The sequence below is a fragment of the Pleurodeles waltl genome, chromosome 2_2 (genome assembly GCF_031143425.1).
Source record: "Pleurodeles waltl isolate 20211129_DDA chromosome 2_2, aPleWal1.hap1.20221129, whole genome shotgun sequence".
Classification (NCBI taxonomy): Eukaryota; Metazoa; Chordata; class Amphibia; order Caudata; family Salamandridae; genus Pleurodeles; species Pleurodeles waltl.
Window position 1 is genome coordinate 638,789,779 of NC_090439.1, and position 72,089 is coordinate 638,861,867.

Consider the following 72,089-nt stretch of genomic DNA (forward strand, 5'->3'; position numbering starts at 1 on the left):
AATTGAATGTACATGAAGGAAGAATTTCTTTTGGTTTATTCCTTGTGTGGGTATTTTGTACTAATGCTGTTTTTATCCAGACTTCATACATGTTATAAATAGTTTTTTGGAGATATCAAGAGTCTGTTTTGCATAATAGAAGTATTGTTTTTGATCACTGTGAATATCAAATAAAGTTGCTTCATAATTTCATGGCTCCTTACAAATATATAGAGCTATTTGTAAATTGTCGGTCAATAGGGTTACTGACCTAGTGGCTTTTAGTTAGCCCAGGTAACCCACAAAAAACGTTTGTATCACCTCCGTGGTCACATAAAGGACGTTTCTCTTGCCTGTCCTCGTGTCATGGTCACCAGAGGTTTTTTAAATAAGCTAGTGTAAAAATGTGACAGTGAGGGTCCACACCCAGCACTTTCCCAAGTAACATCCTCTTCTAGCTGTCTCCTTTGTCTGGTCCTGCACACTGTTATGATTTTGCAGTGCTGGTGCATGTACCCACCACCGACACTTACAGCTAATGGTTTTCCCAGTTTGTGTGTTCATTAAATGGTTTTTCTTTGGGTATGATGTACCCTTTCAGTGCATCATTACTGTGCTGGTGGCAGGGGTTGTGACCTCAGGTGTTCACATCTCCAGTAATCCCTCTTCTCTAGCCCAGACCACTAGTGTATCTTTAAATTGACTCTTTGGGTCTTTGCTCAGTGGTCATACTCACCGTCCACCCTACTTCAAACTGCATGTTGTGTCTTTGCCAGCATCAAGCTCTTCCCTAGGTGCTATAAACATAGTCATTTCCTGTCTAAGCCCCCCAATGGTCCTCTTTCTGCCATACCATCTACCTCACAAATCTATTTTTAATCTATTTTTAATCCCCCACATTCAAAATACAACCTCATTCAGCAGACACAGTGTTTTCCCTGGCCCAAAGGCATCAGCGAGCTTTACAACACAGAGAATACTGGGTTACAGCAGGTTATATTAATAGTAGTTGAACTTGGACGTTTACATCAGTATATGTATACAGGAGTTACCAAAAGAGGCAGTTATAACAGAGGACATGAACAGTTAAATAAAGGCAGATCAGGGTACATTGGAGAAAGTAAGTCTGGTTGAGGGGGAATTAACCAAGATGTCTTTCAAATAGGAGGAGCTTGAGGTCCTTTTTGAATATTTCAAGGCAAGTGGTTAGATGGAGTGAGGGAGACAGAGAGTTCCAGATTCTAGTGGTGCTGCCCGAGAAGGACTGATTCATTTAGCGTTCTCACCTGAAGGTGATACCCTGAAACCGGTTCCAGGTGTGTTTCCGGTCCAGGGAGGACCTGGCTTGGCAGTTCGGGCAGGATTGTTCTCTTGGGGAGTAGGGTCAAGACTGATTTGCATATGGCTGGATCTAAACTGGGGAGGCATGTTGGGCAAAAATACGATGGATTAAACCCAGATCTTTGTGACTGGGGGGTGAATGTTGGCACTGTTCAGCATTTTGCCCATCATTTGCTCTTTTTGCTTTTAGATATGTTAGAGGCATTAGATATCTCTAAAAGACACTATCCCCTTCAGGTGTGTTCTTCAATACTTCTAGAAAAAGTATACTTTATATATGTCCATTAAATATCATTTTATTCACATTGAAAACTAGTTATTGTTGTTTACAGGAATATGAATCAAGAACTTTAACCTTAAGAATGTTTCCTTCAGGAAACTATGTGGTCCAGTTTCAGTCCAACTCCGGCCAGATGGGTAAAATTGAACATGCATTTGATTTGGCTGATAATAACACTACTATCTGGGTATTACTGACATAGAATCTATAGCATCAAAGGCTTTATACTGAGGGGCCAGATTTGTGATCAATGATAAGGCAAACAATTGTTCAGATTGCAAACATGTTCCTGATGCTTCTTTGACTGTTGGCAATATGCTTGGCACAAACATACTGAAAGCCTTGCCGTAAAATGTTTATAATCCTACCCTATAAAAGAAATGGAGGCCAATTTTATCCCGTTATCTCCCTCTTTAAAATTGTATTCATCTGAACGATATTCTCCCTTCTATATTATGATTGTATTAATTTTCTTCACAATTCGATCTGCCTAGGGATTTGGATAAGGATACTTACTGGACGGTGATTCTGACATATGTGTTCCTGACGTTTAGGGTCATTAGTTCCTGTGCTCCTTCAATTTTCTGGTTTTCCAGTAAAACTTGATTTATTGTCCTTTCTGCAGCACATTCCAATTTAAAGGTGTTTAATCTAAATACAATACTTTTCAAATGAGTAAAGCTGTACACAGATAGGTGCTGTGCTTGCGGGAGCCATAACAGTCACAGCCTTCCTCGCCACGTTTATGTTACTAGTTTTTGTGAGATGCCCAACCTACCGTCTTTCCCTTTTAAGAAGGAAGCATAAAAAGTGTTACCTGAGAAACTCTTTGTTCAGTAACTACTTTTTTTGCTTTTGATACACAAGATCTTGAAGGTTGGTGAAAATCGGGGACTGTGTGCATTGTCTACTGTACAAAGCTGTCTCTTGTGCTTGATGTGCAAAAGTAGAAATTATTTTGAAACTGACTGGTGACAGTGGTCTTGACACAGACTAGCTCTTTTGAAAGCTTTACTTGAGAATAACAGTAGTGTTTAATACTAATCTTCATTCAGGGATGTCAAAGTTAACAAATATTTTTATAAGTTGTAATGAAATCATCAAAGGAGCATCAGCTATAGGAAGGTGCATAATTTCTACTATCATTATCAGCAGCTCCTGTTGACTCTGCGTGAATAAGGCACATTTGCTAGAACTGTGAGCTGTTTTAATTCTTAAAAGCTTAGCATGCATATTATGACTTTGAACGATTTCTGTCCTTCTTGTCAATCAATTTTCTGTTTAATAATGTTAATATATTTGGGTCTATTCTTACCCGCTCCTCATTCTGAGTACCCCTATTGGTTTGTTTCTGCCAAATGTCCTTAACCCCTTCGCTGCCAGGCCTTTTCACCCTCCTGTTCCAAGTCTTTTTTTTTTTTGCGGGCTATTTTAGGTAGTCCTCGCATAGGTCCTCATAACCTTTAGTCTACATAAGCTATCCACACCAAATTTACGTCCTTTTTCTCCCAACATCCTAGAGATCCTAGAGATACCCAAAGTTTGTGGGTTTCCCTGGAGGAGACCAAGAAATTAGACAAAATAGCTAATTCTTTTTTCTTTTATTGGGAAAAAGGGCTGCAGAAGAAAGAATGTGTTTTATTCCCTGAAAATGGCATCAACAAATGGTTTGCGGTGCTAAAATCACCATCTTCCCAGCTTCCAGAAACAGGCAGACTTGAATCAGAAAATCCCATTTTTAAAACATTTGCCATTTTAATGGGACATAGCTTTCAGCCTCCTTCCAGTTAGTGACAGAAATAGGTGTGAAACCAATAGTGGATCCCAGAAAGCTAAACATTTCTGAAAAGTAGACAAAATTCTGAATACAGCAGGGGGTCATTTGTGTAGATCCTTCAAGGTTTTTTGACAGAAAGTAACAGCTAAAATAAAAAAAAGAAATTGAGGTGAAAAAAGAGCCATTTTTGTCCACGTTTTCTTGTATAACTTTTTCCAGCTATGGCAGATTTGTTAAAGCAATATACCATTACATCTGCTGGCTGTTGGGATATATAGGGCTTGTTGGTTCATCAAGAACCCTAGGTACCCAAAGCCAATAAAGGAGCTGCACCTTGCAATGGGTTTTCATTTTATAGCGGTATACAGCAATTCATTTGCTGAAATATAAATAGTGAAAAATACGTGTCAAGGAAACCTTTGTATTTCCAAAACGGGCACAAGATAAGGTGTTGAGAAGTAGTGGTTATTTGCACATCTCTGAATTCCGGGGTCCCATACTAGCATGTGAATTACAGGGCATTTCTCAAATAGATGTCTTTTTTTACACACTGTTTTACAATTGGAAGGAAAAAATGTAGAGAAAGACAAGGGGCAACAACACTTGTTCTTCTATTCTGTGCTCCCCCAAGTCTCCCAATAAAAATGGTACCTCATTTGTGTGGATAGCCTAGTGGCCGCAACAGGAAATGCACCAAAACATAACATGGCTAGCACTTCCCCAGAGGGCCGGTAGCAGGACGTAATGGTTACATCCGTGGCGTCTGAGCGCTGCGCCACCGGACATAGCCATTACGTTTGAGGCAGAGAAGGGTTTAAGTTACCAGCAGTGTTGTTATTTGCCCTAAGGACAAAATGTACTGAGTCTGCTTCCACCAGAAAGTTAGCTGTTGGACAATGGATTAAGTAAAGTACTCATCAATTTATCTAGCTCCTATTTCAGGGAACACCTGTCTGTGGATACATACCGTTGTAGAGAACCACTAAAATAACTGGCTGAAATTCGGTGGCAATTAATCTAGAGAATTTTTTAGCATGAGCCCTACTTTGGACCTATGAAGTTTCCATATTTGTGGAGGTACTTTGTATTTTTTATATTTCGGCTTTCACTCTTTTGCTTGAATGTCTGTTCAGTTTTAATCTTTAAACAATGTAGAACTTTGTAACTTCTGGTATTATATTAATGTGTGCACTACCTCAGGCTGTTGTTCTCTGATTTATGTTCTCGATGGATATGCAAATCAGTCTTGTCTCTGTTTTCCATGGGAACAGTCCAGACAGAACTGCCAGGCAAGGTCCTCCGTTGACCAGAAGCAGGAATCCTTGGACCAGTTTCAGGGTATCATCCTTCATCAGACAGACTAGCTTGAATCCAGTAGCATAGTGAGCCCAGGACCCAGGTCTCGGCATACCCGGCACAGGGCAACAAAAGGAAACAAAGACAAATGATCAACAGAATGCAGAACAAATCAAACATTCACTTCCAGTCGCAGATCTGGGTTTATTTCATCAATTATTTTGTTCACTATACTACCCCAGTTTGGACCCAGACATATGCAAATCAATCTTGACCCTGTTCCAATGGTAAAAGTCCAGCCTAAACTGCCAGGCCAGGTCCTCTCTGGACCAATTTGTGTTTGTTTGCCAAAACACATGACCAGTGTACCTCAACCACTACCTAAACTTTTATCAACCCATCAGACACATTCGATCTGTGTCCCAGGCAAGAGCGCACCTCCCTTGCATAAAGAAGGCCAGAAGCGGAGGACGCTCCTTCTCATACCTTGCAGGTAACACCTGGAACGACCTCCTAAAACACCTCAGAACCTCCCCCTCCCTCACTGACTTCCAAAGGAGCCTCAAAAGATGGCTCTTCCACACAAAAGAGGCATGATCTCCTCCTTCCCCCTCAGTCCCGCATTACTTGGAGCCTGAATAACCTCACAAGTGATTATCTATACTCTACAAATACAGATAACAAACCATACCATAACAGAACATAACATCAGTTGACACATTTTGCTCTGTCCTGGATGCCTGTGAGCTTTTCCAAAGCAACGGTATCAATCAAAGATGTTGAGTCATTTATTACATTGAAGGTAGTTCACTTTTTATGTCACGGCTAATTCATTCTCTATATCTTTGTAAACAGTATCAGTCCCAGGTGTATATTTTGTTGATGACTGAAACAAGGGTCTATCAATGCACTATTGCACTAAACAACTGACAACGTGGCATCTTTAATTGACACTACTGCCTTGAAAACGCTTGCAGTTGGTTTCTACAGGTGTATCAGAGGAACATTAGCAGCTGTTAAGCTACTTGGTGATGCAATTATGTATGTCTGTGCTGCTCTGTTGTGAAGCCTTTTGTTATTATTTCCAAAGTCAGAAATCAAAGCATCCACTTGAAGAAGCAATCTACTTAATTCAGACTGAAATGACATTAACAAGCTTATGATCTACCTCTGCTCAAAGAAGATGCAGAAGGACGGAGAGGACAGAGGTCTTATAAGGAGCTGATTTATAGGACATAAGCAAGCCCCTGTTCACCAGACACAATAGACATTTGGAGCCAAACAGCATTATTAGAGAGGCATGCCCCCTTCGTGTCAAAGTAGAGCATTGCTTCATTGTTTTGCCTCTGTCCTTCCAAGGAAAGTGTCTCGCTGTCAGCATCCTGGCAATGCTTAAGAAAGCGATGTAAGCGCTGTTGCAGCTTATATCACTCTTCACCTCCTGCAGAGTATCAGCGGAACCTACAACTGATAATGGTGAATGTTGAGCCCTCACACTTTTCTCTGCTGTCGTTTCACATCTAAATGTGTGTGTCTGAGTTGGTACTAGGACGTCCATGTGAACAAATGTTCCAGAAATGGAAAACATTTGTTCCATCAATGTACTTGAGATCTGCAGTGCATGCGTTAAGACCATACTACTAACCTGTGGTGAGTTCAGTAGACATTTGTCTATGATTCCAGAAGTAATACTCAGTCTGGGGCATGACCAAAACTGACTGCTTGGTGAGTGGTATTATTTTTACTGTTTTTAATTAAATCTACAATCTTCATAGAATGCTGAGGTTGATTCAGCCAATCTGAGGTCTTCAGTACTGAATGCGAATATTGATGACTCCATTCCAAGTCCTATACAAGTCAAAAGCAGTGATATGAAGCAAAAAGGTGATATAGCACAATATTGTAATTCTAACACTGGCTGACAAAATATCCTATCCGTGATACTGACTGCCAGCATATCTCCAAGAGAAGTAGATGTGGAATTATGAAGAGTAAATCCATACTCCACTTTATATACTTACCTGGAGAATATAGTAATCAATATCATGCATACAATATTTTGTCAGGTCTATATTAAACCATCATATTGTGACTTACAGGCTGAAACTAGTCTGGTGTTGCTTGTGTTTACTTTCCAAGGGGACCTGGCCTGACAATTGCAGCATGACCCTACCAGTACAGATAACCATTTCTGACCATGGAGATAGCCAAGAACGCAAACTTTGCACTGCACGCTACTCAAGGTATGAGCCTTTACTACATTAAAAGGGCTGACTATAGTCACAATAGGTTCCAGAACCTAATCAGAGACCTTCAAACAAGGAGGTATTCCCAATCCCTTATTTTTGGTGATTGTTGATAAAGTTTAATTAGCGGATGACAGGCTTTTTTTGTTTTCACTGAAAGGCCCATTGAAAGTGCATAAGGAGGTGAATAGATAATATGTAGTCTTAACAGCTGGTTCTTAGTCCAATTATGAACTGTGCTCAGTGGCATGTGACTGGCTGCCCCACTCTCAACATTTTAATGAAAGCAAACATCTTCATCATAGTAAATGTCTGAAACATTGCTTTACTGGTTTCTCCAGAAATGCAAATACTGAAACAAGCCTATTGACATTGGGACTTTTAGAGAGTCAGGTTAAGTCATGTACTGGCAAGGTCAATGTGTGTTGCCACTTTAACCTGTTAGCTTTGTAAACCCTTTTTGGAGATGTTGTCTAGCACAGGCTAAAGGAAACAAGCATTTGCAATGCAATGGGTCTTGCGTTTGCTCAAGTTAGAGCTAATAGTGCTGTAAATTCCTATCTGGACTTTTCTTGCCACATAAATTGAAAATTAAAAGTAAACAGTTGACATAAGCGAGCCGATTCAAAGCGCCACGGCTGCCATGAGAATGAGCCTGAAGGAGAGACACAAAAGAAAAAAGATGTTTGTTTTCATTCAAACGTATCTGCAGAAGTGCAATTATCCACGTAACAGGGGTAACAAACTGCCCCAAGGAGGGACAAACGTAAAGCACTTACCAATTAAAACAAAGCCGTCCTAAAAATGGCATCTAATATCGGCACAACTGAGTGCAAAGGAATCTTGTGAGAATCAATTTGTTGGTCTTTGCAGATCTCTACAGTTAAATGAAGTTACATTTCATTGGGAAATGTTCCTATTCTTGAGTGGACTGATCTTTTCCTGTCCATTTGCAATAGCATCCCAATGAACAGATATGTGGCTTTGTGTAAGAGGGGAGCATTCCCTGCCTCTGTTAGCATATTCATTGATGTGTTATGGTTACAGGAGCAGGGAGCCAAGGATGAGGTCTTATGGAACATGCCAAAGCTGAAGCGTGCTGCATGAGCTTAGAAACATTCCTTGACATGTATGTACAACAATGGGACGTGGCTTGACTTAACATCTGCTCTGGTTGATTTTAGGTCACCATTCTGCGTCCCTGCATACCAAAAAAAAACCTTAATGATATATGTTTTGCAAATTTAATAACCAAGGATGGAAGCGCTCAATTTCATCGTCATGGTTACAGTGTGCGCCATCTCTGTATTCCAAAACACTTTATGTTAATGCACAAGTCCGCATGAACACTTCTGAGAGTTAACTTAATCGCTTCAATATGAGGTGAAAAAAAATACAAGCAATTTTTGAAAATAAAACCCCAGTTATTTGATAAAAAATAGAAGACTATTGCAACGAAATGCTGCATAAGTCGTCTAAGCTATCATTCTTAGCTGTGAACTAACCTAGAATGCTTTTTTTTAATCAAGTTTACAGAAAGTCTGATCAAGGAAAGCATCGGGTTTTACGGGTGGATTCAGCATTATCTCAATTTTAAAAGTCTTTACTTAGCCACACGGGCTGCTCTAATAACTGTATTCATGTTGATTTTAAAAGCTCTACATTAAATAAAAACAACAAGTTCGTATCAGCATTTTGTTATGTTTAGAAGTGCAAAGATTTTACTAGAAATATATTTTTCTGTGCCATGTAAGTCACTAGCAGTTTTCTTTAAACGCGACAACTTCCTGCTTCCGTAAATGTAAACATTTTTCAAAGTCACAAGTATGTTTTTAAAACTCGTTTACCCATTATTTTCCGTAAGGTAGCCTAGTTGACGCTGACGGAGAGAGTATAAGATTTTAAATCTGCACCACCGTTATAAGTGAAACAAGGGGAGGGGTGGGTGGAGGTGGGGCTAGGGATGGGAAAAAAAAAAAAAAAAATGTAAATAAATAATTTTAAAAAAACGAGCGCAATCGCGCTGTGTAAAACCGTGAATTCGCCCAGGAGCGCTAGGATAAACAATAGAATTAAACTGTTGGTCATGAAAAGTGCTCGATTATTGGCCAGTGAGATCACACTGTGTACGAAATAAAAAGAAAAAGTAGTCCAGAAACCATACGGAAAACATGGTGCCTCGTATGTTTTCAGTAGTTTACCGGTGCACTCGAAAAAGGCTAAACACAGGAAAAGGCATGACGTATACATGCCTTTCACTAATTAAATCAAGCGAATTTTAAAAGGCAAGCCCACGAACCAATGAATGTGACAAGTGTGGCATGGGCGTGGTTAAAAGCCCACAGAGAGATTATAACAGGAGCCAGAGTGCTTGTATACTCAACCCTAAAAGAGCATACATGCATGAGTGAATTTGGGGCTTGCTTGTTACTTCACCCTGACAAGGATTGTGGTTGCTGTCTGAGTATGGTTTCACCCCCTCAACCAGTAACCCAATTTCTTACAAGAACCCTCAAAGTCACGAAGATAACCTGAGCTCAACCCCCTTGTGGTAACGGCACAGAAGAGATCGGCTTAACTTAGGTTAATGTTAAAGTATTTATGTACTACCAAAACAGTAATAAAGTCAAAATGCTAAAGCCTAAAACTACTAAATTACAAATATAATAAACAAAATTACTCCAAAAGATCAATAAATCTATTAAGGGGAAACAAGAATGTAACTTTTTGAAGTTTTATGCAGGGCAAGAAGCACCAATTGCTACTGAGTCAATGGTTGCGTTACACAAGGACCTAGATGCAATTTCAGTCTGACCACGATGGAGTACAGGTTGGCTACACCAACCAAGTTTGTCCCAGTCAAAGACTTTATCATCTGACTCAGTCCTTTAAGTCCCAATGCACCACAGTATTTTACTTTTAAGCTGCAAAGGACCTCTGGGGAGGGAGATGGAGACTCACAGAGTGTCAAGCAGAGCCCAACAGCATGGTCCAGTCCAGGTCAGATACACCAGTCAATTGGGCAGTTGCAGGAAAGGCCTCTTTTCAATGGTTGTATCGTTGTAGCTTCAAAAGGAGGTCATCCTTATGACCCTTGCAATCCACTTCTTTGACTGGGTACAAGAGGGAGCAAGTCCATTTTTTCAGAGGTCGTCTCAGGTCTCAGACAGCAGGTCCAGTCCTCTTCTGCTCTTTTCAGGTCCAAAAAGTGTTTTGGAGTGTGTTCCTAGAAATACCACATTTATGCTGTTCACTAGCTAGTGGGTGGGAATGACTCCTGGGCATGCCCTAACCAAATGGGGTAAAAGTTCCCAGGGTTACCTTTACCCATTTTGGGAAATTCAGGATGGCAAAAGCCTTCAACCACACTAAACTTGAGCTCTGAGGGCATGAGTCTGTAAGGGAAATGTACAATGTTAACCCTAGCATCCTCCCACATCTAACACTAAAATCCAATTTGAAGCACCACTGTACTCATAATAAACACAGAGCTTGAAGTTAGGTAGTACAAAGGTAGGATTCTTCAGCAACTAAACAGTGAATACACAAGAATTGTCATAGCATCCTGTTCCCTTTTTTTTCAAGTGCACCCAAGCATTATGTGTGAACGCAGCAGACCTGTGAAGAAGGATTTGGCATCCAAGCAGGTTTTAGCATTGTAATGTCATAAAGGATGCTCCCAGCTCAAATGAGTCATCCCTTCCGATTCAGATCAACCTGTCAATCACAGTGGCCCAGCGTGTAGCTCCTAGGAGAAATATCACTAATGGTTAGCAGCAGGGGTAAATTGCATAGAGTTCTAAAACCAGGAAAAATACAGAGTCCAGCAAGAGATGAAAAATCTGGATGAACATGAAGAAGTGGATTTCCTACATACATATAGAAATAATATCTAGAGGACATGCATAATTATGTAGAAGTCAAATAAAGACATAGAATTTGGATCAGGAGTCAAATAACAAGAGCAGATCTTGGAGAGTATGGCAGTCATTTGATATTCATAGATCAGAGTACTTTGTGTTTGTGCAGGAATTATGCAATATAGTAGGAGGACGTTTTTTGTATTTACAATGTTGGATAAATGATTGAAGAAAAGGACAACAGTATTCGCCTGTTTGATAATACTTCTATTTCACATTTAGTTGTACAGACACTGGGCTAGCTGAAAGATCTGCTGGAGAGTAGTATTGAGTGAGTTCATGCATAAAGGTCATGGCTGGCACGTTGACTAAAGCTTTTGTTTGTGGACACAGCAGGCCTTCTTCTTGTAGTGTGTCCAGTGTTTTGGATGATGGTGCACCAGGGTATCCGTGATATCAGGTTGAGAATAACTAGCTCCTACTTGTTCTTCCAGATGGTTATCACTAGCTGTTATTTTTTCTGGAACAGAATTCCACAATTTGGCATCCTGCACAGAGAAGGTAGAGCTGTCAACTGTTTTATTTTTGTAAGGTGTAATGGTTAATCATGCCGTTAGTCTGGAACATAAATCCCAAGGTTAGGAATATTTGTATTACCATTTCAATGGTAGAAAGTAGTTTTAATGAAGATCTTCTTGCGTTCGGTAGCCATTGGAGAACCTTCAAGGCAGGGTTGATTATGACATGACTGAATGTCTTTACATGTAAATGTAATTATTTTGCTGAGTTCTGGATTCTCTGGTCTCATGTTTTGGTTGATGAGGAATGCGATGATATGGACCAATGGCATAATTTACATTTGAGAGATGAGCAATGTTGTTGTTTGAACTTTTTGTGTAAATCCAAAATGACATTCACTGAGAGTGACAATTCGAAGTTTTCATTCATTGCATGATCTATTTGGTGGTGGCCTAGATCTTCTAACCCGATGTTAATAGATCATCATTTTCCTAGTCTCCCCAAGCAAGTATGGTCCAGATGCACAAAGCTCTTTTGCATTTCTTAACGGTCCGAATCGGTATTTCAGGCTGTTAAGAAATGCAAAACGGTCTTTTCTTCTGTACAAAGGCCTTCAAGAAATCGCAATTTGCAATTTCTACCCTGTAGAAATCGTAATTTGCAATTCCCAGCCTAGGAAATCGCAAATAGGGATTTCCTATTTGTAATTCCTATTCTTATGTACAAAACATTTCCTAAATGCAACTTGGGCATCTGGTAGATGCAACTACCACTGACTTGAAGTCGGCGGTAACCAGGTGCAATTTAAAACAAGCACCCTAGGTGCCCTTTTGCCCATTTTCTTCCTTGGTTTTGCATTTCCTAAATAGTGAATTCTTAACAAGATTTCGCTATTTAGGAAATGCAAAACCTGTCCATTGGCTAAAATGTAATGGGATTTCTTAATACCAATTTCATAATAGTGATTCCTACTTTGTATGAATTTCTATTAGGAAATCGGTATCTCCGTACATAGAAATTCGCATTTTTTAAAAAGCAATTTCTATGAAATCGCTCTTTAAGAAATGCAAGATTGCATTTTTGTACATTTGGCCCTATTTCATTTTTTGATTAATTTAGTTCCATGTCATTCCTTAGTTTATAGCTTTGAGACAGCTTTTGATTTCCGAGTTTTGAATGTCTTTGGAGTTTTGCAGTTTGAACATTGTAGCATCCTCCCCAGCCTTGGTACCCACCAATGACTATGCCACACACAGAGCTGTAAATCACACGTCTTTATTCCACTGCATGGACCTGTGTCCTACATTCTAAACCAAGCTTTCATTCCATTCCATTCTAGCGATTACATCACACTGCTACAGAGCCCTTTTGGAGCCAAACGGGTTAGGTTATAAAACTTGCAAGACACTAGGTGTAGATGTACGAAGCCTGTTTGTATTTTTTAATGTTCCGAATCGCTATTTTGGGCCGTTAAGGAATGCAAACTGGGCTTTTCTTATGTAAAAAGCCCTGGGAATCCCAAATAGGAATTTCCTATTTGTAATTCCTATTCTGATGTACCATGCATTTTCTAAATGCGACTTGGGCATTTAGGAGATGTAGTTACCATCGACTTGAAGTCAATGGTAACCAGGTGCAATTTCAAAAAAGCACTCCAGAGTGCTTTTTTTAATTGCAATAGAGCACACACATGCCTCTTAGACATATGTGTGCTTTATAGGCGCGCCCCTATTTTTGGGTTGCACCCCTATTTTTGGGGTGCACCAAGAGGGGCCTTTTGCCCACTGCATCCTTGGTTTTAGATTTCTTAAATAGCTATTTCCTAATAGGAAACCTCTGTTTAGGAAATGTAAAACCGTCCCATTGATTCAAATGCAATGGGATTTCTTAATAACGACTCCGTAATAGCGATTCCTACTTTTCAGGAATCCTATTAGGAAATCAGTATCTTAGTACATTCCATTTTCCATTTCTTAAAAAGTGATTTCTATAAAGTTGCTATTTAAGAAATGCAAAATTGCAATTTCGTACATCTGGCCCTACATCTTACCCTTTGTTAAATGAAAAATTAAAATTTTACTAAAATCAGTACATATACACATTTATATAAAAATATGTACAACTATATATCGTCAATCAATTTTCTTGGCACTTTGATCATTTTACCCTATCTGGTTAGTGGAAGATGTAAGCTGTCATCTTCATTGTCAGAAATTGCTCAAGATCATTAAGAGGCAGCAGCCACTGAGTTTTCATGGTCAGTCTTTCTTTCACCATTTCAAGTTGAAGACCGATGAATCACAGAAGACTGTCTGGTAACAGGCTTCCCAGGACGCTGGACAGTCACCATGTGTCACTTGGTAGACACCAATTGGAAAGGTATAGCATCATAGAGAGCATCAGATTTTCTTTTGCACATCTGTCAGGGGATCACCAAATCTTCTTTTCTAAAAGAGATTTCTTTAGCATGTTGCCTCTTGTCTGCATAAGCTTTCATTTTCTGCTTGTTAACCAAGTTCCATGTATGAATCATGTTCTCACTTTGGTCTCTCTTGTTGATACATTGAAGAAACTTGGTTGTCATTTCTCTCCCGAACATTAAAGTAGCAGGACTTTTGCCTGTGGTCAAGAGGGGTGTTGAAGGATGAGCTTGTAGAATAGAATTTAGTACTGTTTTCAAACTGAGCTTCTCAAGAGTTGCACGCTGCATTGTTTTCTTTTAAGTATTCATAAACGCTCAACAAGTCCATTGGCCTGCCGTCAGAAAGGTGCACTCTTATGATGTTTTATGTTCAGATGCTCCAGGAATTCTTTAAATTCTTTACTGTTGAGGGGTGGGCCATTGTAAGACTTCACAATGGCTGGAATGGCCCATGTCGCGAAGATGTCATCAAGGTTTTCAATTACTTGTTCGTGAGTCGTAGATGAGATATCTTCAACTAAAAGGAAACGTGAGGATTCATCTACAGTTATCACTGGATGATGTCAATTATCAAGTGTGCCAAAGAAGTTGATGGCCATTCTCTCCCATGCATGTTTAGGGAGTTCTGACATGTTCACGGTATGTTGAGTAACACTGGAAGAAAGGCAATTGCATATATGACAGGCCTTGAGGTCCTTTTCAACCTTTTCATTTAAGTATGGAAACCAAACTCAGTTTCAGAGCTCTCTTTGTGGGGATAATACCACAATGTCCTTCCTGAGCCGCTTCAATCGCTTTCTGTAGCAGTCTCTCTGGAATCAGGATCATTGACCCTCGCAGTATTACTCCTTCCTGAGTTATGCACAACTTATTCTTGACATTTTTGTATTTTTTTATATTCACCATCATTGGTGAGAGGTTGATTGTGTTGGTTCCATGACTGATGCACAAATATGACTTTTAACTTAAGGAGATCATTATCATGGCTATAATTTGCACTAACGAGATAACTCGTTAGTGCTGGTGTACTTGACTTGACAATTAAATGAATGTAGGCTTCAGCCGTCTTGGATGGAGTACCTCGATCTCGTATAGGCACTCTCAAAAAGTATTCAGCAAGATTCTGATCCTTTCCTGGACGATGCAGAAGTGTATAATCATATTCTTGCAATCGGAGTCCCAATCTTTCAATGCGAAGAGGTATCATGGCTTTTGGTTTGTCAAAGATGGTCAGCAAAGCTTGATGATCAGTTACCAGCATAAAAGGCTTTCTGTACAAGAATACATGGAAATGTTCACAAGCCCATACCACAGCCAAGCTTTCTTTCTAAGGTTGCGAAAAAGCATGTTCTGTTTGGAACAACCGTCTACTAGCATAGGCCACAATATGCCGTCGAGCATTTGAGCATCCACTATGCTGTACAAGGATAGTGCCATAACCTCATCAGAAAAGGTATGGCCAAAGAATTTTAGTTTTGTCTTGTTGAACTCACACTTATCTAGATTCAAAGTAAATCCTACATCACTGAGTAAATGACATACTTGTGTGAGAGCTCTATTGTGCTCCTTCTGTGTAGGTCTGAAAACAAATGTCATTGCTAAAACTGAATGCATTCACAACAGGCTGTATGATACGTCGAATGACCTCTTGAAAAAGTTCTGCAGTTGAAGACGCACCAAAACTAAGTCTCTTGTATCTAAACAAACCAACATGTGTAGAAAAGGTTGTAATGTACCTGCAATTTTCTTCAAGCACCAGCAAGTTAAATAACCTTTATTTAAATCAATGTGAGAAAAGACCTTTTCACCATTCAATTCCATTATCATGTCAGTAATGTGTGGATTTGGTTGTCGCTCTCAGTTAATTGCATTATTTACCTGACGCATGACAATGCAGATGTGTACAGCCCTTCACTGTCTCTCTTGGGCACTACTACTATGGGAGAAACCCATCGTGCTGGGCCAGTGGAACGCTCAATAATATCATGCTTAAGTAATGAATCAAGTTCTTTTCAACAGCTTCCTAAAAATGAAAAACAATTCATCTATGTCTCTGAGCAATAGGTTGGACATCCTCATTAATATATAGTTTTACATTCATAGTCTTAAGATTTCCTAACCAATGAAACAATGAAGGGAATCGATTTACTATTTCGTGATGAGCATTCATGTAGTAATTCACAGAAATCAGACCCATATCAGTAGCTATGTTGAAACTGGGTAAACAGGCACTTGACGCTGTACCTTGAAGCGCATGGATCAGTGCTTGTACCTTCGTTTTCTTATGTTTAACTGTCGCTACAATTGAACCTTGACTCTTTATGGGCGTGATGCAGCTCAAGTATACACTTTGGTCTTTAGTGGCATAAGCCGCGGTAATGGAGATAGTCCATTGTATTTCTCTTCAGGCATTATGTTTATCGCTGCACCGCTGTTGATAATGAAAGGTATTAAACAACCATTTATTTTCAATGTAGTCTTTGACAGTATTTGTATGATTTTTATGCTTTGGCATGTCAACTTTTCTTTGACTGAAATTTTTATTCACATGCGACCAGTCCAACATGCACAGGTTTCTCTGAGGTAATTACAGTCATGGCACAATCACTTTCTTCCCTTTCTTTTGGTATTGAGATGAGTGGACTGTTTGTGGATGATTTAGATGACAATTGACTTCATTTAGTATCAAGTTGCCTCAACTGATGTCGCTACTTGAATTTGAAGGTGTGCATCAAACGTGCTTCAGCAACATTCTGGCTTACATTTTGTCTTCGTGCAGTGACGCACTTACTTTTTACTTCGCTTTACACATCGTCACAATCATAGTCATCGTTTCTCTTTCCTACAGCGTTTACATATCTGTCCAATGGTGGGACACTTTCCTTCATGTGGAAATGAAAATCCATATCTAAAACACAACTTTTATGTGTGGACATCACTTCAGTTTTTTGCTTCAGATTACTTTTCACACTCTTGGCTGACTCGCTCAGGGTCTCCTTGTTAGCAGCTTGTCTCTCAGCACATTCCTCAGATCCCGCAGCCATCAACACTCACTCCAGACTAAGAGTTTCTTTCAGCATCCGTCATCTGAATTAATCTGACAAGCATCCATCAATAACCCTAAAACACATAGATTCTTCATAATTTAATTCATTGAACTTACTGTGTTTGATGAGTGCAGTCTTTCCACAAATTCATCAATAGTTTCACTAACTATTTGATGTTTTTGACTGAAAACATTGTTCACCACAAATTCATCAATAGTTTCACCAAGTATTTGATGTTTTTGACAGAAAACACATTGTTCATAATTGAGATTTTCCTAGCCGTGATGTCAGAAAGCTAGATTTTATTAAAGACATGGAGGCAAGTATTTTGCCTGACTTTTCATACTTTATTAAATAGCAGCCAAGAAACTACAAATCCCAGAAACCCTGGGAGAAAAACTACAAAAAAACATCACAATGGGGCTGACCAATCCCACGTCGAGCCTCCACATAACAATCTTGACTGAGAGCAACTAGCCCTCTTTTCTTGCGATAATTAGTCCAAAGTGGAATCCGAGAGGAACCACAGAACAACATATAAAGTCAGAATAGCAGAGAAGAAATCCATTAGGAACTGAGAGGAACAACTGGAGAGAAAGAACTTCCGCATGAAGCTTCCAGGCCAGGAGAAACTGGAAGAAGATCAACCGGAAGGGGCGGAGTTGGTTGAAGACGTGGCCCCTGCAGAAAAGAAACAGGGAGGGTTAAAAAAATGTGGTGGGATAATACTCGCCTCTGTGTCTTCAATAAAATCTGGCCTTTCTGACACCAAGTCCAGGAAAATCTAAATTTTATTACAAGACCGGAGGCTCATATTATGCTTGTTTAAAACAATGAAATAAAAAGTTCTAAACGTACTAACGTTTGACCAATCTGCAGATCTGATGATATCCTGTAAACTAGCCCCTGCCCAGAAGACTCGAGAAGCCGTAGCTCCTCTCATCGAATGAGCGCCATAAGAGAGGGTAGAAACACCAGCCAAGGACATGAGCCACTTCATCCAACGAGCCATGGTGGGATCTGAGACAGGTTTGTGTGGTGTCTGAAAGGAAACAAGCAATTGAGACGAGATGGGAACCCTGAGATCTGCAGTTCAAGAAACTTTAAGATTTCAAACAATTACCCACACACAATTTAGGTTGCGAAGGAAAAAAGGGATAAAGGACAGTAGACAAATTAGTCTTGGTACGTCTAAATACTTGAAAATAAACACCTAAAGCAGAAAAATGAAAGGAGGAAACATCCAGAGCATTAACATCTGAAACACGTTTGATAGAGACTGAACACAGGAGCATAGTCAATTTTGCAGACAAATGTTTCAACGATGAATCAGCATTATCCGGCCATGAGAGTAGTAATCGAAGAACTAAGTCAACATCCCACATCACATTATATTTTGGAACCGGAGGTTTAGCAAAACGTACTCCCTTTAAAAGTCGGCAAACCAATGGGTGTTCCCCAACAGGTCTTCCATTCACCCTGATATGTTCTAAAGAGATTGCAGATCTGTAAGTATTCACCGTACGATATGCTTTACCTTGTGAAGCTAAGGAAGCCAAAAAATATACCACTAAGGTAACATCTGCTGAAAAGGGATCTGAATCCCTGTCCACACACCAGCTACACCAAACCGACCAAGAGGATTGGTAGACTCTTCAAGTACCCGGAGCCCAGAATTGCTGAATGAACTGGACAGCCTTCTCAGAAATTCCTGGGGTTCTCCAGGAACCCCTGAAATTCTCCACGCTATGAGATGAAGGGAGCCCTTTAGAATTAGATTGTGGGAAGACCCTGAGGGTTTATGAGAAGATCAGGAAAAGGAGGTATCAATACTGGAAGGTCCGAGGAAAGTTCCAACAGGGTTGGATACCAAGGTTGGGACTGCCAGAATGTTGTGATAAGAGCCAGGGAGAAATGCTGTCTGTGGGCTTGTGCTAGCACCCGGGCAATAAAAAGGAAGGGAGGAAAGGCATACAGAAGAGAGGGAAGCCATACTTGTAGGAAAGCATCCGTGGCCATTGCTAACAGATCCGGCCTCCAGCTGAAGAAGGCAGGAAGCTGAGAGTTGATCCTGGAAGCAAAGAGGTCTATCAACATAGCTCTGAAGAGTGAAGAAAGATGATTGAATATGGAAGGGTGAAGTTTCCAATCGCTTGAGTCGTAAGTATGCCTGGAAAACCAATCTGCCACTATGTTCAGCTTGCCTGGAAGGTATTCTGCCTTGACCGAGATATTTCTTGGGAGACAAAACTCCCACAAACTCCTGGCCAAGAGAGCCAAAGGTTTGGATCTTGTTCCACCTAAACGGTTTTTATACCTGACTGCAGACAGGTTGTACATTCTCAGAAGAATTGAACAATTTACCCCGTCTTTTTATAAAGGACTGGATGGCAAAGGAACCTGCACGCATCTCTAAACAGTTGATGTGCAGTGAGGACTCCTGAACGGACCATGGACCCCCAGTCGAGAGTTGACCACATCTTGCACCCCAACCTGTCAGACTTGCATCTGACTCTAAGACAAGATCTGGGGCGGCATAGAAAATAGTTTTCCCATTCCAAGCGTCTAAGTGACTTATCCACCACAAAAGCTCTTCCCTGGATTCGCGATACAGAACAACCGGATCTTAGTAGGCCAGACCCTTGCAAAGGTGACGGATGTTTAACCTCTGAAGAGTCCTGTAATGAAGGGGACCTGGAAAGATGGCCTGAATGGAGGAAGAAAGATGGCCTACCAAACGAGCTAGAGATCTGAGGGAACAGTGAGGGAGAGATAAAGCGTGATGAATCTCTTTCTTTACCAGAGACACCTTCTGTTTAGGAAGTTGAAGTACCGACTCTACAGTGTTCACTATGAAACCGAGAAATTCAAGATGTTGGGAAGGGATTAAAATGGACTTTTGAAGATTTATGAGAAACCCCAGCTCTGACCAGAGATCCCGATAAAGGTTTAATTGTTCTATGAGGCAAGAATTGTCCTGTACCATGATAAGGAAATCATCGAGCTAGATGGTGAGTCTTATCCCTTTACCTCTGAGGAAGGCTACTACTGGTTTGAGGACCTTGGTGAAACACCAAGGGGTCAATGAAAGGTCGAAAGGAAGAGTTTTGAACTGAAAGAAGGAGGTCCCCCACTGGAACAGAAGAAACTTCCTGAAGAAGGGATGAACGGGCACCGAAAGATAGGCGTCTTGAAGATCCAAGCGGACCAACCAATCGTTGTGAAGTAGAAGATCCCTGAGATGGAGAATAGTCTCCATCTTGAAATGATGGTATACTACGAAATTGTTGAAATCTTTCAGATTTATAACCGGACAATCTTTTTTATTCTTCTTCTGAACAAGAAAAATGGTACTGAGAAACCCGGAAGGGTCGTAAACAACTTTTTCTATTGCCTGTTTTGTTAGTAAGGATTGTACATCGTCCTGAACCAGGAGGAATCGATCTCGGGAAAAAACGAGAGGTCGAGGAAGATGAGTCTGCCAAGGCACCTGATACAACTCTATGCAATAACCTTGAACTGTCTGGATAACCCAAGGATCTGCGGGTATAGATAGCCAAGCGTTTAAATAAGAACCCAGTCTGCCTCCTACAGGAGGAAGGCAAGAACTGGAAATCCTTACCTGCAAGCTGGTCTCCTTTGGATCTGTATCCCCTGTTATGGCCGCCACGGAAACAATGGGGATAGAATTGGGATTTGTACCCCTGACAGAACTCCTGTTGGTTGACTTGAGTGAAGGAGCCTCTGCAGAGGGATTGCTCCCTTGAAGAATAACGGCCAGCAAATCAACCGCTTCCTTTGCCGCCCTTTCCAAAAACACGGCAAAACATTATTTTCATTGAAGAATGTGCCTTGTCCAAAGAAGTAAATGCAGAGACATATCTGCTCATTTCCCTTATAAAAGAATCAGCAAAGAATAGGACATCCGCATTAGGGCCTTCCTATTTGGTTGCCAATGAACTGAGTTTGGGGTCAATTGTGAGCAGAAGACTTATGCACTGCTCCTGGGAGATGTAGGCGTTGGCATTGCCTAACATGCATATTGCTCTCTGAGCCCCACTTGAGAGTATCTCAGGATCCACTTGATTGCCCTCCATCTTTGCCTCTTCTGCCAAATCAAAAATCCTAGTTAAAGGCCCAACTAGGTCCAAAAGTCTATCCTGTCAATTTGACCAGGATCGATCAACCCCTTTCTTGGGTTGCTTCCCAAATTTAGTGAAAAATAATAACATATTTGGTCAATAGAGGGGGTATCAGCCACCTTAAATGGAAGGGAAGGTCTAGGGCATTCAGACTTTAACTTCTTTACAACCTCATTGTCATGATAGCCCTTTCTGTATTCTCCAAAAAGAGACACTGGCCCTCATTACAACCCTGGCGGTAAATCCCGCTTACCGCTGTGCAGAAAACCGCCAACATACCGTTGCGGCCGTGGAATTCCGCTACAGGTATTACGACCCACAGCTCGGAATCCACTACAATACAGACACCCACACAAGTCCGCCATACCAAAGGTCAGTGATAAACTGGCTATATCAAAACCCACACCTTCACGCCAACAGGAATACGCCCACAGTATCACGACCCACGAATCGACGCGCTAAAAATATACACACACACTAACAAAACACAACCACATTGGACAATTCAAAATACACACACCTGATACACATACACACACCAAACCCACACACCCAATCCAACATAAAGCACACACCCACATCACCCACAAACCCTTACAACCAAAATTTTGAAAGAAGGCCAGAGAGAGAAACTACCTAACACAACACCAGCATCCACAGATACACAACACCATCACTTATGCAACATCCACGCACCTCAAACAACACACACCAACACATCCCCTCACACATCACAACAGACAGCACCTCACACATCACCCACACCACATCATGGCACCTCAAAGACACCCCAGGTTCTCTGAGGAGGAGCTCAGGATCATGGTGGAGGAAATCGTCCGGGTAGAGCCACAGCTATTCATATCACAGGTGCAGCAGACATCCATTGCAAGGAAGATGGAGCTATGGCGCAGAATTGTTGACAGGGTCCAAGAACACGGGATGACATCAGGAAGAGGTGGAACGACCTACGGGGGAAGGTACGTTCCGTGGTATCTAGACACCAGATTGCTGTACAGAGGACTGGCGGTGGAACCCACCTCCTCCTCACAACTAACAACATGGGAGGAGCAAGTCTTGGCAATAATGGATCCTGAGAGCCTCGCAGGAGTAGCAGGAGGACTGGACTCTGGTAAGGAAAATCTTTACTACTTTATGCCCCCCACCCCACCTGCATTCCATCACATACTCCCACCCTCACCCTCAAACACATCACCCCAACAACCCACAGATACCCCACTAACACAACCCACACATCCCAAAATCAAGCCCTGCATGTAACACCAATGCATGGACAGCCATCACCAAAGCATGTCCAGTAGAGAGACTCACTCATGGCCCAAAATCACCAATGACACAAGGGCCAAGCCAATAATGCAAGCACAGGAGTAGAGGGTAACTCACCCATTGCACAAGATGGCACACACAGATACAATAACTATGCATTTACACCCCAACAGGACCCCTACCCAACAACACCGGACAGGAGGTGTCAGACATATCCAGTCCCCCCACAGATGAAGCCCACAGTGACGACAGCAGCTCTGCACACCTGGATCAAGATGACCAGCCTGGCCAATCAGGGACCTCAGGACAGTCGGTTCCCCTGACACAGTCACAAACCACCACTGAACCTCCCTCCTCAGGAAATACCGCCACAGCACCCACCCAACGGGCCCATCCCTCTGTCCCCAGGACACGTCAATCAGCAGTGTGTCCACCACTATAGGGAACCCAGGCAACCCCTCTAACCCAGGACGATCAGGGACCTAGGAGCAGTGGCAGGGGGCACACGGTTCAGGGGACAGAGGCACAGGATAACAGGGAAGCTGGGAGGACTGCTGTGCGAGGGGGGGGACAGGCCCAGGGAACCGATACTCCACAAGGCACTCTCCAACGTATTGGGAGCTTACCACCATTCCCAGGAGACCATGGGCACGGTACTGGCCAAGTTTCAGGAGACCCAGCGGCTGCAGGAGGAACACTACCTGGTGATCAGGGAGGACTTCGAAGTCCGCTAAACACCACCCTGGTCACCATTGCAGGGCTGCTGGCAGACCTTCTCAACACCAGGAGGGACACAGTGGCACACCAACGGGCCCCTGACACTAGTATGGACAATGAACAGCCCTCCACCTCCGCCGGCGCTAGTGGACAGGAGGCACCGCCACAGGAACACCAGGCCACCAGCACCCCACCCCCTGCAGATGGAGAACCACCCCGCAAACGGTCCCTGAGATCCAGGAACAAGACAGAGAACATTGCCAAGACCCCCACCAGAAAATAAGAACCCCCTGAATGTCACCTTTCTGTCCCACTTTGACACCCTGTCCACCTTAAACTGCCATTGCTCCACTTCCTATGCCCCATTGGACAATGCACCTGTGAAACAAATAGACTGGACTCTGCAACTGACATTCCTCCACCATCACCCCAGCCCGTTTTACAACCCCCTCCACTTATTTGCACGGAAATAAACACAGTAGAATCACAAAACAGTCAGTCTGTGCTTTCACAAATGTGTAATTGCAATATCTCTGGAATACAGCAATGTCAATGTACTTGTTCACATACCAATGTAACACAGCTGTAGGCCAGCAGTAAACATAGCAGAGGGCACAAAGTGGGACCCAGATCTGTGAAATGGAAAGCCAAAGTAACAAGTCAGGGTCCATACACTGAGTGAAAATGACAGACTTATTCTAGCTCCAACAATAGTATGACATGTGGGAAGCAGTTACATCTTCTTACCTTTGTCTCACTGGAAGTATTGCATGATGATGTTGTTTTGGTTGTCGACATCTTCTTCTTCTGCCTTCTCTTCTTCACTATCCACAGGCTCCACAGCTGCCACAAAACCACCATCTGGCCCATCCTCCTGCAGAAAAGGCACCTGGCGTCGCAAAGCCAGGTTGTGCAGCATACAGCAGGCCACAATTATCTGACACACCTTCTGTGAGTAGTATAGGGAGCCACCTGTCAGATGGAGGCACCAGAATCTGGCCTTCAGGAGGTCGAAGGAGCGTTCTATAATCCTCCTAGTTTGCCCATGTGCCTCATTGTAGCGTTCCTCTGCCCTTGTCCTGGGATTCCTCACTGGGGTTAGTAGCCATGACAGGTTGGGGTAACCAGAGTCACATGCAAATATCGAGGGACAACTGTTAGACACACTAACCCTTAGGGACAACCCCATACCCAGACACCTATGTCAACTGTGTTGGGACTTTGGCCTCACCTATTAGCCACACACGGTGCCTCAGGAGTTGCCCCATCACATAAGGGATGCTGCTATTCCTCAAAATGTAAGCGTCATGCACTGAGCCAGGATACTTGACATTCTGCACATTCATCGAATGGTAGCTTTTCCGGTTTCTGTACACCTGTTCATTCCTGCGGGTGGGGGGCAAATGCACATGTGTCCCATCAATGGCACCAATGATGTTGGGGATATGTCCCAGGGCAAAAAAGTCACCTTTCACTGTGGGAAAATCCTCCACCTGAGGGAAAACGATGTAGCTATGCATGTGTTTCAGCAGGGCAGATAACATTCTGGACAACACATTAGAGAACATTGGCTGGGACATCCCTGATGCCATGGCCACTGTTGTTTGAGAAGACCCACTGGCCAGGAAATGGAGTACAGACAGAACCTGCACTAGAGGGGGGATTCCTGTGGGATGGCAGATAGCTGAAATCAGGGCTGGCTCCAACTGGGCACACAGTTTCAGGATTGTTGCACGATCAAGTCTGTATGTGATTATGATGTGTCTCTCTTCCATTGTCGACAGGTCCACCAGGGGCCTGTACACCGGAGGATGCTTCTATCTCATCACCTGCCCCAGCAGACGTGCCCTATGGAGGAGAACAGCGAGTAGAGAGTCATCCAACACTGAGGTATCACAATGTGTTATTTGCAGAAACGTTGGTAGTTCGCAATGCGCCAGTATCTGTCTGTATTCCCGACCTAGATAGGTGTGACGCAGTTTTTTTCCATACCATGTGGCCTCCTGAAATGCCGGCTGCCTGAGCTGTAAGGTGAGACAAGGGGAAATAAGGTAACTGCGCTGGCGTTGTACACCGTCGTGGTGGGTGGTCGAAGACCGCGGTGCAATTCTGCATTGGTTAACATTGGGCCCTATGGGTCCCAGGAGCCAATGACGATGTACGCCGGCAGTGACGGTACGCACCGCCGCAGACGTGACCGCCATTTTCTGTCTGTTCACTCACTTGATACCTGACCTTCAACAGGAGAGGACCTACATAGCAAGTGCTGCTGTGACCTGTGTCTGGAAGCGACGATGGCTACAGTGTCTGGGGAAAGTGCCCCTGCCTTCACTTCGGTGGAGTTGGAGAAACTAGTGGAGGGGACCTCCCCCAGTACATGCAACTGTACAGTCCTCCAGACAAACAGGTGAGTACACTGTGAGCATGCTGCATGGGCAATGCCTGTTTTGAGTGATGTGGATGGAAGATACATGGGGGGGCCTGAGGCCTGCATGTGCAGATAGTGAGTGTATGTGCATCAGGGCATGGGTGGGAACTGGTGGGCAATATGAATGACGGTCCGGATGGGTGAGTAATTTCCTTTCCTCTAGGTCAGCGCCCACCAGAAGAAGGGTATTTGGCGTGCCATCGCCAAGGACGTCCGCACCCTGGGGTTCTACCACAGACGGAGCACCCACTGCCAAAAAAGAAGGGAGGACCTGCGCCGCTGGAGCAAGAAGACGGCAGAGGCCCAGCTGGGGATGGCCTCCCAACGTGGAAGGGGAGCCCGTAGAACCATGACCCCCCTGATGTACCCGATCCTGGCGGTGGCCTATCTGGAGTTGGATGGGTGCTTGAGGGCATCACAGCAGCCACAAGGGGGTGAGTACACTCTCATTCAGCTGACTCAGCGCGCATTATGAGGTGTCTGGGTGGGGGAGGTGGGCAGTGGGTTCCCCTAGGCCAGGGCGAACTTGGTAGGCAAGGTCCCTTGTGAGGCAGGCTCTGTGGCACCCCAACCCCACTAGTGGTATTAGCCATCTACACCTAGTCAGGCTCCTGTGACTTCCAGGAATGCAGCAATTGGGCTTAGGCCTCGTACCCCATGGGCATGTGAATTTGCTAGGAACTATTAGTGCATGGGGTAGTGCAGAGGGCTGCTCCCTGTGTGTTGTGTCCGCCAACGGTAGTGGTGTTGCATGCACTGAACATTTTTTTCTTCTGTCTTTCTCCCCCTTTTTGTTTTGTCTCCCTGTTCTTGTGTGCAATAGCATCATCTGGCGGAGGAGCAGTGGCACCGGAGCAGGAGGGAGCTGCAACCCACTTGGCCCTGGAGGGTGAAGCAACGGAGTTTGAAGCCACCAGTGGGACGGAGGGCGAGGGGAGCTCCACGACGGGGACAGGAGCATACACCAGTGACAGTGACTCCTCCTCTGATGGGAGCTCCCTTGCGGTGGTGGGCACCTCTGTGCCCACTGCATCAACAGGTACAGCCGCCACCCCCTCTACCAGCACCGCCCTCCCAGCAGCCCCTCAGCGTGTTTCCCGTGCCCGCTCACCCAGGAGGGTGGGCATCTCCTTCGCCCCAGGCACCTCAGGCATTGCCCCAGTCAGCCCTGCTGCCCTCAGTGAGGAGGCTATTGACCTCCTGAGATCCCTCACTGTTGGGCAATCTACCATTTTGAATGCCATCCAGGGTGTTGAGAGGCATTTGCAACAAACAAATGCATACCTGGAGGGCATTCATTCTGGGCAGGTGGCCCAACAGAGTGCATTTCAGGCTCTGGCCTCAGCACTGATGGCAGCCATTGTCCCTGTGTCCAGCCTCCCCCTCCAACTTCCTCCACCGACCCAATCCCCTGTACCTCAGCCTATCCCAAGCACACCATCAGACCAGCATGCACACTCATAAACACACAAGAGTGCACATGGCAAACATAAGCACCACAAATCCCACAAGCACCAATCCCATGCAGACACAGCAACATCCACTGCCTCCACTGTGTCCCCTCCTCCACGTCCCCCTCCTCCCTCCCTATCTCGTCTCCACTCACACCTGCATGCACTACATCCTCAGCCACTACCTCCATCACCAGCACGCCCATCACCACACACCGCTCATGTGCAATCACCACCCCCACTACCATGCACACATCCCCAGTGTCCTCTCCCAGTGTGTCTGTGAGCCCTCCTCCCAAAGTACACAACCGCAGGCACACACCCACCCAATAGCCATCCACCTCACAACAGCCTCGGGCCCATGCACCTTCACCCAAATTCAGCAAACGTACACCTCCTACAACCACTACCTCTTCCTCCACTCCCAAACCCACTCCATCTTCCCGTCCCAGTGTGTCTAAAAAACTTTTCCTGGCAAACCTTGCCCTCTTCCCTTCACCTGTATCATGCTACCTGTTCCTAGGCAATCTCATGGCACACACACCCAGGCGAGGGAATGGGACCGGCCACATCACATGTGGAGCACTCTGGGCACAATGCCCCCTCCAGAACCAGTGGAGAATCACATCCACTACCTCTGTCCTTGGCAGGATGAAGCACTCTGGGCACAAGGCCCCCCCCAGAACCAGTGGAGAATCACATCCAGTTCCTCAGTCCTTGGCAGGATGAAGCACTCTGGGCACCAGGCCCCCTCCAGAACCAGTGGAGACTGTTAGCCACTTGAGAGACTGTGGCTTTGCACTCCCCAGGATAAAGCAGTGGGTAAACCACCCACTGGAGAGACTTGAGAGACTGTGGATTGGCACTCCCCGGGATAAAGCAGTGGGCAAACCACCCACTGGAGAGACTTGAGAGACTGTGGCTTTGCACTCCCTAGGATAAAGCAGTGGGCAAACCACCCACTGTAAAGACTTGAGAGACTGTGGCTTTGCACTCCCCAGGATTAAGCAGTGGGCATGGAGCCCCCTCGTGCAGCAGTGGCGTCGTGCGTTCATCCGGCTGAGGTGCCCCCCTTCCATTCCCCCTGAGGTGCCTGTTTATTTTTCGATCTGATGTCCCTGCAGTGTTCTCTCCGTTTCAAGTTAGATATCTTGTGTGGGCTTCGCCCATGCACTTTGGGACCACTGGTCCACGGACAATGATTGGTACACTATCCGGACTTCTGTATTTGGTATACATATTTGTATATACTGATTATTGAACTTTCACAATCTGATTTTTCATGATTACAATTGTTACAATCATGTAATTTTGTCCTTGCGTTCTTCCAGGGGGTGGGGGTATATTTATGTAATGTTGCTGCATGTATTTGTGTGTATGTTGTTGTGGGTGGGGGTGTTGCATGTGGGTGTCACTCTCTTTTCCCTCCCCCCCTCCCCTGTGTTGTAGGTGCAGTACTCACCGTGGTCATCGACGGCGTCTGTCCTGCTCCTGATAGAGCAGGAGGAAGACCAGCATAGGCAGGACGTGTAGTTCGGGCTCCATGGCGTCCTGGTTCCTCGTTGGGTGTCGAGAGGTGAGTGGTTTCCCTTCTGTGTACTGTTTCCGCCGTGCTTTTGATAGCGTTGGTTCCGCCCCTGAAGAGGTGGCGGATAGGCCTGTTGTGATACAGTAGGCGGTAATTTCTCCTCCGCCTGTTGGTGGTTACCGCCGCAGTGTTTGTTTCTACCACTGTGGCGGACGGAGTGTTAAAGTGGCTGTCTATGTTGGTGGTTTCCACCATGGTCGTGATTCAATTTTGTTCCCGCCGGCCTGTTGGCGGTATTACCGCCACTTTAACACCGACCGCCAGGATTGTAATGAGGGCCATAGTCTGCAACATGATCAGATGGAAACCATTCCGAAGAGTTTGGGTGGTGAATCGACATAGGGTCAAACATAGGTTCACCATCATGATCAACCAAATCATCAGACACTAAGGGGGTCATTCTGACCCTGGCGGTAATTACCGCCATGGCGGAGGTCGACGGTAGCACCGCCAACAGGCTGGCGGTGCACTGCTGGGCATTCTGACCGCGGCGGTTCAGCCGCGGCCAGAAACAGAAAGTCGGCGGTGTACCGCCGACTTCCCGCTGCCCTTGAGAATCCTCCATGGCGGCGGAGCGCGCTCCGCCGCCATGGGGATTCTGACACCCCCTACCGCCATCCGGTTCCTGGCGGTTCTCCCGCCAGGAACAGGATGGCGGTAGGGGGTGCCGTGGGGCCCCTGGGGGCCCCTGCAGTGCCCATGCCAATGGCATGGGCACTGCAGGGGCCCCCGTAAGAGGGCCCCACGAAGAATTTCAGTGTCTGCTTTGCAGACACTGAAATTCGTGACGGGTGCAACTGCACCCGTCGCACCTTCCCACTCCGCCGGCTCCATTCTGAGCCGGCGTCCTCGTGGGAAGGGTGTTTCCCGCTGGGCTGGCGGGCGGACTTTCGGCGGTCGCCCGCCGGCCCAGTGGGAAAGCCAGAATGACCGCCGCGGTCTTTTGACCGCGGAGCGGTCTTTCGGCGGGAACCGCTTGGCAGGCGGCGACCGCCGTCCGCCGCGGTCAGAATCACCCCCTAAGTGAGGGGAACTCACAGAGGGAGAAACTTCACGCCTTTTCTTCAAAGGCCCATTATCATAAAAGTCATCATTTATGGTGTTGTGTAAGACATCATCCCCATCACTGTCTGTGTCTCTAAGGTTTATGATATTAAGGGGGGAGGAAGGGAGCCCCGAAGAATTCACGTCTCGGAGGGAGTCCCAAACTTAACAGAAACGCCTTTGGGAGGCACATATGGGGGTGCTGCACGTTTTGTTCCTCTTTTAGGAGGATAATCTTTGGGGTCCTGTAACATTCTTGTTATAGAGGCTTCTACATTTTTTAAAATATCTAGCATAGAAGCTGAGACTGCATGCTGGAACGAGTCCTTACTGAAGGATTTTAAATTGTCCTTCACAGACTGGGTCTGTTCGTCACCAGACATATTTACAATAAACTGTGGAGAAACTAAAATTGTTCAAATGTGACAAAAGGAGGTTAAAATACAGAATAAGCAGAAAAAACCTGCAAATTTGGAAAAAACCCAACCTAAAGGGTGAGAAGGAAGCTGAACATCTAAAAGGAAGGGCCAAATGGAAGGGGGTTGGCTAGGGGCATGTTCAGGGTGGAACCCAGACAGAACGAAGGGCAACAGGAAAAGCCCTCACCGAGCGATAATTTCGGCTGACACTAGTTGGAGCAGAAGGGGGGCAGCAAGGTCACTCAGAGCCGTGATGAGCAGGAGTTCTCATGGAGGAGCAACGGAGTCAATACGAGGTAGGATAAAGTTGCATGCGCACGTATGCATAAGCGTGTTATAAAAAAGAAGCACGCGAGGCCCGTGCTGAGAACCTGAAAGCATAACCTTGAAATACATGAAGCAATAACACTATGGGGGTCATTCTGACCCTGGCGGTAAATACCGCCATGGCGGAGGCTGGCGGTAGCACCGCCAACAGGCTGGCGGTGCTCCGCCGGGCATTCTGACCGCGGCGGTACAGCCGCGGCCAGAAGCGGAAAGCCGGCGGTGTACCGCCGACTTTCCGCTGCCCATGGGAATCCGCCATTGCGACGCAGCTTGCTGCGCCGCCATGGGGATTCTGACACCCCATACCGCCATCCTGTTGCTGGCGGTTCGCCCGCCAGGAACAGGATGGCGGTATGGGGTGTCGTGGGGCCCCTGGGGCATGGGCATGGGCACTGCAGGGGCCCCCGTAAGAGGGCCCCACAAAGAATTTCAGTGTCTGCTTTGCAGACACTGAAATTCGCGACGGGTGCAACTGCACCCGTCGCACCTTCCCACTCCGCCGGCTCCATTCTGAGCCGGCTTCCTCGTGGGAAGGGTGTTTCCCGCTGGGCTGGCGGGCAGACTTTCGGCGGTCGCCCGCCAGCCCAGTGGGAAACCCAGAATGACCGCTGCAGTCTTTTGACCGCGGTACGGTCTTCTGGCGGTCAGGGCCTATATAATTAAATACATATAAGAAATAACACCATATAACTAAATAACCATTAAATAAATAATATTAGATAAAGGTAACAGCAAGCAGCGTACTTATCTTGACTGCGAGCAGCAAAAAAAGAGGGCATGTTGCTCTCAGTCAAGATTGTTATGTGGAGGCTCGACGGGGAATTGGTCAGCTCCATTGTGATGTTGTTTTGTAGTTTTTATACCAGGGTTTCTGGGATTTGTAGTTTCTTGGCTGCTATTTAATAAAGTAAGAAAAGTTAGTCATAATATGAGCCTCGGGTCTTGTAGTAAAATCAATGTTTGGTACTGGATTGTACTTGAGCTTTAAAGCATTTTTTATCTGATGGTACATGACTGCTGTGTCAGTTCTCTGCATTTTCTTTATGACTTCTTTCACACCATCAACTGCAAAATGTTTTGAGATACTTGATAATTTGTCTGTCTTCAAGTGCATCAATGAAAACTTCAAATGACTGTCCAAGCAGTCCATCTATCGCCAATATTTTGCTTTTTGGCAGCATCGAAAGGTGGTGGTGGTCTCAGGAAGGCGGCAGCATTGTAAACTAGTGTGGAACTTACTGACATTCAAAGTAGCAGTATCTGACACAGTTTGATGATCATGGTTCTGGAAACTTTCTCTAGAATCCTTTGACGTGTGGGCCTGAGGATTGTCTTTAACATTAATTGGAATGGTGTCTTCTCTTTTAGCTGCCATCCTCAAATTTCACAAATCAAACAGTTGCCTTCAACTCTTTGCTCTTTGAAGACCTATGAAGTTGGTCTCATTCCCACCCTGCAGTTTGGTGAGCAACTGCTTCAGGTATGGACATCCCTTTCAGCATATACCTGAACACTTCTCCTTGAGCCACTTTGTCTACTGCTATGGCACAATGACTCTCTCTAGCAGGCTCAGTAAGTCATTTATTTCATCCTTTCTTCACTTCAGTTTGAATTTTCTGACATCTGGTTGATCTCTGCCTAAAGGTGTTTCTGTTCACAACTTTATGTGGTAATTATAATTGTCTTTTTCTGCCCTTTGTAAACCTGGTTGTATCCACCTTCAGTGTTAAGATTCCATACAATGTATAACTTTAATTTGTGTGGCAGCGCAATACCTTTTAGTTTGATCTTGGTTGTAGTTTCTTGACCAAGGAGGCGCAGACTTCTCAGGAAAGCTTTCTTTACGTTCAAATGCTTGACACTGGCTGGAGTTGTGCTTTGATTCCACATATGCCAACTGACTAGGCACTTTGACGAAAGCACACGTGGCACACACGAGCAGTTTGCTTGGACCATGGCAAACTCTTTGGAAGAGCACTGTTTTTCTTTGGGTTACTTATCCCCTATCTCGCCGCCAGTTGTAGCATCCTCACCAGCGTGGGTACCACCAATAACAACCCCACAGACTGAGCTGTAAATCATGTCTTTAATCCTCTACGTGTACCTGTGAACTCCTGCATTCTAAACTGAACTTCCATTACATTCTGTTCTAGAGATTAGGTCGGACTGCTCCAGAGTCCGTTCAGAGCCAAAATGGCTCCATTAAAAAACCTGTAGGACACTGCGAGCATTATTTGTGTGCTGTCTGTGTAACTGTAGCAGATAAAGTCAACACTGTAGATTAGCTCTGGTAGGGGTTTCATGTACCTGTTGAAGACTACAGATAACAGATTCCTGGGGAGTTCCTGATTCAATTTTGTAACAAGTCGAGAAGAAAAAGGCATAGATTTTATGTAAACCCAGTCATCAAAGGAGAAGGCAATCTAAGCAAATGTTGTAGCGTTAGCGCCGATTTCTTTCAGTCTGAGATCTAAGGTATGATGGTAAACTGGGTTGAAAGCCACAGATTGGTCCAGAAGAAGTAGTGCTGCGCCACCATTTTTGACAAACGTGTTTTTAAGTTATCCTCTACAGCAACTTGAGCAGATTCTGATGGAATCCTCTTTGGTAAAGTATGAGTATGTCATCTAGGAACTGAAATATCTGTAGAAATGCTGGTTTTCCAATGAATTTGCCAAGGAAGGGTCCATTAGAAATTGGTCTTTAGCTATTAGGTTTTTCTGGGTCCAGGTTTCTGTCCTTGATTGATGGGAGCTTGTGTGGTCGGAGCTCGCACTGCATATGAGCCACCCACGATGATGGTGTAAAGCAAAGGCTGTAGTGCTCTCTGATACTTTATGGCGTTAAAGGCCAACATAGGCATAAACATTACATCCTTTGAAAATATCAAAAACATGTTAGAATAATGATTTCATCAAAAGCATTTGTTGGCCATGGGTGATGACCGGAAGCTTGTAAGAATCTCAAATTATAGCCTGAGTTGTAGCTTGGGGTGTACAAGAGACAATTGTGTTTAAGTAGTTGCATGATATTGTATTGTTCGGCTCTACCTAGACATATTACAAATCGCTCTAAGCTATAATAATCGGAAAATCCTTAGTTAAAATACAACATGCATGTATCAAAACAACACTTCTCGTTTTCATTTGAGCTTCCCTTTTAATATATCATATTTATTATGGGGAGCTTTCACTTTTTAAAATCTATGGAGAATGCTTAACTGCAGAGTTCCTCAAAGCATTGTTTTCCTCCCTGTAGATGAGCCGCAGACTTCAAGACATGAGTGTGAACGCAGTTTCCTGTTTCAAGGCAGGATCGGCTCCTTCAGGAGCCCAAAGGTCCTTTGGGAACGGCCTGAGCTGTGTGTGACCTGGACTTCAGGAACTAACAGAGTCCGAAGAGAGGAAAACACATTTCGCAACCCCTTTGTGCTCGCCTCAGGTCCCAAAAGCCCTTCTGGGAAAGTAAATCCAGCAGTGAGCACACCCTTTGACAGAAGAATAGTAGGGAATCCATTTGAGCTATCTGCAGCTAAAATAAAGTATGACATTTTCAGTACTGGCTGTGTCTTGCATAGTTACGTCCATTATTTTGTTTTCAAGGAGGATCCCCTCCCTCTACGGTTAACTGTTCAGTGACTTTGTGGAAAGCAAAGCATAAAGGCAGGAGCTGCATTGATGGCCTTGCCAATAATCAAATCTGTCACCAACAGCATGGAAGCAGAACAAGCAGATCACTGCAGTGGGTTCAATAACCCAGAGCCACCTTACTGAAGTTAATGCCTGTGGACTTCTATTACACCCACATCTCCGAAGCTGACGCCCAACACAGTGAGGTGCATATTCACAAACTGCATGTAGTGCTGAAGTAGTACCAGTAGCGTACTGCAAAAATGCTATTCACATAGTAGCTATGTGCAGAGTCTACTCCTCTGCCTCTCTCATCTTTTCTCCATTCTGCCTGCAGAGTTCTCCACACATGTAAGTTATCATTTTAGTAGTAAATGTATCAGGGACAGAGAGAAGAGTCTGAAAATGGGTAAAACTTATGACTAAATGGGTTAAGGAGGAATACAGGGGTTGTGAGGGGTTAGGGAGGATGTTTAGAAAGGGGCATGCACCCAGCCACAAAGGAGTAAGCCCATTCCTTTTCACAAGCTGCCCTTCTATAGTTACTACAGCCAAAGAGAACCAAAAACAGTTGTAAATGTACTACAGCTCAGAGCTGGAGTTAGTCCTCCACTACACAAGGCCAACTACTCATAATGCAACACCCTCCCATAGGAAATAGAGGTGTGGACTTAAAATAAAGCCCATAGGAACTAATGTTAAAATAAATCAAATTATTTAAAGTGTTTTAGACTATAATCACATTTGATTTAATGTTATATATATATATACAAACACACACACACACACATATATATATATATACATATCACTTTTAATCATTATTTATACATAATAAAACATGTTATATTTTAAATTGTAGGTGGGATTTTTTAAAGTGTATTCTACAGTTGGGGCACAATTCATAAAATGAACGTAAGTCTACGAATCTGAGATTTCCATCTATGAGTTAGGCAGATTTACACATTAATGGTCATTTACAAAATGTACTTGAAATATGCCCAGGGAACCTGCGGAAATCTTAAAATTCCAGATCTACTCCCTTGTCCACCATGCATACTTCAGTGGTTACATGTGTTGGTCGGATCACTTGCTCGTTGTCTTAAATAGCTCAATAGCAGCTGTGACATTGTGAACACCGAAGATTCAAGGAAATCCCCATAAATGCCTTGATAACCCTAGTAGGCCAATATAATCAAAAGCTGTGCAAAAGGCCGGTTAATGGATCAGTGACTTTTGTGGTTCAGTATCACCAGTAGCACAGTGTCCTCGATGATGCATTATTATCACTGGCTTAGTTTCACCTGAGGTCCACTACCACAAATGGCCCTAGTTCATCAGCAGCATCCTGGCTATTTCACAGCTCACTATCAACAACAGTCCACATTTATTAGTGGCTCAGCATCATCAGTGGCTTAGAATTGCCTCTGGTTCAATGACATCAGTAGCTGAGTATTACAGTGCCGTAGTACAATTCTCATAAGTGACTCTGTACCATGAGATTGCATTTAACTGTACACTGAGGGGAAAGTCAGTTCTAAAGCAGTAACTGCTGAAGAGAGCGAGACAGTAGCAAACGGAATATAACGAAATACAGGAACTTTGAGAATAGCAGAGATATTCCTAGGGAGAGCAGGGAAAGGCAGGGAGACAGACAAGAGCCAGTCAAGTGAGAAGATAAAGAGAGTAGGACAGCACAGGTTGGACAGGTTGTATTTTTTACTGGCACTCTCATTCTGATGGCATGTTCACTAGCACAGGTAGATTACATCTCCTGTCACAATATTTTTAACTGATGATATTTTGGATGTGCGGCTTTATGATGGAATTTCTTCCACTGAGACATAAAATATCACACTATCACCTCTGTATCCACCGTTTTCTCGTGGGAATGCAATTTCTGGTTATAACCTAAGTGTCTTTACTGCTGAAAACAATTAGTGCTCCTGAGCAGTACTCACAACTTTGAAATGCTGTATTATTTCATGAATATAACTTTTAAACAGTTTCTTAAACCAGTTTATTTTGTATATCACGTCCCATATTTTGGAGAGGCTTCCTCTCTAATTCCAAACTTCTTTGGGAAGCGCTGGATCCCTTGTTAATCTCAATCATTCAGTGAATCCAGACATGAACACTCTCCAACAATTTAGGTGAAATCTCACCAGTGTGATGTGATCTGTTTGTGGTGAAATGTCCCTGACTCGTTTGATTAGTAAGGTAAGGCTGATGCTAAACATATCTGGGACAAGGATTGATTACGCCTTATGTAACATTACCTTTGCCACCATTTTCACAGAAGCAGAACATAATGCTGGTCTAGAGGCAGTATGTCACTCAATTCGGTCTCATCACTAGCCCACATTTCATACATCTTGCAAATGCCTCCATGCTACTCGACTTCTTCAACATCATAATCTCCCCACGTTCCACTTGCAAACTTTTCTGTTCCCTGTTCTACATCTCACTTCAACCATAGACCTGAAACAATCGTAAAGTAGAAAAAATGACCCCTTACTCAAAAAACAAAACTTTACCCCAGGTGACTGAGTTAACCACACATTCATAGTCAAAATACCCCATTCATCAAAACTCCTCAAGTGGTTTTTCCACATACAAATCACCACATTGTTTATGAGCCTCTGCTTAATGGCAAGGCCTGATCCAGCACTAGAGTCGATATAGGATGCCACAAGTGACAGCAGTACACTGCCATACCCATCTGCCCCTTTAGCTTACTCTGCCTCAAAATGTCACAGTGCCTCACTCTACTTTCTAGATTCAAGTATCCTCGAATTCATGGCCTCACACCCACGTTTCATACAATTCCTCTTTGACTAAACACAACCATCAGAATCCAGCTGAGTAAAATTCTAGGTTTCACCAGACCCAACCCATTTCTCACTACCAGTCTATTCTTAAAAACATCCTTTCATTCTCTGGTGAGCTCTTTCTGTTTGACCTGGCACAACTATGCGAATGATACTCAGACCAGCTTCAGCATGAACAGGTCCGCCTTATAGACAGTCTCTATTTCGCTGAGAGTCTATATGAAGTTAATCTATTGAAGATAAATACCCACCTAACTGACATTCTTAGTTGTGGGAAGCTAACTGGAGGACTTTACTTGCCCTGACTGGACAGCATTGGCATTTGCCCCACCCCCACAGTCCACAATCCTAGACATCGTCTTGAACTAAACTCTCTCATTAGAATCTTACACCCACTATGTTACCAAATGTGCTTTAAACGAAATGATTGGTGGAGTAGACAGCAGAGTGAGAAATAGTGTTAGTGAGTGGCATTACTGTTTACCAATCGCAGGCAGAAGCACTCTTACTTGTTCTATATGTTCATCAACACACTAAAAACGATTATTGTAGAGAGGGCAGGCAGGGACAGTTTTATATGAGATGCCTCTGAAGCATCTACAGTCTTTCTCCTCAGTGTAATAAAATTGAACCAATATTTTTTTATAGAGAGATATCTTCGACCTTTATTGTTAAACTTTGCTCAGTCGTCTGCCAATCCTTTCTAGGGACACTTTACTCTGACATGACACCTTTTTTGTGCATACTTTCCTTCTCTTTCTGGTTAGCGTGCTATCCTACAATGCAACCGTTTATGATGATCATTTTCAGCCCAGCTATTTATTCCTGCATAGTAAACATAGAGATGCAATATCACATTACTCAGTGTTCACAGTTGTTAAAGAATGGCATTCCCGACACAGTGAAATTCAGACACAGAAAGTAATGGTAGTAATATGTGTATGGATATCCAGCATAGGCAAACTCCAGGAAAGTCAGAAGGATCCAACATCCCTGATAACTAAACTGCTCTACAGCAACTGCCCAGCTCTAACTTGAAAAAAAGTGTTACTAGGCACAATCCAACACCAAAAACTAGCCACAGTATACTGTTAGTACCAGGAGAAGGGGTCAAATAAGGAATTCCACATCAAGAATAGACATGGGCAGGCTATATTATCTTATACGAGAATCAAGTAAATACTATGAAGCATGGACCACCCAAGTACAAGGTAAAGTGCTAAAAACGTAATCAGTATAAAGCAGGTGGAACTTACTACATGTTCTCACAATATCTCCAATGTTAGCTTTCATGAGAAACTCAGCAACACCTTCCATCAAACAGTACCAACTACACAACACTGTGACACAATTATGCCTAGAATTAGTATTTCTCAAAAAGAACATGCTATACAAAACTGCGGAAACTTCATACACCTAACACAACACCAGTGCCACATTGTTGACTAAGCTCTGCCCTCTCAGCAGTGCTTTCCTGCACAACACCAAAATATGTGTCAGACCTTTGGACATAAAGGTAGCATAAACATCTTACTTACACCCACACACAATAATTGCATCATAACCATGCACCTTGCTTGCCATGGTTGACTAGAAACAATCTGATCTGACTGGGAATGGACAAACCACCATCTAGATCAAAGAAACACGGAAACACCTTTTTCCATACCTAGAATACTCATAACACTTTACAAAGACCTTATCTAGATCAAACTCATTTCACTTTCACATTAAATAACACTACCACTAGTAAGCACTACATTTTGCAAATCTCTGTAACCCTGGCACAACAATACACAACCAATCAACAATACAAACTCATCAACAGAAAACCCGGAAAAGTATGAAAATAACAGCCAGATAGAGAGAGAATCATATTAGACTAAATAGTGCTTACAAACGTCTATGTATAATAATAAAGAATAGAGAGAAGAAAGCTCATGAGATCATAAAATGTCCAACAAGGAGGAGAAGACTAGGGAAAGAAGATGATGGAGAGAAGAACCCTCAGAACCCTACATCAGAGCTAGAACCAGGAAGATAAACTATGTAGACATCTAGAAAGAGAGAACCTGATGAGCTGATGAAGAGAATATACTACTCGAGATAAGGAGGAGAAATGTAAACAGCTCGGCGGAGTGGAGAGAGACATTGGGGAAGCAAAGAGAAAGAGGGAGAGAGTTTAGAGAAGAGGGGCCTTAAATAATGGCTAGTGTAGAGAGGTTGAGAAAGAGTAGAACAAACATTAGAGAGAGATGGGTGAGGTTGACACAAAATAAGACAAATACTCTTTAGAGGTTAATCTTCATCCATTGTATTTTCTAGTAAGATGCTAGAGTAATTTATCATCAGGAAAAAAAGAAGATACATCAGACTAGGCAAGAGGAGACAATAAAGAAAGGTGGAGCAAAACTATACAAACTATACAAAGAAGAAAACAGGTGGAAAAAAGAAATATTGGAGAGATTATAATTAGTGAAAGTTTCGCCTGATAGGAACATTTGAAAGACAAATTGAGAGAGATGGAAGATGATGGGAGCAATTACGAGAACATGACATGCAAGAATAACCAAAAAGAAGGAGATTGGAGATAGGAGACGGAATATCAGCTAACCAATCTGTAGAGCTGTTTGGAAAAAAAAGCTTAAGAAGAATGAAAGAGATGCCAGCTAACAAGAAACACCTTGGAAAAGAATGACAAACCAAAGAGATACCAGAGAGAGGAGAAGGAATAGGAAGCCACCCCAGAAAGAGGAGGAAAAAGATAAAGTGGAAAGTGGATTACAGGTGAGTAATATGAAGACCAGACAGGAAAGGAAAATAGACAGACACCAGAGAGATGGAATAGAAGAAAGAAACAAGGAATTTGATACAGGAAGGAAGAAATAAACCCTGAAGTGAGATGATGGAGAAAGAAAAAAAAGAGAAGAGCGGAAGAGAAGAGAAATGAAGAGATGCCAGAGAAAGGAGATGGAAAATGGAGAGAGACACTAGAAAGAGACCGGGAAAAGAATAGAAACATGGAAAATAAGAAGTGGGAAGGATACATACGCACACTCCAACACAGACAAAAGAAGGAACACGGAGGAAGCGGGCAAACTGCACAGAGGGAAAAAAGAAATAATAAGAGATAACATTGAAAAAAGGAGCACAGATAAGGAACAGCGTCAAATGTAGAAAAGAGAGTATAGTTGAGATACTGTAATCAGAACCAAAGAGCAGGTTCACAGAAAAGAAAGTGAAATGTAAAACTTGGGACAAAGCAGAGCTGGAAGACATGCAAGGAAAGGCAGAACTGAGAACAAGACAACATGCACTAACAAGAGACAATTACTAAGAATATAAAAAGAAGCAGAAAAGATGAGGCATCACTGATGTTGCTTAATGGTGGAAGCAAAGGTGTGTGGAAGCAGAAAGAACAAGGAATAAGTTCACTTAGGTGAAAATCAGAGGGATCAAAGAGGAATCCCCAGATGTAAAGGGGGAGGCTAGAATATGTAACCAGGGACAAATTTGGGGCAACAAGCCAGCGGAACAAGACAAAAGAGAAAAACACTGTCCTTATAGCGGTTAATTACGAACAGGTCAATTGTATGCAGCACTAAGTAATTTGGTGCAGACATTTGGGTAGAAGTTCTTAAACAGCACAATTTTAAGACCTTGAGTCGGAACTGGATGTCTGCGGGGCAAGATGTTATCCAGAAGTTTCATGTTGTGTAGGACATGGGTGGTATCCTGTCAAACCGCATCACCTGATGCCATGGAATGCAGCCTGGAGCAGAGGATTCTGTGTGGGTTTATGACTGAAAAACTGGTCCCGCCCGTTAATTCCTTATTCCATGGGACATTACTCAGAATTGCATGGTACTGGGGTTAATTTACCAGATGGTAATAGTAAAATGTTATGCGATTGTACAGCAGACTTAGAACCATGCAACTCAGAACCACCGATTCAATTACATATTTTGCATTGAATTTTGAACTATTTTTTTAACAACGTCAAACGTTCACCCCTATCCACAATTTATTTTCAGTGCCTTACAAGAGCAATCCTGCATCAGACAAAGAAGCACAGACTCGTGCAATTTAGGATTAAACGAATTTGACAAGTTCAGAGGACACTTCGGCTGCTGGTTAAAACAAACTGATTTTCCCAAATACCTATTGTTGATTGGGTTGTGGCTTTTTCTTAACTAAAAACAGGTATTTTGGTACATCTAAATGCGGCTAACCTATATTGCTTTATTTTGTGTACCTGTAATACGTGTAATTGAATCCATTTCCTTTCTGCCTAAACCAATTACTTTGTATATACATGTTTGCACAAGTATATACCCACAGACCAGCCAATAAATTGTGGTCCAGTTCTCATACCATTTTGCAACAATGTGTAAAAGTACAATTTGCATACTTCCGCATAGTTTCAGTAGTATCTTAACCTCTACCAGCATAATTGACTGCCGTACCAATGCAATTTTATGTTGACTAAAACTTACTAGCAAGGTGTGAATTCGGGCTTTGGGAGATGCAAAAAAATGGGGGCTAGCTCCTGGGCTTTTGGAGATGCAAAAAATGGGGACTAGCTCCTCACAATTAGGTGTGGCAAGAGAAAACGGAAAAAGTTCCCCTGTGGGCAATGGAAATGCACTGCACAGGTACCAAAGTATGAATCGGGCTGCAGGAAGTGAAATTCACACAAAAACATTCACTGCTACAGACGCAGCTCTATAAGCCAAGCTTTTCAAAGTTACAGCCACACAGGCTAGAAGTAATGGACTCACAGGCAGGGAAGAACACTACCATAACCAAGTAAAGAAATATCAAATGAAACAAAGCGTAAATGGTACTACGCAGAACCAGAGTCACCACAATAACAGGCACATCTACCCCGGAGGAACAGTACACCAATTAAATAAAAGTGATTTAAAAAAATGTTACCTGAGAACACTGTAGCAGAGAATAGGACATGTTCCTTGAATCAACACAAAACACTTGTAGCAGTCTGCAGGAATAGAGAAAACATAAACAAGCAAAATACACCTAAAAGCAAACAAAACAATTCTATGGCGAATGCACAGGAAACAAAATTACTTATATGAATCAATCCAGGACTGGGGAAAGGGTTCGTTGAGAATGGCTGCACAAATCCAACCCCTGCTGCTACTAATCAACTCATCTACCAACCACACTCAGGAAAGCCCCATACAGAAGCAAGCCACAAGCACAACGTTATCCATAATGGCAGTGCCAGTGTCTGTTTTGCAATGCCAATGATCCCAAGAAACAGTTCCCAAAAGAGGAGAAATAGCATATAAAGGCAAAGGATCAGTTTTTGTTTGGTCTGAGGAAGAGGTATTAGTGAGATAGCACCTATTCTCACTTGTGACCCTGGGCATATTTGCAGACTGATAACTCCATCAACAGCCGGCTCTCACGCCATCTCTACCCATGCCTCCACTCCTCTTCCTGACTAGTAGAGTGTTCCACACGACCAGGGGAGTGATGGCCAGCATCTAAAAGGTGAGCGGACCAGGTATGGAGCTTCACTATCCATCAAGTTCGTCAGTGCATCACCATGCTGCAGTTGCTCAAGGACAGGCAATGAGTGGTACAACAGGTCTATGACATTGCCCATTCCCTGTGGTACTTGGTGCCAATGACTCCACAGTAGATGGCACACTATCCTTGCAATTACCACTGGTGACACTGCATCAATGTACAGGGTGTCTGCAATGCCCGGGGAATTTTTAGACAAGTCTGTCGCATTTCCTTGTGTAACACATGACAGCTACATCTTCTGCGAGCGGTGGTTTCATGTCAATAGAACAGGCATGATTATGGAGACCAGTGGGTGCTTGATGAGTACAGTAAACACACATGGTACACATTAAACTAGTGGCCTCACAATTTACATAAACCAAATATCTGGTACTATAATTAAGGTGGATATACTATTTAGTGAAAAGATTGGAACCTACCTCAGTCCACACACACCATTGACTGCTTCACTTCAATGCTAAAATCACTCATGGTTTTGTGATTCACACAAAGGGCTGCAACAATTAACATCCTTAGAGGCACAGTTGTGTTCATCCCTGGGAAACCAGTGTGAGGAATATGAGTTAATGTACTTTTTATTGGTTTGCAAATATTGTCTCTATGGTATGTACACCTCCTAGCAGTTATTCAGAGCAAAGTTTATTTTTGGATGTGTCACAGAGCAAGTGGTTATAAATGGCAACATTACATATGAAGGACTGCTGTGCACTTTGCATTCTTTGCTGTCAACTGTTTTGCCACTTTTCAGTTCCTTAGCAGTGCAACATTCTGCGGCCTGCTTCCAAATGACTCTTGTGTACCTTGCACTCCTTTCTGTCACCTGTTTCAGCACTTTTCACTTCATAAGCAATTTCATTTTCTGCAGTGGACAATGTAAGATTACGCCTGAAGTCTGTATCCAGAAATGAGCCTCACCAACAGCCACGAAAAGTCATTCCAGTACCATGTAACCCATCAACAGATTTGCCTCCGTTCTGATGTCCTGCATCAAATGGTTGAAGAGAGGACTGAAAGTTCCCCAACATTATCCAGGGGGAAGCAGAAATCATCTGGAAGTGCTACACCTGTAATTTGCCTCAGCTATATGGGGTCGAGGGGGTCAGACAAGCACCTGAGCCTCATTCCACACTCGGTGGTATGGCTGCAGGGCATTGCCAGGGAGGGCCCTCCAGTGAGAGTTGCCAGCTGCAAAGGCTGGGAGGTGTACAAACGTTGAGTGACCTCCGAAGCTGGTCCAGGCAGGACCATAGACATAATTTAAAGGTGTTTTTCCTGGATGAGCATAAACACTTCTCCCAGATCACCAATGTGCAAGGTGTCTGCAATGACAAGGACCCTTTTAATATATGCCTTTCTCATTTCCTGGTGTAACACACGCCACCTTCATCTTCCGTGAGTTGGTGATTGCAGATCAATAGAGAAGGCACGATTATGGAGACATCATGGCCCTTGTTCAGTACAATAAACACATACATGTTCACTTCTGACACAATGGTGTCATAAGAGTATGCGAAACAACATAAATGAAGGCAGTTTACACTGCGTAAATGTTGTTTTTGTGACATATAAGGCAGGAAAACTAGCTTACAGTTCTATGTTTTCGTGACATGTAGGCATACAAGAAGAGGATGGCTAACCATAACACATCAATCAAGGGGTTCGGAAGTTGTGTCCACGCTCTTTGGGGTATCGTCTACATTCCTGGTTACACCACAGAGGCCCTGGTTTGGATCGGGATCTGGTTCTCCACCGTAAGGGAGCAGGTGGGTTAGGCGGCCCTGCAGTTTGTTGTTGTTGATTGATATAAAAGGAGCGCCACTGGGTTCCGCAGGAGTGACCAGAAACCTATCAGTCAAGGCCTCAGATAGCTGCAGCCCCACATCATTTCACCTGGTCTTCCCCCGAATGCAGATGTTTTAAAATCTTTCTGAATAAATAAATCCTCCTATCAAAATGCTGGACTTCACCTAGCCATTCCTCCATGCAGGCATGGCTGCCCCTCCCTGCCCAGTGGATAATTAGCCAGTGGGTCGGTGTCTTGAAGCGGTCTTGACCTTGGTATTCTGTAAAACGAAAGTCTCATCTGGGGTACTGCAGGGACTGGAAAGATGGAGACCGTAAATAATGAGGGCTGAATAGAATCCCACTAATCAACCCGTTTCACCTGAAGTACAGAATGTAAGCAATCTAAGTTAGGAATGGGGAGAAAATCAGAAGGGAAGACCCATCAGAGATTGCATTAAGGTCAGGCACTGAATAATGACTGAGGATTTTCACATAACGACTGCTCAGTACTCTTTGAAAAAGAGCACAACGCCAATTTATATCTGTTTTCAAAATGTAAATATACAATAAATATTGTTTTGGCATTCATTAATAAATGTATCCCTTTCTCTGCGTGTTACACCTGCCAGCCTTAGGGTGGTCTCTCCCAAAATCTTTTGCCTTCACTCTCCTATTTTGCTGAATTAGTTTTTGATGGCCTTAGGACTCTGCAATGTACCACTGCTAACCAGTGCTAATTAGCATGTGATTACTCCGTGAAGCTGGGTGAAATTGGCTTAAACTGGATTGGCATATTTAATTTATTTACAACTCCCTTTTAGAGTGCAACATCATACACCCAGGGTCTGTAAATTAAATGCTACTACTGGGCCTGCAGCACTTATTGAACCACCCATTTTAGTAGCCTTTAAAACATGCCCAAAGCTTGCCATTGCAGCCGGAATGCAGTTTTAAACTGCCAAATCATTTTGGCAATATAACATCCTTGCTAAGCATTAAGCCCCTTGTTAGACCTGACATGCTAAGGTAGTGGTGCCCCAGACCTTTTTGCTTTTTCTATGAGGCTTTGCTGATTCTCTATGAGTGGCCCTTAAGCACTTTCCCACTGTGTGTACAGTGTGAAAGTGTGCTTGCCCTTCCTACCTCTGCTAGGAAGTGGTGCTTACCAGTATGTGCACACTTGCACATTGGTGTTTTTGTATATATACTGAGTCTGGTACAACTTTCCAGTATGTGCACACTTGCACATTAGGATTTTTAGACTGAGCCTGACACAGCAGGCCTGTATGGGTGCTCTCAAAGCCTGTGTCCAGCCAGCCCCTACAGGGTTGTGCATGCACCAGAGCACATGTGCCCATCGAGTGAAGAATGCCCATATGTGTTTTCACTGCTATTGAGAACTGCTCTGCCCATAAGTTAATATGGGAGAAAGTTTATAATTAATCCTAGCTGTAATAGTGGATTGCAGTGGAGCAGCCTCATCATGTTTACTATCATTAGATTCCTAATGACAAACCCTTTCCAATGACAAAGGTTGTTTTCCCACTAATACCTTGGAAATGCCACTTCTAGAAAGTGGGCATTTACATGTTCTAAAACCCCTTTTGTGTGCCTTTACAATTCAAGCTTAATTTCACTGGGGGATAACACATCTGTGCATTCCCCAGTGACAGCTATAAAACTTGGACATCCCAAACGACAGACCTCTGCCATTTGAGGGCCTGACAGGATAGATTGGAATCAGAATTTTTTACACTTGGCTTCTCGGAGCCAGGTCATGGCCCCATTAAAAATAAGGATGTACATTCTAGGGATCTTTGGCAGATCAGACAGAAATTTTGAGAAGCCAGCTGTGGTTCAAAGGGGAACTTTTTGAACCACTCCCAACTTCAAAGGTCTACTTCAGTATAAGTAGGGGGACCACATTTCAGCAATTTAGTGATACACTTGCAGGAGCACAGGACGGTGTCCCCATACTGCGTGGTGCACACTGCCAAAGAAATTTGTTGTATACAGGAGTATTTACTATCCTGGGGAGGGATTGTGCACCCTTCCTGCATCATAACGGGTCTGGGCACACTGCTTGCTGCAATGTTACACTCTGAAGTTTGCTCTCAAAGGGCTTTGCATGGATGTCTCAATTACATCAAAGACCTCCTATCAGGGACCTACACTGTCTACTATGTCATCTGGAGAGTGGTGCCTTCCTATGCGTCCACTTCATCGGCTGGATTACACTTGATAGCAACGGTTTGAGCATTAAACTAAGTTCATCTAGAGACCAGATTTGCCTGGTGCAGGACCTACCAAGTACAGCCCACATTCAAGGAGTGTGGCCCTTTATCCTGGGGCCACATCATGCATAAGCATTTGGTTGACCGCATTTCTCTAGTGCGACCACCGACTGCATGCTTATTGCGTGTGGTGTCCGAGTCACTGGTTGCAACCTTTGGAGGTAGGGGCGAACTCAGAGCAGTGCCGCATTGACACCTCAGGTGGTACCGCTGAACTGCCGCGTTTGTGTGTGTGAACCAGATATGTCTGGTGCGGCTCAAGTCATCATGCACCAGACATTGTACCTTACTCCAGGGAGGCATGGCATTGGTAACTTTTTGTGTGCAGTGGGATTGTCTGGTGCGACTCAAGTCATCACTCACCGGATGTTGTGCCTCATTCCAGGGAGGCACAGCAGTGGTGAATTTTCATGTGCAGCAAGATTGTCTGTTGTGACTCCATTCACCATGCACAAGACGCTGCGCCTCATTTCCAGGAGGCATTGAATTGTTAACTTGTTGTATATAAGCAGTATTGTCTGGTGCTACTCAAGTCATCGCACACCAGATGTTGGGCCTCATCCTAGAGAGTCCCTGCATTGAGCATTTTGTGTCTGTGTTCGGAAGTGTCTGATGCAACGCAGGTCATCGTGCACCAGAGCTTGTGCCCATACCAGGAGGACTCGGAATTTGGTAAACTTTTTGTGTGCAACTGGGATGCCTGTGGTGGCCCAAGTCATCGTGCCCCAGACATAGTGCCTTCTATCCTGGGAGGTGGCAACTTGGTAACTATCTGTGAAGTGGAGTGTATGGCTTGGCTGGGTGCCACTGTGAAACGCATGTCCCAAGGCTATCCTTCCCCTGTGCTGTGCAGACTGGGGCCCATGCTGCAAGGCCGGTGAGGAAACCCCCGGTGAAACTTCACGAGTGAGGACCAAACCTCTATTTACCGACTGTTGCCTGATCAACCATTCTCTCCTTCTTCCCCAATGCATTTGCCCCAGGATCTTGACTAAGTGTAAAAAACGGTCACGAACGGTGTAGTATCTGGGGAAAAGTTGCTTCTTTTCTGACTCTGAGAGAGGGGCACAATTTGGTTGGAGGTTGGAGTAAAGTTTGGGTCCAAGAGGGTCTGCAAGCTCATTTCCACCTCACCTGCCGGTTGTCAGAGAACTGCATTAGGTTGCTGGACGCAAGTGTGTGCTAAGGCATATAGACAAGCGTGGCTGACATCAGTGGCACCGCATAGTGGTGCAGAGTGAGTATGTGGCAGTAAGTGTCTGGGATTGATTTCACTATAGGCAACTATTGTGATGACAATGATGTTTATTAGTGCGGACTAGGACGTGGAGCTATTTCAAAAGTGCTAAAGTTTCTGTATGTATACATTGCTGCTATCGTTGGAAACCCGGATGCATCATACAAATGTTTTACATTGAATTGGGTGATAGTTGGAATGGGTCTTGTGGTGCCAATGTGGTAGTACCGCATGTGGGTGTGGGAAGGGAAACTATTATTTATCTCACATGTACATACTGCTGATCTTGTACTATTAGTGATATTTCTAAATTTGATTTACGCCCAGATTTACATGATGTTCATGTCGTGTTAATTCATGTGTGTGTTGAATATAAACTTTATTTACATACACCTCGTGTGAAGTCTTGTTTGTGAGGCTCAGTGTACTTATTCTGTGGTCGTGCTGTGCCAATGCTTTACACATTGCCTCTGTCATAAGCCTGACTGCTCTGTGCCAAGCTACACAACGATGAGCACAGGTTATACAGTGAATGTAATCACCCACCCCTGATGAGGGTATGATTCGCTGTGCCTGAATGAGCCATCAACTGTCAGGATGAGGGAGCAGAGCTGGGCACAGCCCCACTTGCACATGAATAGGCTGTACCTTGCGTTCTCAAAAAACACTTGTCACGCCTGTATTCTTCATGCAAACACCCAGGAGCCGGGGCAGGGGAAGAAGGAAAATTCAAGCACTTCAAAGGGAATTCTCTAGAAACAGCTACTTCAATTTAGGCACTTGGTATTAAAATAGGACCCTCTCCCCGACCCTTCATATCACTTCTAGACCTCTGGAATACTCAGAAGAAGAACTGCCCTGCTGCTCTGCTGCAAGAAGGACTACTTTGCTGCACCTGGAAGGTCTGCTTTGCAGCCTGGAGCCTGCATTGAACCCTCAGAGGACTGCCCTGCAGTTGAACCCTGTTCTGCTGCTTGAATGCTGGACTACCAGAGTGTCTCCAAGGGCTAGTTGGCTGGCCTCCTGATCAGAGCCTCAGGCACAGAAAAAGCTCCAACCATCTTGAATCTGCACTTGTACCCAGCCTGAGTGAGACCTTACCCCACAAAGAGTCCCTCAAGTCCTGGGCCCATGGTGGTGGTGTGAAAGGTGTTCGGATACCCAAATTCTAAATCTTGGGACTTTAAATATTTTGGGCAAATAGCTGTGAGAGCTGAGAGGAAACGGGGGCCAACCTGCTCATTTATCGACCCAACATGCATTGCCATTCAGCCTCCCGCTACTTTCTTCTCTGCATCAGCAAATCCTGTTCAGCAGTCCTTCACCAAAGGGGTAGCAAGCCTCATGGAACTCTCATCAACTACAGTATCTAGCTTTGTCCTACTGGACATTTTCGACTTCTGAAAAAAATGATACCTCTTCCTCAGACACCCCTTGCAGCCTTGCCTCTCTGGAATGTTACCTCTCAGAGACTTTTTGTCTACATTTCTTCTAAGTCCGAAGATAAGTGTTGACTGTTCTCAATCCACTTTTTGTATCCAACTGGCTCTCAATGGTGGTCAGCCATATTTTTTTACTTTGAGCCAGTCTTGTGCGACTAGATGACTGCAGTTGGCGCGTTGATTTTTTAGGCACTAGTTTGTACCTTAAGATTTAAAAAATCATATGTCTGGTTCTACTGATTGGATTTTGGGTGAGACAGCTGAGACAATGTCCTGAAAGAGCACGCTGTTCACTCTTGAGATTGCTGTTACTCAAAGTAGCAGGGCAAAAAGTCAACATTTTAATTTCAAAATACATAAAATCAAATGACTTGGTGACTGCTCTTTGGACAAGGGACATTCATGATAACAAAGACAGTTGTCCAACACAAGAACAGTTAGCTGCAATACTGTGCTAGAACTGGGCCCAGTGATATTGAACCCTGACTTGTTTTACCTGCCATACAAATGATGATTGGTGTGTGGACAATCCCTTTGATGGTGTTTCCTCCCTCAAACTGAGGGAAAAAGGGTGTTCAGATACCTTGACTTAGAAGATTCAGCCATTGGTGAAAGGTAAATAGAAGTACATGTAGAATACAATACAAGGCAGAATATTTGCACTCAGAAATATCGTCGACTACCGTAAAGACCTGAATCCTGACACATTGATGAAATTACTAAAGTCCTGCCCGAACAATACTAGTGTCATACCCGTGTTTGTTGCTGAAATTGTACACTGTGCATGAATTCATGAACCTCGGGCTAGATACCTACCAGGGCACTGGAGGACACTAGTGTTATAGCCTGCACGCAATGGGAAGCATGACTCAACATGGTGAGTGAGCCATGAGGATAGGCAATATGGTGTAGCCAGACAAACCCAGCAGCAACTGTCATTGATATTCAGCGATCATCATGGTGGTGGAGATAGGCTGACAATTTTGCCTTTGAAGTGGGAAGGTTCAGTGGAGCATTGCTATGTTTTTATGGTTTGTAAGAGGTTATGAAATGCTTTCTACATGTTTTTATAGAGGTGTTTCTAGGAAATGTTTGTGGCTGAATTACTTTGAATGTATGTAAACATGATGGCGCTCGGGCAATGTAGGGATTGACATTTCACTGTATCCTATAAAGTGTGTGAACCACAGGGGTATGCTTCAACGCTTCAAAAGAATCACACAGGAGCTGCCCTTGCCTTTGTTTTGTCATATAGTAGGTGGGAAGCTTTGGGGATAGAAAGACGGAAACAGAAAAAACGAGGGTGAGTGCCTTGAGACCCTCACGGGTGAGTAGCCGTGCTTTACAAATATTGATTGATTAGCAGGAAGGAAGAGCAGAAGGAACAAAGTAGGATGGAGCAAGAGAGGTCAGGGCGGCAGAAATAAAGCAGGGTGGAGGTGAAGTTGGGAGGACAAGTGCTAACAGTCTTAATGCCCATAAACCCTTAGCCATGAATTCTAACCCTTGTTTTACAACCATATATCAAGGCAGGCAACTAACAGCTTTTAATGCCTGAAACCTCTAGAAATTACAATTGACTGAGACTTGAGACTCTAATATAATGCTAAAATCATATTCATCCAGGAACGATTAAGCCTACATTCTATGTGCCATACATCTCGCCCTGCTTATGCCCATGAAGTGAAAATCTGTTTCTGTCTGAAAAACAGTTTATTTGTGCTTGCAAAGCATCCTCTTGCACCCTTAATTTAATTTTCTGCACGGCTGACGTCTGTGCTGATACATTTCGTATTTGCAAAACATACAGAAACACTCTCTGATATATACTGCCTTTGTAAGTAGTCAACTAATTCACTAAATACAGAAATGTGTACTCTGGACCCAAGAAGTCATTTTTATCTATTTTCTTTTCTTTTGGGTTTGTTTATTTTAATAGTGTCAAACAACAAAAACATAATTGAGATTCTTGAGCTTACCCTCCCACATCATCCTTAGATTCTCCACAATAAACATCTACCTACACATTAAGAAATATGTTAAACTAATCAAAGGAATATTTATTGAGGATGCATCCTAAAGTTAAAACCCTTAGCTACCCAGAAAGATGTTTAGATCCTTCAGGCATTACAGGTGAACAAAATGAATTTTCAAAATAATTTCACAACCAAAAATGATCGATCTGATGTTTTTATTGTCAAAAACGATCTAAGCTTAATGAAACATCCCCCTAACGATCAAAACACTTTACAACCTCATTGTCATGATAGCCCTTTCGGTATTCTCCAAAAGGAGACATTGTCATCTGATTCACATTTATAGTGGTGGCAATCAAGTCTAAGGGCCTGGTTTAGATTCCGGCGGACAGGTTACTCCGTCACCAAGGTGATGGATATTCCGTCCACCGAAATATAAATCCCATACAAAAACGGGATTTATTGTTCAGTGGACGGGATAGCCTCACCGTTGTGAGGAGTAACCCATCCAACAAAATCTAAATCAGGCACTATTTCCTTAAATATGAATGGAATTAGTCATCTGATGAAAAGGGGAATGCATTGCCTATGATGTTAGTTGGAATCCCAAGATGAAAAAAATCCCCATTATTCACACTTTATCCATGTACAATTTTATTTTGTAAATGACCCCCACCACCAAATCATCTGCCCCTGATTCTACACTTGCAACATAAACCCAGAGTCTATGGGGAGCCATTTGTAACATGAAATAAAATGTTTAAAAAAGTCCACCAGCCACCCACCCCACCATCTTCGATATACCCCCAACAAAAAAAATACCTTGTTTCCTGCCACCCACCTCCGTTGTCCTGTGAAAAAGCCCTCTGCCTAAATAGAAATGTAGAAAAAAATAAAAAAAACACCTGGTTTTCTGCCACCAATCCACACCATCCTAACTGCAATATAACTGCCTATCATCTTGCCCTCCATCCCCCCCACTCTCTGTGCCATTCCAAGACCCTTCCCCCAACCTAAAGCTGCACTCTCTTCCCTCACACTGAGACTGAAGAGCAAGCATCACACTGACAGCAGGCCTGCAATAGCGACTTGTAAGCATATTGCACATTATCAACTTCCTTCACACAGACACCCAATGAGAAGCTGATATCACATGGTGGAACAGAACGTGAGTTGGAAACCCCTCCACAGAGTGGGGTTTCAGTTCATGTGTAGTAGGAGTGGCACTACCAAAGTCAATTACTTACTATTAATGCTGCTGACGACATCAATGGCAGACTGAGAAACCTTTTTTAGGTCTCGCCTAGGCAGCGCAGGCGCTGTCTCAATGAGACATGCTGTGTCTACTCGGTGGGTTACATCAATCCAATCTTTGTTGATTTGTCTGTTTGTGTGTTGTTTAAAAAAGCTTGCGTGTATGTGGCTAATCTGACTTTGTTGTCCCTCCTTTTGGTGTTTTGGTCACAGAGCAGTGACCCGTTACTTGTCTCCTTGCCTTTTGGCTATTTCAGGTAACGTGCATGTACTCTTTTTTTAGTTGCTTTCTAACCAGCTTGTGTTTTGGTAATGTTCAATTTTGTTAATTTTTTATTTTCTGTGCACACGTTTTTTGGTTAAAAAGGCTTTCGCTTGTTTTAAGTTGCCTTCCGACTAACCCGTGTTTTAGTAATGTTCCCTTTTGTTCCTTTCAATTTTCTGTGCACACGTTTTTGGGTTAACAAGGCTTTTGATTGTTTGTGTCGTTTTCAACCCAGCATGTGTTTTAGGAATTTTTGCCTTTGTTCCATTTTCACTGTGAAGACCCGGCTCTCCCCTCCTCAGCCCCTTCCTCTGCAATCTGGCTGGACCTGCCCTCCCTCAGCATTGTTAAATATCAGCGTTGGCAGCTCTGTCTTGGGGTGCACTGTCATGCTGTGGGAGGCCCCTGGGGTCTACCCTAGGCTTGCCCTGCCACCCTTCGGGATATCCCTCATCGACCCCCTAGGCATTGCCTCCTTCCTCACGCTTCATGCCAGGATCCATTTGGACCTATTCCAGTATACGTCTTGTTGGTAATGGAGCTGAGGCTCTTCAGCAGGGACCTGGTGTGTTGTGAGTGCACCCTGATGGAATGGGGGGTGCATATCGACACCATCACATTCGAGATCGGGGCGCTGTACAACATACTGGATAAAGTGAAGTGAGAATGGGACGCATACAAAAAAAGGTGAGAGTCCTGGATATAGTGAAGAGCGTCTCAATCCACCCATGCGCTATCTATATGACACTCTTTTGCTCAGTTATTTAAACCTAAGGATGGCTTCGGCTGCCCACACACAAACAATAAGATGCCACATCAAGTAGCTCCATTCAAGTCTTAACACCTTAACATAAAACAACTGCTCGTTTGAGGACTTCGATCTGACTGCCAGTTAAGAAAGTGTGTAAAGCAGGTTATATTGCCGATGCCTGTGTTGTAGCCATCCTGTGTGAAGCATGTGTGTACTGCCACTGCTGCCTCTCATTCTGAGTGAGGAATGCTTTATCTGCTGCTACTTTTAATGTGGCTCCCATATTTGTGGAAATAAAACAGCACCGCCCATCACCCGATAAATTGGAAAGCATTCTACAATGCTGCTTCCTGTGTAGTAGCTGCCTTGTGTGAAGGAAGCCTGTACTGCCGTTATGCCTGAAGAAAGCTTGCACCCCGTTCACATTTACATATCTTATGCATGTGAAAAGATGTACAGTTACTGCTTGTACTCAGCTTGCCTTCTGTGTGCAGGCAGCCTGCACAGCTGCTTCTTTTGCTGGAGCTATTTAGTGTGCAAGTGAAGCTTGCTGACAATGTCCCGCTGTGGAACAAGCTTGCACTGCTAATGTCCCGACTGTATCTGTGTGTGTGAGGGAACTGCAGTTCTATTTCCTGTATTGTATCTCTTGGGAGTGGGCGCACTGAGCTTGCAGTACTGCTTCTGCTGTTATGTCTTCAGTAAATTTGCACTACTGATGTATGATGTAGTGTTAAGAATGTGTGCAAATCTTGCTCTTACACCTGCTGGCCTCTATCTATTTTGCCGCACGTGGGCCACTTTTGCACTGTAAAAATTGAAAAATATATTGGTGAGTGGAAATTATACTGCAGTAGCATGTTCTGTACTGTGTTCGGTATATGACTAAATTTACAGTACTTATCTGCTCATCCTGATCTGTGTGCTCTACACATGCATAGTGTCTGAGGGAAGCTGTTGTTGTTGCTCTTGTTCTATCTCTGTGGGAGGTAAGTTAGGGCCTAGTGCTGCCCACACTGTACTATTTTCAGTGAGAAGGACGCTTGCTCTGTACCGTGTGTGTGTGTGTACATGTTACCTGTATGGGGGCCACTTGCACAGCAGGTTACCACTGCTACTGTTCTCTGTAGGAGGGGGTTGTAAAGTGCCAGTGCTGTATCTATACTGCTCTTGAAGCATGCCTGCACCTCTGCTGTCTGTGCCCTATGTGTTTTATTTATGGTGGAAGTTTGCATTTATCTTAGTGCTAGGGAACCTTGCACTGCTGGTTACCCTGCTACTGATTTTTGTAGGAGGGGGTGTAAAGTGTCAGTACTGTACATCTACTGCTCTTGTTTAATTTATATGGCCATAAAACTCATACTTCTACTGGAGAGGAAGGCTTTGTAAGCAACCACTGGCACCATGATGTAACAAGTTGTAGAAAAAGAACTGACCACATCTGATGCACAGAGCCCTTCTGCCAGAAGTCTCTTAGTTCACCTGCTGCACACCATAACTTCATTTTGATCTCAATCCACAAGATTTCGAGGGATCCAAGCCAGAACATGAGAGACTGCGTGGAATGTAGACAGTCACTCTCAGTCCCTGCTCCCCTGCAGTGCCCCCTAACCTATATTGCATAAACTTTGGCCCTAAGTGGAGGCAAGCTGCAGCTCTATGGGAGTGACATACATACAAGCACACACGCATTCACACAACTCAACATACATGCACTCACACATCCATACATGCACACTCATACAACACGCATCACTCACCCACATACACGCACGCACATACACCCCCTCCCCTGTGGGAGCACCCAACTTACCTGTTGTCAGGGGGTGCTCCGGCAGGAGACAAGAAGGAGCTCCGGCATGTTCACAATCAAATTTCTGCCATCCTTCTGGTGGAAATCCGGCTGTGGTCATAATATGGAGGATGGCTGATAGCCACGGCGACGGTCTTTTAGCAGCCGTCGCCGCGGCGTTAGGCGGTTTTTACCACCGGGGCCAAAATGTGCCCCTAAATGCTAGTAAGATATTACACCTACAAAGAACAGACTCAGATGCTACATGGTGCCTACATCAATGACAAATACACACCTTGGACATTCCAATGTGATTCAACATCAATGCACACTTTGAAAACTGAACTGTTTAATCTTCCCTTAACCCTTTCTTTCCTATTATGACAGGGAATTCATAGACACTGTCATTTCACTACTAAGCAACTAAGGCACAGGGACAAAATAATGTATCACTTTACTTCTACCAGAAAAGAAGAAGAAAGTATCAACAACTGGCCATTCATGTTAGGCTGCAGTTCATGGATGCACCTTCTAAGTATAGAATACATGTTCGCCTTAACATAGAAGCATGTCTAAATTGCATGTTAGCATTAGGTCATTTTCATAATACACCTTTGCTAAAACAATGGTTTTAAAAGCCAGGACCCAAGGTTGTCTGGCAAGTGCTCATTGGTATTTCCTGCAATACAACGGACCACTTGAGGTAACATGTTATGTCATAGTATTTTGTATAGTTCATTTGTACCAATAATGGGATCTCAAACACTTCTGGGTTGGCCCATAAGCTTCCACTCTGTTCTGTGTGGTCGGTATACTGTATGTTTCACATTGTGGCTGTTATGAGAAGAAACTTGGTGTTGCCTGTGAAGTTAGGAGATATGTTCTATCCAACTATTTTGTGGCAGAACTGTGGCTGTGCTATACATGGCAAGAAAGTTTTGGAGAGAGTTGAATTCTCCTGTACCATCATTATTAAACATCTTGACTATTGTACTGCGATGTTTATACCCCTATGCAGGCGCTAATGGGCTTGCCTGGAAATTACTCATTTTATTCAGTGTGTTTGTTAGGCCTGGTCATTTTAGCCCACTCCTCGTGAAGTAACAGTAGATGTAGCACCCAGGATAATCTGCTGCATGGCTAAATAATTATAAGGTCCTAAATGTGAGACTTTATAGTTATTCCAATGCTTGTTCTTTTTTTAAGGGAAAAGGAGAGGAGGATAGAAGTACTTCACAGGTAGTGCTGGTTACAGAGCTCCACCCTCTAAAATGTCCCACCTTCTTCTCACACAGCGTCAAAATATTTAGAAATTGGCAGGTCTGTCGAAAATGTATTAAAAAATAAACTAAGTAAACAAATCAATTTAATATTCTTTCGTTTTGAAGACTCAATGCATCTGCAGTGAGAAAGAAACCCCAGCAGTTAGTGAACCATATGAAATACATTATCTTAGTGCCTAAAAGTGCTCAAGTTTGTGTGTGTCAGATACCAGTTAATATCACTTCCTATACTAAATCAATGTTTTTTCAACCACTTGCCACCTCCATACCCACCAGGCCAAGCGATCAGACATGCCTTGAACCTAAACTAAGTGTTCCACCCTCTGGTGCAGAATGAGAGCGAGAAAGTGACCTTGGTTGCCTATCAGGCTGATCACACGTGCACTAGAATAGCCCAAGAAAAACCCAGCACTCAAACCCAACCCATTTCGGGCCTCCCCTGGGCAGTATGTCAGATTTATTGGGACAGCCTGTCTGTTAGCATTATTCACTTTAAAACAAACCGTAGGGTGTGTGCTTTCTGGGGGCCCCCATAAATCAACACGGCTATACATAGAACAGTCTGATTCAGGCAGCGCCTGATCTTTCCTTGCAGATAACTGTCCCAGAGCTGTAGGAATGGCAGAGAGGAAGTCCTGCACTTCCTTACTCGCTCAGCATGCTCAGCCGCTCAGTCTGCGCCAGACCTCTCTGTAGCCAAGGAGGTCACTTCATCGGTGTGCTGGGGGAGGAGGGCTCGTAGCAGCTTTCTTTCTTCACAATAGAATGCTACAATCTTGGGTCAGAGAAAGTAATGCTATCAGTAGCGTATCAAGGATGTCATGGACCATGCTGCAAGCAAAAACAAGCATTTGCAACGCAATAGGTCTTGCATTTGTGAGAGTTAAAGTTATAGATGTTGTAAATGACAATGCCTTTTACCCATGAGTTTTGGTTTGGAGTGTAGTGGATGTATGAACAGATACGCAGCTGCAGCACTATCTGGAGGACTAGGAATGGGGAATTACCGTTGGGAACAAAGACACACCTGCAGCACTGCCTAGAGGACTCAGAATGGAGGAGTTATCAATGGTAACAGAGAAGCAGCTGCAGCACTGTCTAGGGGACTAAGAATGAGGAGTCACTGAAGGGACCAGGGTGGCTGCTAGCAGAACTTCCTAGAGGACTAAGAATGAGGAACTTTCACTGGGACCAAAGAAGCAGCTGAAGCACTGTCTAGAGGAATTAGAACGAGGAATTACTGACTGGACCAGAGAAGCAGCTTGCAGCATTGTCTAGAGGACTTAGAAAAATAAATTAACGAGGGGATCAGAGAAGCAGCAAGCAGCACTTCCGAGAGGACTAAGAATGAGGAACTATCACTGGGGTCAGAGAAGCAGCTGCAGCCTTTAGAGAGGACTAAAAATGAGGAACTATCACTGGGGCCAGAGAAGCAGCTGCAGCACTGTCTAGAGGACTTAGAATGAGGAATTACCGACTGGACCAGAGAAGCAGCTGCAGCACTGTCTGGAGAATTTAGAATTACTGACTGGACAAGAGAGAAGCAGCTCGCAGCATTATCTAGGAGACTTAGAATGAGGAATTACCGAGGGGATCAGAGAAGCAGTTTAGAGGACTTAAAATGAGAAATTACTGATGGACCAGAGAAGCAGATAGCAGCACTTCCTAGAGGACTACGAATGAGGAATTACTACTGGGATCTGAGAAGCAGCTGCAGCACTGTGTAGAGGACTTAGAATGAGGAATTACTACTGGGAACAGAAAAGCAGCTAGCATCACTGTATAGAGAACATAGAATGAGAAATGACCACTGGGACTACAGAAGCAGCTAGCAGCAATGCCTAGAGGACTTTGGATGAGTAATTACCAACGGGTCAAGAGAAGCTGTTTGCAGCATTTCCTACAGGACAAAGAATGAGGAATTGCCACTGGGCCCAGAGAAGCAGCTGCAGCACTGTCTAGAGGACTTAGAATGAGGGATTACCACTGGGACCAGAGAAGCTGCTGCAGAGTTGTCTACAGGACAGCGAATGAGAAATTACTACTGGGACCAGAGAAGCAGCTGCAGCACTGTCTAGAGGGCTCAGAATGAGGAATTACCATTGGTATTAGAGAAGACACTGCAGCATTGTCTAGAAGACTAAGAATTACCACTGGGACCATAAATAAATACCCTCTGTAGAACTGCTTAAATTATTACTTTTATCTGAAAAAGGAAAGGTAATGGGAGTCGCTATTGTTAGAATATGAATAATTTAATATAAATAAAAATGTACATTTGATGGAAACTCAGAACACTTTTTAGAAACTGTAGCTCTGATGATGACAAGTATTAGAAAAGTTAGAAACCTTCAAAGTTAGGTCAACAGTTTGTGTAGATGCCTGACATTTTGTGGATTCATGAAGACTCATTGGTTTAAGCACTTAAGTTCACAGAAGTCATAGATTCCTTTGCATGCTGTCCTGCCTTGCATACTCCATTTCATTGTCAGCATGATGGAAAATCCTCTGCGATCCACCTGCCAGAAAATTTGAATTTTAATTTCTCTTCTACGTTTTCCACCAACAGAAACGATTTTTCCATGAGGAAAAAAATCCTTGCCCCACAGGCTCGTAGAATATGGGGATGTGTCTCCTACCTTTTCATCTGTGGGAAAATACTTAGGGCAGCCTTTTGTAGGATTAGTTAATGAATGCACTATAACCTATGTGTGTGTAGGTGCTCACAGCATTTTTTATTGCCAACCGTCTACATTACCCTATTTGCTGTCAGTGCTACCACATTTAGGACAGCAAATAATCCACCAAACTATCAGCTTGTCAGTAGCACAGTATTGTATCTGCAGATATATAATTAATTGAAACAGCAACTAGACATAGGGATTTCTTCACTGCTGCAAAGTAATGCAAAGGTATGCAAAGGCGTGCAAAGTCCTGATAAAGTACTTATATCCCAGCACAAAAAAACTCTTTGCGCTGTTAAGTTGATCTTAAACTAGGGCAAATAGTGCTTTGCACTACTTTACTTCAAGCAGGAACTCCACGGGTGATGCATGGGCATGTCAAAGATACGCCCCGTGGATTTTGATGCATAGCCAGACCTACAAAGATTGTTACGCCTGGATTTGCAAAAAAAAAAAAAAACAATACTGCTTTTTTGAGGCAGGCACAAAGTCAAACAAAGGTTTTCATTTCTTCAAACACCTGTTGCATGTGCCTCACTGTACAGAAGAAGCACACATCCAATGTGTGAAATGTTTAATAAAACTGTCTAATCTTAGGATTGTGTACTGGATGGGTGTCTTCTAGTACTAAACCTACACTATGGACCCTGGTTGTGCACCAGCATAGGAGTAAGGAGCTGCAGCGGACCATATTTAGTAAATCTAGCTCTGTGCTGTTCTTCCCTAGTGTAACACGAAGCAGCGACTTTGATTTCAGTAACTCACAACTAAGGAAGTGTTTCTTATCAGTTTCTGCAGCTTTTGCTGGGACTTCTGTGCGTCCCTCCACGCGGGTTTCTGGAGGATTGCCTGGAAATATTGCGGCCACTTTAGGGGTGCTTGGAATGCTACTTATTTGTCAACAGGTCAGTACCACCCTAAAGCATGCACGCAGCTGCACCCCAAAGCCTAAACGCTCCGGCAGGACACTTTCTGAATTGCGAGTTACTGAAGTTAGCATGAACTTAATTGGGATTTTTTGCTGAGATGCCTGCAGTGTGGTTCCTCCTGCCTGCACGATGAAATCTCCTCATGGAGCTGTATGTCAGATAAGAGTTACCTGTATATTTGTTAAGAAAATAATCTTTAAGAATGAATCAAACGATAAACGAACCTCACTTCTGGGTACAGAAAAAAATGTAAAAATGCCATTGGCATTTAAAGCGTCAGAACAATCATCACAAAAAATCATATCAGAACCAGTGTAGCTCTTTTGCTAGTTTTGAGTAGATGTGAGACAAAATGTAATTGAAAAAGCACCATTGAAAAGGGAAAGCACGAAAATGAACACAAAGCAACAGAACAAAAGCACTCCAGAATTACATAAACGATACAAAAATGAAAACAACATTTTGTAAGTATGGCAATGGCTACAAACGTGAGAAGCTCCAGGTTAGGGAATGTGGGATCTGTTTGCTCTTTCCTTTATCTGGTAGAGGTGTTTTATTTGTTGACTGAGTGATAATCAGACTGATAGATGGTTTTCTGAGGCAGCCTTCCTGTGACAGTTTAACCGAGGTTCGCAGCCTCTACCACATATCAGCTCCATGGGAGAAACTTTGTTGCTGTGCTGCTCGTTCACCACTGGTTGTTGCTGTGTCGCTATTTACTCTTGTGCTGCATGTGTGTGTTTTTAAGCGGTCGGTGATAAAATGACACTTGGTGATGGTTTCCAGAATTTAGGCCGGGAAGAAATACCTCAAAACCGTTTTGTTTGGCTGAAGGTGCTGAGGGCAAAACGTTAACTACCTACCATACGTCATGCACTGTAGCACAACAAACATGGGGGCTATAAACTATAGGATCACTTGAAGTCCACTCAAAGAAAGGTACATGTCTGTTATTGCTTTGCTCACCTGATTTTCAAGGCTGCTGGATGGTCTTTCTGTTTAAAAGGCTCACAAGATTAGCTCTGTGCTTATCTCTGAAAGAAGTAGGGGCCAGATGTACTATTATCTCGCAGCAAAATGCTGGTCTCAAGCTGCAACCAAGTATATTTTCAATCAGTAAAGGTTTTAAAGAACCGAACTATGTACTGATAGGTTGGCTCTTAAAAATCTGAATGGTAGTGGGATGGAATCCAACCTACCTCACACACATTCATGAGGTAGGTCTTAAATGGAGATTCACTACCAGTGGAGGCCACCACAGGGATGGTGGCCTTCTGGGATTAGCATGTCACCATGCCTGTGATTCCTGTTTAATAAAACAAACTTTTATACTTTTATTTAACCATAGCCTGTTCTCTTAAAGGAAATGGAACTGTGTTTAAGACAAATAGTTTATTTGTTTTCTTAAGATGAAGCATCGGTCCTCTTAAACAAACTTTTTATTTTAAATTTAAAAGGATAAGGGGTCCCGGAGGGACTTTATCCCTTTTGGAAATGGGTTACCACCACCTTAGAGCTGTCAATAAAATATCAATGTTTTGCAATAATCTGGTTACAAAACATTGAGACATTATATACCCATTCAGTGTTTGAAAGGGACACCTAAAACACCAACACACTGCTTCCAGATATCCAATCGGTATCCATTAGAGCCGCATTTTAAGAGTCGGGAAAGCTTTTCTGACTCCTAAAATGAGATTAGTACATAAGAAAAAGCATTTTAATGGCCACAAACACAGAATTAGAGCTATTGTGACCATTAAAATGCTTAGTAAATCTGGTGATAAATTCCTCTTTTAAAATGGGCATTCTGCAGCCAAAGAGAATTTTCAGATAAAGTTGTTAATTAAGTATTTATATGGCGTCTGTGATCCTGCTCCATATAATGTAGACAGGAAGAGATTTAAGGCCTAGCTTACAGTTTGGCAGACGCTTTACTCCATCACAAAGTAGATAGATATTCAGTTCACCATATTAAAAGTGCATTATATCCAATGGCTCTTATAATACAGCAGAAGGAATATCCATCACGTTTGTGATGGAGTAAACCTTCCACTCAATTCTACTCTACTCTGGCCCTTAGACCGTGACAAAAAAGGGATGCGGACGAATTTCCATATTGTTTCATTGCTGGCTCCAAGACTCACTGTTGATATGGCTAAAAGTGAACGAAGCTATTCTGCCAAGCCTGGACAATGGTTATCATCATATTTTTTAATGAAAAATAAACAAAAGAGGAATGTGTTCAATTATAAAAAAGAAGAAACACAACATTTCAAAAACCTAGGCAGCTTTTGACTAATTAATATATTCAAAATTCTGCACCAAGTACAAATAGAAGCACTGAAAGAGTCTTCATAAATCATCAACCTCTTTCTTCCATTAAAATACCAGAACATAAATACTCAGTACCAAATATCAACTAGGTTGGTATGTTGTCATGCCATGACCAGAATTTTTCTAGGAAATTCAGTAGCCAGAAAATTGTGTCTTTCAAATTCTGATTGACCATTCTAATCTGTTTTCTCCTTTCTGCACATCTAGATTATTATAGTGCCTTCCCTGAGGGAGTGCATAAGGATCAGAGGACTCCATATGAACCTTGGTGGAAACAACACGCTCGCCCAGGACTAAATACGCCTGTCCCCCTGCCATGCTCACCAGAGGCATTTGCCTTTGATCACAAGGTATGCTGGGGGATGGAGGAGCAGCAGCACCAGAGGCACCAATGGCGGTGGAGCGTCACCCCCCTGGCCAAAAGCCAGGAGATGAAAAACAAAATGATAGCTTCCCATTGTTTTATTTTTCCTCTGCTGGCTCAGCCAAACGTTATAGTGCAGGAACATGGACTGAGATCGTATACATTGGTATACATGGGTTACATCCCTGCTTAGAGTCACAGGGAAATTAGATCCTCCCATGACAGACTTAGGAAATTGTTGAACTGTTGCAATTTGGAGTCTGGTGATAATTCATAATTGTATGATGACTATTAAATGTAATATGACCTGACACCTTTGACAAATCAGAATACCTTATATGAATTGACATACCAATGGACATTCAAACTTTGGGCAGTCTCAGTAGCAGTCTTGGTTGTCCCTGATGCTTTCCTGATGCTTGCAGATGCCTTGCTGACTAGTTGTTTTGCTGATGAGGATTCCCTGAATGCCCTTGGAGAGATATCTTCCTCTCTGACATTTGCCAATACCCCTTGAAATGCCTTTTTAGGTTAGAAACTCAACTATACTGAAGCTTTTTTATTTTTATTTTTAGTTAGTGACCTGTAGCCCGAGATATGTATTTTTCCAAATTGTTTTTGTCCTTTTTGCACTTTTTTGTATTTTGCCCACTTGTTCCTCCCCACACATGTATTTCCCTGATTTGATTAACTGTACAGTTGACCTGTGCCCAGCCACTGATTATTGACTCTGCTAAATTTGAATTGACTAATAGTTGTAAATTCTGACACCATGTGATATCTGTATCACAAATATTCTTAAAGTATGTATTCTTCTTCTTGAATGTTTAGTTTTGTTAATGTTAGTTCGTCTGAATCTATTTCTTTGCCTTGGGCAACCCTCTGTGATTATGTACCTTTATGATTTGGTTTTGCCTATTGTCTACATGACTTTGAGCTTGTGCTCGTAATATGTTTTCTAGCTTTATTCCTAATTGGAGTTTTCTTTCCGTGGCCAAACTGGTCATGGTGTCTAAATTGTTGGGGTGGTGTTGAAATATTATTGATGGCTCACCACACATCTTGTTGCACATTTGATTCCTGCAAAGGATTTAAATGTGTCCATGCTTGTAATTGCTGGATTTTAGTGTAGGACATCATCTAAAATACGAAATTCTGGCCTCACTGTATCTCTGTAAAACAAATCTGTCAAATTCATAATAAAAGCCACTGTATCTGGAGTATAAAGCAATTCTATATCATGTGCCGAATTTCACAGACAGAACGCTTACACTGCCAGCATTCTTTATTTCCACTTACACAAAAGTCTTTACTTTCTAATGAAGTTCAATATTTGTTAAGGGTACTTTTGTGGCTGAAAGTCAAATACAAGAACTTCATTTTCAGGCAAACATTTACTGCCAAACACAAAAAGATAATGTTGTGTTCAAGTCCTGTTTCAATTATATTTGTATGTTAAGGTCATTTAATTGTGCCTACAATGTTTTTGTCCAGCTGATAAAAATTGGTGACTCTGATTAGGATCAGGCTAATAAAAAATGCATGAAAGTGAACCTGGCCAAATCAGACTTTTTTTTTGTTCACCATGAGCAAAAATGAGTTAAAAAGAAACCCAATAACCAAAAATACCAGACCCACGAACATTGTAAAAAGGTAATTTCACAGCAGTTTATGTTTTCTATCCATTGAAAGCAGATGTGAGTTCTTCAAAAATGACAGATTCTCATTCATTATGTGTAGCACATTTCTCTGAAAAAAAACCTCTTTTAATAATATCATACTTTTGTGATAAAGACTTTGTAGAGACAAAGATATGCCAAAATCAAGTCTGATAAAGTTCTTAGATAACTGACTGACTAAAGTAGTTTGAACACAGAGCTTCATTGTGATTTCTGACTTCTCAGTTTTCCAAGAACTAAGAGTTGGCAAATGTGATATACATCACATCCATTGTGGATATCCCATCCCCTTGTTAATGTGTATTATTGCCTAAGGTACTTGTATTACAATGAACGGGACACCCACTATTTTTCTGATGGAGACTCATATCTGCCAAACTCAAAATAAGACCTAAATTACTTTAGAACAGGAGGAATCACTAGCTATTATCCATCCAGTTTTTAGTGTGTGGTTCCAACTACATGCGCTGTACATTGTTCTGACGCCAAGTTCTATTAGAACAACAATCAGCATGAAGTCACCCGTGAAATAGCTATAGCAGAGCCTGATTGGACGTACTTTGTGGCCAATTATTGCAGAGGAAGACACTTTTGAATAAGAAGTCAGGGGGCAAAGTCAAGAATGACAGCGAACGAAGGTATTATGTGAACAGATTTTCTTTTGTATGTTTCTCATGATATGCTTTTTAGAACCTTCCAAACAAAATCATTCAATATTCTGGTCTAAGAAGTTCGTCAATGGGCCAATCTGAACCAGAATTGGACTGTAGTCAATACACAACCCACTGAGCAATATTTGCGATAGATGTGTTTCTGGTAACACTCAGGTCCACGAGACAAAACAGGGACACTTAACTGGAAACTAAAATTATTTTTCATGACTGAAACTGGCCCTTTCATGAACTAGAAAGTGGAAGACAAACACTTGAAATAATTGAAAAACATTTTTGCTCATCTATCTTCCTCTAGCATTTTTATTTATTTAATTCATGGAAGTTCAGTCAGTTAAAATCAATAACATTAGGGGCAGGGTGGTATTTAAGGTGTATCTCTAGGGAGTGGGACAGTTTCTCAGCCAAGGGTCATGTGTACACAGGCACTGGATTCCAAGCTCCGGTCAGTTAAGCTTTTTTTGACGTGCACGATTTTATTACACAGATTAACCGTTCCAATATTTACCACGGCGTTTGGGAAGTGTGCTTACCAAGGATTGTAGAGTTAAATACTGACATTGGTAACTACAGAGTTTTAAAAAAAACATGTATTGTCCCATTCTGTTTGCCTGCGATGCAACTTCATGCCTGGAAGCAATGTTATGGAGTGGGGAAGACATGGGGTTCTTTACCTCCGTACCAAATATTGTCGGATTATTTAAAAAACATCAAGAAACTGAGGCTTACAGAGGCTTTCATAGATATTGACTCAGATTCTAATAGTGTAAAGGAACAGGTGGTGGGACAAACACATTTTTAAAAAGGTCCGAAAGTTAAGTCAAATTAGTACGTGTCCAAGTAATTTATTTATTGGTGAGCTATGGATAAGAGATAAAATATGCCTCTTTCAAAAGCAAAAAGTATTTTGGGGTACAGGAGAACAGATTCAGCTTTGTACTTACCGATCGCCATCTTTCATGCCACAAACCACTGGCTGAATCATTTCAATACTGCAAATATAATACTTGTTTGAGCCCTGTGAAAACATTCCAAGCTACAGATTCGAGGTAATTTGAATGCATTCAGTTCTTGTTTTGACAATAGTTCTTAAGATTGCATGCAAAGGAAAAAAAAAAACAGTTTTTGTAGAAGTGGTCTGATTAAGAGTGCGGTGTTTACAGAAAGTCTCTAGATTTCTGGAGAAAGTGCTAAATCCAGAGGACAACACAGAAATAGAAGAATTCTTTTGATCCCAACCCACTCTTAATCAGGCCACTCACTAGTCTAGAGAAACAGATTTTGGTATGCAGTCCGAACAGCTATTGTTAAAAAAAAAACTAACTGTATACATATAAATGACCTAGAACAGTCGTTCCCAACCTTTTGACTTCTGAGAACCCCCACTTTAACATTATTGGATCCCGGGGACCCCCCAGTGAGTCATTATTGAAAGCTGGGGACCTAATCTGTTAATATGATTTAATTTTCTAAGTAGTCGCGGACCCCCTAAGGAGGCTTCGCCGACCCCCCCGGGGTCACCAGACCACAGGTTGGGAACCACTGACCTAGAAGGTAGTCTTCAATTGCTTTGGACTGTCATGCTATTTGCTTTTGACGGTAATCCCTTTGGTGCTAACAAGCTGGTCAAGGTGTGGTAAAATCACACCTGGTAATGCCAATACTAGGCAGTATTAGCATACAAAGGGTATTTCTGAGTTTCAACAACTGGAGTGGTAAGAACTTGGAAAAAGCTACCCCTACTCACATTTTCTCTCATATTTCATCTGAATTCCAACATGTTCTCTCGACTTATTTGCACCTATTTTTTTTGCATGTGGATATGTGCCTAGTATACTTGTAATCCCATATTGTCTGCAAACAGGATTCTACTCCCAAGTAAAATAGTGGCCATAAAGTAGAATAATCCATCTTTGGTCTCTTCTTGAGATCGAGCACTTCATCCAGAAATCAGAGGGTATTCCATTACAGTCTAAATTTAAGGGTCTAATTTGGAACAGGGTGATCCTTACAAATCTTTCCATTTTTTAATTAAATGACTGAAATCTTACAGCTATGGTACCCATTTTTAAAGTTTCACTGTAAACATGTACGACATAAACAAAGGTCACATTGCACTCAGTTTGTGTGCTTAGCTGTAGGTATTAGGCATACAAACACTCAAAGTATCCTTAATAAGAAACACATTATTCAATTATTCTTTAATGGACCTTCTCTATGCACTTAACATACGTATCTAAACTGCATCAGTGCGGATGCCTAGATTGCCTGAATCAGTTTGATAACTTCTTTAGACATATGGCGATACACCATATTCTTGCAAAGTTCTGATGTGGGCAAAGAATGTTGTATGCAAACAACAACCCAATAAAACTTGACAAAAAGAAACACAGAGGAAACAAAAAGAATGAGGTTGCAGACAGCAAATCAAAGTTCCACATTTATCTATGCATATTGCCTATATGATCTACTGAACACAAAACAATCCAGAAAACAGAAATACAGAAATGTCAGGTTCACAAAATGCTCTGTATCGTGTTGCTTAAACAACCACTTAAAACAATGCAGCATTAATGTAAAAGAATGTAGCGCCTACCTGTCTAATAGGCTCCTTTTAGTAATTAGAAGTTCTTAGGGGGCTGCATTCTGCATATTTGCATGCAGTTTAAGTATTTAAAACAAATGTTAGATGTTCATAGAAGTGTTCCATGTAGACTCATATGAGGTGATATACAGAGGCCAGACCACATTAACAAATTTAATAAGGTTTGGCCCACGGTGCTGGACACCAGTAACCAAAATTCCTTGCCTGATGTATACAACCATTCCCATTTATGCCACGCTGAGCCATCTAGAAGATCTGACCTTTCATTTATAGTGTTCATGTCCATCGATGTTGGAGGGGGAGCTCTGTGACAGAAACATTTGCTTCCTTTAGCCCGATCATCACTCCACACTCTGGGTTTCTATCTAAATTCCCATCACACCCTCATGACTCCACGTTGATATTACCCAATGAGCAAAGGGCCACATCAGATCCCCTACAGTGTGCTCCCTTAATGACGGGTGTATCGGGTCCAGAAAGGACCTGAGGATTGAATGTTATGATGCCTTATTCTTGTTCATGTGGTTCAAACATATTAAAGGAAAAATAAGAAGATTAAATGTTAAAGATATTTGTTATGACCTCTATAGCCTCTATATATGGAGGGTTCTTCTGTTTCATTGCTGTTGCAGTGCCACATTTTGTTGTATTTCTGTATTTTAAAAATCAGATTAGGCAACGTACCAGAAAACAAACAGACTTCAGTAAGGAGGTCTTAGCAGGTCCTCAACCAGAGCATAAGGAATTGTAATCCTTACCCCAAGAACAGCATATCAGCTGGTAAACGTACACCCTGAATATCAATGCTAGAATATTAATAGGACGAAATATCTGAAAAAAAATTCAACAGGTAAATATAGATTTTCTGTACCTAACTCCACATAAATGTACCTACGTGGTACATATATCTTCAAGTTACGTTAATGTGGAGTTAGGAATAGTAATTCTATACTTCCCCATATGCACTCTCATATTAATATTTTGTCCCTGTATATTGCATTCTCGATATTCTGGTACTATGATATTCTAGGGGGTGATATTCAGTAGTACAATCACCTGTCAGATTTTAAAGCATATCTATATAGTTGGGTCACTTATAAAATGACGGAGTCTTTCTTTGACTTGGCAAATCTTATTTTGGTTGAGCACAATCTTGATCCATCAGCAACTTGCTAACTCACAGTTCTCAATTGAAACTGGATCACTTTAGATGTAGATCACTGAGTAGCCAGCAGGTTGAATAAAAAGGAATAAGTTGATGGACAACACAACAGGGATGTCCAGTGACCCAATAATAAATTTATAAATATCTCATAATGTTCTCTATGATCCCAATAATCCAAAGCTCCTGTCAATCCATAGAATAATTAATCCTGGCCTGGAAGTCAGAAACACCATTTCTAAACAGCATATACCGGTCAGTACAAACACTGGTACTGGCATTGTGAGGGCACAAGATTCTGGATGCCCAAATGACCAGCCTGGAGAGGAGGCTACTGACACACCTTAAGAAGTGGTCCTAGGCCTCAAATGATGACCTGAGAGCCCACACTCCAGAATTAGAGTTCGAAGGAATTCATCTGTTCTTACTTCACAGTTGGGTAGAGGCTAACTAGTCTTAGTGACTCTGTAGCTAGTATCACCATGGTGGGGTTGACATATTATTGACACTGATTTGATATGAGAAAGGTCAAACAGGCTACTGTAAAAACCTTATTGTCCCTGGTGTTCTCAAGTATGCTCTAATTGCAATAAAGATGGATGACAGCATTTAGCTAATGAAACAGGGTTAGAGAGAGGGTATTTCAATACATTTCTTGAGAAGAAGTAATTTATTGAGTTGAGCGTGGCATAATGACTTATTACTGGTGGTCCCATGGAGTGTTTGAAGGGGAAACCCTTAGGAAAGATGCTGCACGAGTGAACCAGGCTTAAAAACAGTTTGAAACTGCCACTGATAGGCCATCAAGAAAAGCCAATGGTGATGCCTGTAAGCCAGAGGTAAGATTCTGCGCAAGTGAAGTAAAAAATGTACCTTTGTTTCGTACAATGGTTCTGTCGGGTTGGCTAGATTTACTCAATGAGGGAGGGTCAGACTGGGGGGGGGGGTTGCAAAAAGCCAGCAAGCATGCCCTTCTTTGGATTGGGCAATGCACTCAAGCCCAGCAGCAGTTTTAAGGAGAAGTAGCTGAATACAGCCATATGGTTTGTGATGGTGATCCTTTATAGAGCAAGACTGCCACCATCAAACCAGAGGCTCCCTGAACAGTGCCACTGGAAATTCATGTTTCAGGTGGCACAAAATGTTCCCTTGGAGGTACACCTGAAAATGAAAAAGAGCATTTTTTCAGGCCTCGCATGGATGTACATATTCAAATGCTTTCAATACACACCCACCTTTCAAAATGACTGGTAAGACAGAGCAGTATACAAGGGTGCTAGGATACCACCGCCAGTGGTTTTGGTATATTTTAGAGGGTGAAAATGGACATATGAGGATACTGGGCATCCAATCATCATTTGATTTATCAGTGTCCAATGATGATACCTAAAACAACAGGTAAATTAGTGTTGAAAAGCTACATGTCACCAGATATCGAAAAGAGCTAGCCCTCAGCTAGGCCATCCAGTCATCACTGAATGGAACACTAACCAATAATTATAACAAGAGCATCAAGTAAATATTTGTTGAGAAAGATGACCAGATACTGCAAGCAAGCCCTCAGCAGCACAACTGCCCCAATGGTTGTTTGGCACTGATCTGAGTTATTTTGCTTAGTCACTTTTCTAAAGAGATTATCTCTGACAGGTATCTCTGACATCATGTCTCTTGAATGAATATTATAAGTGGAAAATCTGGGATTACTAACAAGTTCCTCAGGTGTCACCAACTTCAGACCAATGAACGACTTGAGTTTTGAAGTGACAGTGAGATATTAGCTTCAATGCTTTGAAATTCTATTCAGCCACCCTGTCCGAGGTCTTCTCACTCTTGTGAAGGAAGGCTGAGAAAGGAACCTGAAGCCTATCACTAAAGATACAGTAGACTATTTTCCTGGCTGAGAGAAGAAAATGGGGGAGGTCATGCACAATGTAATTACAAACCGTCCAGCCAGCCAGTCAGAAACTCTTAAACATGTCATGATACAAGGAGTCTATGCTCAGTGTGCTAAACAAGCATTAGGTGCTCAATTTGAAACCAACAAAGTTGTGTCCTTTGGATTAAAAAGGGGTCTTAGTGGGAGTATTTGGAGAGGGATAAACTTCATTTTTCAGTTTAAGTTACATTGGGAGGATCAGGAGGTGGTTAGTGAGCTGGATAAATTGGGACTCAAAGTGAAAAACCTAGAAGAAGAAAAGGTGAATGTTAGGATTGACACATTTTGACAAGGAGTAAGAGCAATCAGGAACAAGGAAATATACTTCAATAAAATCATGTTACAAAAATAGAATGACCGAAGCCAATAAGATAAATAATGCCTTATAGACTGCCATGGCTAACAATCCTTCCTCCAGGCATCACAAATATCTTTTTACGTCGTTACAACTGACAAACACTGGGGAGCTTTGGAACAAGAACTTGCCCTTCTATACCTTTAGGCAAGTTATAAATAGTGCAGCGAAACAGCGTTCTGTCATGGAAGATAAAAACATCTTTACTAACCAATCTCATGCCTGGATGACTATCAATAACTAAGACAGGATGAAAGCAGCTCCATATCTAAGCCTGACTTTTTGAAATTGTATACAGCGAAGACTCATGGTGATACATTTTAGCCAGATTCCAGCACTTGCAAAACAACCATCCTGGAAACACAATGGTCCAACGACATGTAGGCTATGCGGCTAAGCAGTTCTAAAAATGAAAATGTGATACACTTGATTTGCATATGTCCCACCCTATGGCAAGCTTGTGTAACACTACTCAAAAAAGCTTTTCGGCTGGAAGCATACGCACATGTATGTTGGCAATAATAAGAAGCCTTAGTCCAGATGATACCCAAATAAATTGCTGTTAGAAATGGTGTCTCTAGTTGGCAGAAGTATATACCCTTGCCCAAGTATGGACCACAATCATAGTCAGGGTAAGTCACAACCAATCCAAATGATCCTGTGCCCACCTTCTGGTGGCTTGGCACTGTGCAGTCAGGCTTAACTTAAAAGTTAATGTGTAAAGTATCTGTTCAATAAATCATACTGAAACACAGTGAAAACACCACACAAATACACCACACAGGTTTAGAAAAATATATTATATTCATGTGGTTAAAATAAGGTAAAAATTATAAAGATTGAATAAGCACTAGTTTAGATATCACTTTAGCAAGATGAAAAAGAGTCTTAAATCTTAGAAATCAGCAGTTGTCTCTTGATGACATAAAGTGCCTGGTTTGCGTAAGAAATAACACGCATGGAGGCCGCAGAGGAGGAGATGAGTGGAAAAATATGGTGTGAGTTGGACTGTCTGACGCAGCACAGACGATGGGTCATTTCTTTCTACGCTGCAAGGGGCTTGGGTTGTTTTTCGGTGCGCAGTCTTGGTTCCTCACTGCGA

At 42.9% G+C, this 72,089-nt stretch overlaps 1 long non-coding RNA gene across 1 annotated transcript; it reads right to left on the reverse strand.

Annotated features, from left to right (window-relative positions):
- Positions 1 to 17,332: 17,332 nt before the first annotated feature.
- On the reverse strand, positions 17,333 to 41,592 carry LOC138273676 (uncharacterized). The gene is made up of 3 exons (XR_011200291.1): positions 41,566 to 41,592; positions 17,630 to 17,809; positions 17,333 to 17,448 (listed from the first exon to the last, which is right to left on the reverse strand). It is a non-coding gene; the product is annotated as an uncharacterized lncRNA (long non-coding RNA).
- Between the last annotated feature and the right edge of the window lie 30,497 nt (positions 41,593 to 72,089).